The sequence below is a fragment of the Brienomyrus brachyistius genome, chromosome 19 (assembly GCF_023856365.1).
Source record: "Brienomyrus brachyistius isolate T26 chromosome 19, BBRACH_0.4, whole genome shotgun sequence".
In the NCBI taxonomy this organism is placed as follows: domain Eukaryota; kingdom Metazoa; phylum Chordata; class Actinopteri; order Osteoglossiformes; family Mormyridae; genus Brienomyrus; species Brienomyrus brachyistius.
The window spans coordinates 17,980,811-18,052,899 of record NC_064551.1 but is presented as its reverse complement, the minus strand read 5'-3'; the positions used below and the strand labels follow the sequence as shown (position 1 = coordinate 18,052,899).

The window sequence follows — 72,089 nt, the reverse complement described above, 5'->3', positions numbered from 1 at the left end:
CTCCGGGTCTCCTACACCCGTCTTCAGGCTGCAAGGCCATGGTATTTACATCTTACTTTCCTCTGGCTCATTTGACCGCTGGTGCCAGGGGAGAGAGGATATCGTTTTTAGCCTAAAACCGACATGCATCTTGCATCCACGCTGAAACTCAATTCTGCAGAAGCACCATTCATCTCTGCTCTGAGGAGCTCCTGTCCTCCATCAGTAGGAACATCGGGCAGGACCGGCCACGGACCCGAGCCATGCTCGGCGAAGCGTTCACAGAGACCCCCTTTCTGGCTCAGCCTCTCTCGCCACTCCTGCCGGAAACTACGACCGACTCCCACTTCATGTGGCTTTCAGTGATATTTTAAATATTCATGACGGAGATGTATTTTGATGAGGTCACGAGTTTTGAGGGCCAATTTCCCAACAATCACTGCTGCGTCTGTCTTTAGGAGGTCTTCACCAGACAGGAACGGCTAATTAGACGCACTGCACACTGTCCCGAAGATCCAAGGAGCGCTGGACAGCTGGACGGATGTCATTCATTACCTCTTCACATGATCTGGTTTAACAGCCATCTCTGGATACCTCTGAAACAACACAAAACTACTTGTGATTCATAATTTCATTTTCCCCGTAGTCCACTTTTTGCTTTTACTAATCAAGCCTCATGCCAGGAGGGAGAGTAACATCCAATCATTATCTCTATCTCCCTCCTTACTTCCATCCTTCTGTCCTTTTTCCTTTCTTTCTACTCCCTCTCCAATTCCCCCGGTCCTGTTACTTCCACATTAGGAGTCAATTACAACCACAGACATTGATTTAGTTGCAGAAATCAGATTTATATTAAGAATAAATGCCAGTAAAATGGAAATGTTTTCAAATGAGCTACCTTCTCACAACAGGAAGAAAGGACTTTGAAAATGATTAGGAATACAAAACACAAAGATTGAGCAAAAGCACAGCTTTGGTAAAGGGTTAATCTCCCAACAAAAGTATTTTCTAGAATTACGGAAAGTAATTAGATGAAGCCCCGGACTGTGTTGTGCTTTCAGCAAAATTGTACACCTGAATATATTTTTTCTAAAAGATTTGCCTTCCTGTTATAACGCACTGAGCCAAGGGTAGCTCTAAACGTGTCATTTGTGAATCTGCATGACAGAATCTGAACCAGACCAGCAGAGCAGAAACTCACCGGATACCGTGGTGTCACAGAACAGGTCTAAAATGATCCCTGTCTTTTGACACAGTGCGCGGCGTTTTTACCGGGGTTTTTACTGCGCGATTTACCGCGAAGGATGTAGCACCAGCAGGTGGAAATGAGTCACGAGCCATGGCTTCACTGTTCCCGTTAGACGGATATTCCTGGATACGCAGTGTTGCTGGGACACTAATTGGCGCTGCCGCGGAGACTCCTGTTACAAGCTCAATTAAAAGCGGGAACGTGGCCTGCTGAAGGGCTTGGGTCTGCCGCTAATCCCCCCGGGAGTGTGAAAGTGTGGCGGGTGAGCGAGAGCCAGGGAGAGCGAGCGCGGTAATGGCCGAGGCAGGTCCCTCAGCTGGGACCGTCCCCCATAACCAGCTTCATCATTCCCATAATTAAAAGGCTATTAAGAGCAATTAGCAAGCGGGCCATTCGCAGACGACTAATCCGCTCCACAGGCTGCTGCGACCGGGCCAGTCCACCGGCTGAGTTCTGCCTTTTTGTCCTGCCTGACGGACCGTTGCATTCATTTTTAATTAAGTATTAATGTTTTTCACAAAGCAGCAAACAGAAATACTACAAATGACTGTAAAATGACAACCAGTGATTTTCAAATATTTAGCATTCTTTGTGATCTTCTATTTGTTTATACAGGCAGTTAATCTGTTCCACAAACTCCAACATACAGTGTTAGTCAAAAGTTTGGACACGCCAAACCGCCTACAAAAGAGAGTGATGGTGTCGCATCACATGACCTGGTCACCTGACCGAAACACAGCAGAAATAGTTTTGAAGGAGTTTGACCAGAGAGTGAAGGGAAAGCAGCCAATGAGAGCTCAGCATATACGTGGGACGTCCTTCAGGACGGCCGGAAAAGCATCTCAGGAGGCCACCTTAGTAGACTGGCATAGAGGAGACAGTAGGGTCAGCCAGTCCCTGGAGTGATTGGGGTTAAGGCCCTTGGTCAGGGGGCCAATGGTGGGATTATGCTGCCAACCCAGAGATTTGAACCAACAACCTTCTGAGTCCCGGCCCACAGAGCTGCCCCCCTCAACAAATGATTTTTTTTTGTTAAATACATTTTTGGTCAGTGCATTATTCCATTTCTGTTATTTTATAGTTTTGATGTCTTTATAATTATTGTACAACGCAGAGAATACTACAAATAAACAGTTCTATGGATAGGTGTGTCCAAACTTTTGACTGATACTGTGCCGTAGATCTTATGAAAGTTTGATTTACACCACTCAAGACACCTTATATTAATAAACGAAATATACCAGCAATATGTACTGAAGAACACGTGTTAAATAAATGAATCAGGACACCACATTTGTGACCCATCACCACAAAATGAGTCTTATGGGCGTATTTCTACCAGTGTGACTTAAGACTCATTTCGTGGTGATGGGTCACATTTTTTCATACCCCGCTTATCTGGGGAAAGCTGATGACTGCGTACTTACTTACAGGGACCTGTGACTGTTTTCTTTTAGTCCTTCCATGAACTTGAAATTCTGTATTTACTAAAGTCCTTTTAAGGAGATGTATCTAAGAGGGCCAATGTGGGGATCAAACCAAGCTCATGATAGGCTGGTGTGACTGACCCACCCCCACCCACTGCGTATGCCTGAAACACCCCACCAGGACACGATAAATCTACCATACAAATTGTATGTAAAGTTTTATTCATGTCACGGGTCATGGGTAAAAACTCTGATTGGCTGGGGTGTCATGTGAAGCTTCCTCAACAATTTAGCAGATGGGGGGGGGGTGGGGGATAGAATTAGGGGTCTTCACCTGTCAGGCCTGGCAGGAGCACCAGAGTCGCATGTATTTCTACAGAGTGAGAGGCTTTTGGGGGTGTTGCTGGAATCCCCCCTCACCGAGCTGTCAAGGCTGCCACGGTAGCCCCCCCCCCCCCACACCGACTCCTGTGCTGACCGCCTGCGGCGAGCCCCCGCTCCTCATCTTGTCACCGGTTTCCCTCCATCTGCCGCTCCGGTAAATGAGGTGCGCACGTGGAACCAAACATTTACCAAACGTTCAGCTTGTCTTCTGCGTGTCAGGCGACATCCCCCACCCCACCGACAGGAGGCTGCCGCCTGCCACGTTATTATGCAAGTGGTGTGACGTCACTGGGACGGTACCGGGGCAGCAGATTGGGGTGCGGATACTGCTGGGGCGTCTGGATTGGTGCTTGAATGCTGCCATAAAACCGTCCGTTTTCAAAGGCTGAAGATTACGGCAATTAAAACCCGTCGCAGGTTAATCGGCTGGAGGGGGGTTTAACCCTATATCCATGCCCTGAATTGTGCTCGCAGCGGCGGACATGTCCTCGTCTTGTGTGAGTTTTCTTTGCCGGCAAGAGTTAAGCCCCATTTAATCCGTCTCGCCCGCGCGGTTAAGGCATCGCCGGGTCGGCAAAGTCAGGCGCAATCACACGGTTATTGATTGCGCTTAATGCCTAATGCCAGCCTAAGGCTGCAGGCATGCGGCAGGTTTCCCGCCTTGTGGAGAGGACGAGTCTGCCAGGTAAGAAGACCGCAGCTGCGGTGGGAATCGCGGCACAGCCACCTGCACCCGCGTACCAAACCCAACCTTTACAAGAATGCTACTTTTATTTAGCTTGGTCGCTGTAATCATCTAATTACCTGAAAACATCGAACCGAAGGCCTTCGAAGGCAAATTAAAAGTGGCGTATTCTCCTGTTAGTCTTTCTGGTGTATAAATGACTGTTTTTTCATGAATGAACTGATTAAAAATAATGAAAAGGTAGTGGGAGAAATAACATAACTAACAATGTACAGTGTGCTGCAAACACATATTATAACCAGAGTTCTAGAACTGGAGCTTTATCTGAGAAAATGGAAAGAAGGAAAATTTATAAACAATAAAAAGAGAATCGGAGGACAACATTTATGGAATTGACCTGAAAGAATGATTATTTACTGCAAAACAGTGGTAATATAAAACACAACAAGTGTAAGGATTGTCCAATAGGAATGTCACTTACTTGGCTTGGGTGATCCAGATAACTGAGAAATCCTGCTTTGTGGAACACCCCCCCCCCCCCCCCCCAACCACTCGCTGCCTGATTCACAAGTGTAAGGTACACAGAGGTGTGTGTGAAGGGCATTATTTCATTATTTAACCCTGTTCTCAAGGCTCTGGGTCAGGGGTTTTCCACCTTTTATAAACCAGGGACCCCAAATGAAAACAGAGCACAGCTAACCCTAACCCTAACCCTAAGCCTAACCCTAAGCCTAACCCTAAGCCTAACCCTAACCCTAAGCCTAACCCTAACCCTAACCCTAAGCCTAACCCTAAGCCTAACCCTAAGCCTAACCCTTGCCCACTACTGTTCTTATACAGAAATTATACAACAACAACAGCAAGAACACAACTCCTCCTCCTTCTACTACTACAACTACTAACAATACTACTACTAACAATGCTACCGCTAATAAAAATATAAATAATTATTTCTTCACTGGGGCTGTAGTGGTTGGCTGGGTGGAGGCTGGAACTGGCTCCTGCTCTAGGTCTCACTGGCTCAAAGGCACAGCATTGGTGCTTCAGAAATGCAGTGAGTTTGGAGACAGTAGGGCAAAGGACACAATAAGGTGACAGATGTTACACTGCCAGCTCCCTGCTTGGAGAGATACTGGGTTTTCCGTCTAATTATTTTTGTTTACAGATAAAATACAGATGCTAGGGCATTGATTTAACTTAATTTCAGTTTCGCATCTTTTTTTGACTTTACATAATTCACACTGGAAATTTGTTTTGACTGCTGCATGTTCTTCAAACCCCTTGAAAATTAAAAAATAGAAAAACAGCAACATAAACCTTGGAAGAACCCTCCCGTCCAAGGTGCCTCTCTGAGTCGATACAGGCGATCAGATGCTCCATTTAAACTCATTCTTCCTGGCCAATTCTGTGCTCAGTCTTTGTCCTCCACCATTTCAGATACTTTTGTCGCACTTTTTTTTGTTAAAAAATAATTGCATTTATTAAACTTTCTGACCAAAAGAAAAAGTGGATGTTTAAAAGCCTTAAAATGAAGAAGTAGTGCAAAAAGAAAGATGGAGGTCGATTTATCTCATATTGACAGACACAGCTTCAAACGATGACCTTGAATCATAATCATCCTAATGAGGGAAACATTTTTCACTTTAAAAAGTGAAACTATAATCAAATCAGTTCCTGAAAGATCTGCTAATGAGCTTTTCCTTTGATGAAACATGGGCAGCTATCTTCTATCTTTTCCACGGGAGCTGTGCATCAGTAAGGGCCCTGCCAACTCATTAGCTGACCTGAGGAATGCCTGATTAGAATGCTTTTGATGAAAATTTCAAGGATTTTTTTTTACATTCAGTTTTTTTTTGTGAAGCTTGATAAATATTGCACCATTTTTTTTGGAGGAAAGTGGGAGGTAATTGATTAAGAAGACTTCAAAGCCCTCTTCAATAAAGTTATGTATGCCATTGACTTGCTGTTATTATTCATTCTGAAATGTACAAATATGTTTAAAATGAGGAGTGGAAGGTATCACTTTTTTACTACTTTTTAAATATAGAAACAGTTTATTATGTGATTTGTTCACCTTCTGTTTCATAACATGCAGTGTGGATGAGGCAGTTTAAGCTGCAAAGTGGGTGGGACAGTGTAACGTGCAGTGTGGGTGGAGTAGTGTAACATGCAGTGTGGGTGGAGTAGTGTAACATGCAGTGTGGGTGGAATAGTGTAACATGCAGTGTGGGCGGGACAATGTAATATGTAGAATGGATGAGGCAGTATAACCTGCAGTATGGATGGAGCAGTTTAACATGCAGTATGGGTGGGATAGTGTAATATGTAGAGAGAAACCTGCAGTGTGAATGGAACAGTGTAACATGCAGTATGGGTGGAGCAGTGTAACATGCATTTTGGGTGGGACAGTGTAATATGTAGAGTGTGTGGGACACTGTAGTATGCAGAGTGGGTGGGGCAGTACAACCTGCAGTGTGAGTGAGACAGTGTAACATGCAGTATGGATGGGACAGTGTAACCTGCAGTATGGGTGGGGCAGTGTGACATGCAGAGTGGTGGTATGGCTGTATTGTGCAGTGATCTAAATCACCAAATGCTAATTTAATCCATACAGTCTTATTCCTGTTGCTGCTATAGTCTTAGGTCAACTTTTCTCCTCAGCCTGTTGAGTATTACCTTTGTAGTAATCTGTAATCTAACACTATAATCTAACACTGTAATCTAACACGGGCTATTAAATACCACACATTCAATGCCTGATCTCTACATTTTAAAGGGAAAAGAAACATAGCTTCACATCTGAACATGATTAACATCACAGAGGTTCTCTTAAGAAGAAGAATCAGACTTTTTGTCAGTGACATTACATGTCTGAGGAATTTTCTGTGGTTAATTGGTTAAAGAAAATACAATATACAAATATTTAGGCAACACACAAAGCATTAACTTTAGAAAATATACAACACACAAGACCAAATCCTGGGTTATTCGCTGCCTTGTGCCTGTAGCTTCCGAGATCTGGACGCCCACAACTGTGTAAAGGACAAGCAGTTATAAAAAATAGATGGATGGATGGATAGAAAATAGACTAGGAGCTAGACTACACAATATATCGTTTACTACATTATACAGTACACAATATGGTATACTCTGTACACTATATAATATAATAGACTATATCATTTGGTATTTTTATTATGCAAAATATTATGCTGAACAGTAAGGTACTGTATGACTAAGGAAGAATTATTGCACTTATTGATTTTAAGGTGCTAATTTGCCTTATTGTGTCAGGTTTTCCTGCCCGTAAAATCAGGTTCTCCTCCCTGTTGGATCAGGTTGTATTCTGAGAGTAACCGGCTCTTCAAATTGTCCAGGTAATTTGGGGTCGGTTTCAAAGGCCTTCAGTTGATCGAACGCCCAAACTGGAGAGAACACTTCACTTTAAAGGACAGGCTGTTCTCGGCAGGTTAACTGGCTGTTCAGTCAATGGTGTGAAGCTATTGGCAGTAGGGTGGGAGTGTTTCCATAAAAAGTGCTGTAGCACGAAGCACCAGGAAATCATATCCCCAGAACCCTCCGTACTCCTTCCACATTCGGTCTGGGAACAGAGTGTCAAACAGACTGGAGTGAACTTCATCTCTTTAAACAAACCTAGCAGGATGATCTACATATGAGACAGTGGGGAATCTCTGTAGTAATACAGTTAGAAATTAGATGTATGTTAAAAGGCTACAATTACTGTTGGGATGAATCATGATCTCAGTATTAATCATGGTTATTTGGTGGACGAGGGGGGTGTGGATACAGTATAAAAGTCTGAAGCGAACCCTACCCGCTAATTGTTCAGCTCTAATTAATAGGCTGTAACCTTTGGAGAAAGGAGAAGTTGGGAACTGTAATTATTCATATTGTGTTTGCATACATAAATATGCAGATGATAATTAAACCCCCTGAGGAAGCACATAGCAACATCGCGATGTCTATATTTGAGTTTTTTTATTATTTGCAGAGTGAGCACTGGATGTGATTAGTATTTGTGCCTCCTGTGTGGCCCCCACCTATGGCCGGTGGGGGATGTCCTCCAGCACCCGCCCGTGATGCTAATCAGGCCTGTCGGACACGGAAAAGGATCCCCCCCCCAATCTCCCGCAGCTGCGGGCTGCCTGGGTCACCTGATGGTGCGGGGGAACCTAAACCTCACACAGCGCTTTAAAAACAGCCACCCCCCCCTTTAAGGAGAATTGGTGACAGGAGCTGAACATGTGACCAACACATGCCACATTACAACTGACATAATATCATTTCGGATTCGTTTTACAGTCAGAAATGAGATTCTGATTCAGCGGATGATATCATCTGGACCGTTTTAAGCTAGAACAATAAAGGGAGATTAAAGGAATTAATGAAACAAAAACAATACGATATTACACGGATTACATTTTGGCAAACATATATAAAAAGCAGTTATTAAAATTAATAGCGCTAACTACCAAATATGAATGCATTAATGTGGAATAGCTCCATAAATTGTTAATAAATAAATCTTCCTTTTTCCAGACTGGGGATTAGGACATGCGATGAATATGTAAGAGGTCCGCATCATTGAGACCGGAAACCTTGTGCGCCCGGCGGGCGCTTGACTTGCATCGGCCTTCCAGAACGTTCCAGATGAGCGGCGCTCACAGCCTGCTCCCCCCCTTTTATTTTTACGACGCGGGCAGATTAGAAACGGCTTCCATCTAGGCCTCGTAAAATTGGAAAATAAAAGGAAGCTATATCAGAGGCACAGGCGTCCATAAAGGTGCTTGAGTCTGCGCTCGCAATCAGCTTTATGGGCCTGGTCTCAGTGGCATTTGTCAGACAGGAGGCGAGATAAACAGTTAGAGACGGCGTCTCGGCCCGGGAATCGCAGGCGGAGTTTGGCTGCCGCTTAATAGAGACACTGATCTCAGAGTGGGACGGGCCGTTTAGTCGGGAGCTCACGGCAGCCCTCATCACGTCTCAGGCCACTAGGCCATTTCGGCGAGCAGTTTCACACCTCGCCGCCGCGCTGATCTCGGCCTGACGACGTCTCTTATTGCGGGCTCATCTCCAATGGGCGTCAGGCAGGAACGTCACGACATAAACCATAACCGAAGCATTAGGACGGAAAATCACCTTATGAAACCGGGAAACGACACGTTACAGGTTAACATCCTCCTCATTTTTAGGGGTAATTGAGTAGGATCGGACTATGTTATCATGCAGCAGGCTTGTCCGTGTGGATCTGTCTCCAGGCAGCAAATCCCCCTGTGCTATAGTGGGCCCCCTACCTTGCTCCGGGTTGTTGTTGGGTGGGACACCCCAGGGTCCATGTCCCATTACCCATAAGCTACCACAGGCTGGGAGACATTGGGGATTGGCGGGGGGGGGTGGGGACTCATGCTTCCCATGAAGGCATTTGGTGTGGGATTAACACAAGTGTACATCAATGGAGCGGGATGCTGCACGCCCTGCGATGTACCCTCACAAGCTGCCACACGGTGAGGAAATTAAAGATACTCAGATAGCCATCTGGTACAGGATAGTGGTGGAATAACAGCACATACATTCTGTCTTCCTGTAGCTTGTTAGGTGTTCGCTGAAGTGAAGGCTAAAGTGAAGAGTATGGACAGGCAGGAATATTTACCTCAGAGAAACAGAAAGGGGTGAGGTACCAATGCAGACATCACCAGTCTTTTCAGTGAATTTCCCGTTTAAGAGAGAGTGTTACCTTATTTGGGGTGGGGGGGGGGGGGCTTTTGATCTCACTCTTTTGTGGATCCTGCCCTGGGAACGTCAAATGGAACACTAATTTCGGCTGTAAATTACCATCCGTTCTATAAATTTGCATTTTTCATTTCTTTAGGTGAGAAATTATATTTGAATATTAATCCGAATGCATTTTTTAAAAGCAGAACTTAGGAGCATTGCCGAAATTCGCTTTTATCTTTGAGAATGGGTGGGTTAGCCCCAAAGCCAGAGTTAATATTAAGCAAAGGAGCAGAGCGTGGCGGGTCACGTGACTGCAGCACTCTCGGGGGGGTTAATCCTCTGGGTTATTAGGCCCGGGATTTACATGGGAAAAGTGTTAAAAATAACCCGGCGCCAATGGGAAAAATAGGATTTTCTATAACAAGTCCTGACTCCTCCTCATAAGCCCTGTCTGAAAGCATCTGATTTGCATATTGTGTGGTCATGAAGGTGCTGAGGAAATTATTCATGTTAACCGCCTAAGGACTACATTTTAATGAAGAAACAATGCTGTTTACTTATAAGACACTTATACTGTGTGCGAGTGAGTGTGTGTGTGTGTGTGACCTGAGTTGAGTGTTAAGGAACCTGCAAATGCATCTTTATATCACAAATGCAGCAGATTCATAGCATCTGATCCAGTCGTTATAATCTGTGTGGTTAGTGTGTGATTCTGCTTAAAAGGCGGCTGGGAAATTGGCTCCAACGCCACTCCGTGCCGTTTACTCACACAGCTGGTGGCAAGCGAGTGACGTGGGATGTCTTATCTGCGCTGTGTCCAATCAGAAGCCAGTTCTGTTTGCACGTGATTCTCACTTACAGTGAATTTGGGGTCCAGGCACTACCCAGAATTCCTGCAGGGTCAGCCATAGTGGGAGTTGTGGGGATTGTAGTTTTACATAAAGAGGATCAGTCACACAAAGGGTTAAATTAGACTCGATGGAACTTAAGGTTTCTCATATATTGATATCTGGTATCGGCATTGGTACTTTAAAAATTGAACACCACAGGGTGCAATTGTTCATTCATAAAGTTATAAAGCTGCTTGCCGTGCTGAGACTTGACGATTTGTCTCTTGTGTGGTGCGTGTTAATGTGATGACGGACGTTGATCACTTTGACCATTATGATGCAAGACCCAACCACAGAGAGCCAAGGATGACGTGTGTAATGAGGACGGCGGAACTATGTATAATTCAGAAAAGCTTTAGACTCAATTAAAAAACTGAAATGCATATGAATAATTAATTGTTGTTTTGTTTTAATATCTTCGATGCAGGTTCTGAATTTATGAAAAACACTCTGAGGCATTTTTCTTGAATAAAATTAACTGTGTCAAAATGTGAATTAATATGCTTCAGCCAAAACAGGAAAAGTTTTTTTGGTTGGTTAGGTGCAGGAAAAATGGTCTATATAAAATATACTATGGGGCACACACGCACACACACACTCACACACACACACACGCACACACACGCACACACTCACACACACACGCACACACACACTCACACGCACACACACACGCTCACGCGCACACACACACGCTCACCACGCACACACACACACGCACACACACACACTCATGCGCACACACACACACACACGCACACACACACTCACACGCACACACACACACGCACACACACACACGCACACACACTCACACGCACACACACACTCACACGCACACACACACACACACGCTCACGCGCACACACACACACTCACGCGCACACACACACACGCACACTCACACGCACACACACACTCACACGCTCACGCGCACACACACACACTCACACGCACACACACACTCACACGCACACACACACACGCTCACGCGCACACACACACACTCACACGCACGCACACACAGACCCAGCTACACACGCACACGCATACACACAGGCATACATACACAGTTGCACACACACACACACATGCACACACACACAAACACAGCTACACAGACACCCACACAGGTACACAAACACACGCAGTCTCTGTGCTGCGCAGGGTAATGTCCCCTGGCGGGGGCAGTGTGTCTGTTATTTCTCTCCCCTCAGAAGAAGCCCATTAATTATAGATAGAGCCCCCCATGCCCAGCTCAGTGTCGTGCGGTCTGGCCTGGTTGGTGTTGGTACTCCCGTCGGGTCCCGCAGCTCTCGCCGCGTCAGATGCCTCCCCCACCCATCCCCACCCCCCTGCCACAGGCTCACATTAGCTGCATCCTTGAGGTGCCCGTCCCAGGTGGTGCTAATTAACTTTTCATGGATGTCTTTAGGGCAAAACACTTAGGGGTTAACCAGTATCCTCTGCTCAAATTAAAACACCTGAAGGATGCCTTTTTCTCCTTTATCACATCTCAAACGCGGCTTGACAGGCTCTCGTTTCGCATGAAAAATATATATACCTCACCATAACCTTAAAATCAGATGACTCAGGTCCGCATGGCTATCCCCAGGCCCGCTGTGGTTCCCACGGTAACCCACTTACAGGATTCTAATACCAATCCCATTATTCTCTCACATTTAAACAATATCATTAGAAAATGGCTTAAATCGCATCTATTTTTAGACGCGCCAGGATTCTGACAGGAACGATTCATTCTGATGTCATTAGGCAGAGGAGTGCGGTCGTGCTTTGATCTCGGCGGGCACGGCACAACGAGCGGCGTCTCCCGCTTTCTCCCGGCGCCGTCCCCCGGCACCCCCGCTCTCTGCCTCCGTGGAAAGGCGGAGGCGGGAGAGCAGTAATCCTCAGGTGGCCCCATGAAAGATGGCGGAGCCGCCTTTGCTGTTAGCGAGCCTCGTTTTGGCACGTGCGCGTGTGTGTTTTTTTGACGAGACCTGTCAGCGCACAGCTGCCGGAGCCGACGGGATGAGAGACGACAGACAGACCGGCTGCTATTTGCATACAAACACGAAGGGGGGGGGGGGGGGCGGAGGCCACGCCTGTGCTACATCCTGGCGTGAAATAACACCAAACAGTGTCACGTGACGTCCCAGTGCCTGCCAGCTACGACTCCCCACACAAGGGTGCGCTTTTACACACGACTCATAGCGAGCAGTAACAAGCAGGGGGCGTCGGACGTGGGGGCGGGGCGGCGATCACGTGACCATAACCGCGTTTCTACATGGCGGGGTGCGGCCCACGTCCGCCGACTTGCTGGACGCGATGCGCCATGGCAGCTCCAGGCCGCTGACACAGACGCGTATTGACACCGGCGCTTTCTGCCGGAGCGTCGCCCTGGCTAAAGCCCCCCCCGGGCTCTTCTGCCGGCTCGAATAAAAGCCAGACGTCACCCCTCCTTCCCCCCCATCCCACACAGTTGAGGGAATCTGTCAGGATGAGCTGGATGCTAAATGGCCGATTCCGTCTGCCGTGTTTGTGTCCAATGGCTGGCAGAGCCCAGAAAGCATGTGTTTAGTGTTTGGAGTGCTGGGGGGGGGGGGGGGGCTGCCTGGGAACGCCCTCAGGCTACGCTCCCTTATGGCTGCTTGAGGGGAGTCAATAATCATTAGTTTTTCAAGTGATAGGCACGCTACACAAACTATATTTATTTATCAAGAACTCTTTACAGCCTGGGAGCCGCAGGGGTAGCGGGTTCAAACACTCCCCCGGTCCCGCTATTGTCTTTTTACGCTCCTTCATATTTAATATGTCATTACACTGCTACTGAGTGCTAGCAAGCATGGCCGCCAGTGGGTGTCGCGTCTGGGGGTCCTTCGTTCCAAGTCCTGGGCCCGGACGGGAATCGTCTTCCAAGCTCCGGCAGAGACTACTGCGCTCGATTGGCTAACTGTCCTCCCAGGGGCCCCGGTTGTGGTCAGGGATTAAGGTAAGGATGAAATGGTTAACAGTTTCATGGTAAACCATGATAAAAGTCCCGGCAGTTATCATTGCTATTTCAAATTTTAATTATTATTAAGGTCATACCGTGGTTTGCAAAACTCATATGAGATATTTTGCGGCACCGAGCAAAGTGAGCTGCGGTCTGCAGGTGCAGAGAACGACTTTGCTTGTGTCAGCGGAAACGCGGTGGAAGACAGTGACAGCATTCCGCAGATTTATAATGTCAATGTGCAATTTGATGCCTTTCATATGTTTACATAAGCGGTTGCCTGTTATTTTAATGTTTATGCAAACAAAAGATGCGTAATGCTGCTAATTGTATTTGTGGTTTTCAATATAAAACTTGGTGACAAGACGGCAGCATTTGATTACCCATTCCACAATTTCAGCACGTTTTACCCATATGGCGATAGTACAAATAACAATGATAATTTTGGCCACTATAATCTTGAAATAAAATTTTCATACCGTTTCATCTCTAGATTAGGGTTCTCCTTGTGCGACCCGTGCATGGATCTCCAAGGCTACGGTGGGGTAGAAGGTCATCGTGGCACTTCACGTCGCGGTGGCAAGCGGCGGCGTAAGCCTCGGCGCCTTGGTGACGGACACGTCTTGTGCCGGGCCACACTGCTAAGCCCGGCTCAGCTGGAAAAGGCCGTCGGCGACGTTTCTGCCGCATTCCGCTCCACTTTAAAGCACAAGCCTGCGCAAGGAGCCCCGAAAAGCTTCCCGAAGACGCGGTAAACGAAAGGCCCAGGGGACAGGCAGTAAGAACGGAGCTCTATTCCCCCGATCCTCAGAAATCCTTCACTGTGATTAGCCGCGAACAAAAAGGGAGAAAACGAATTCTCAGGGAATCACCGTCTCCACAAAGGGGCTTTTTACGAGTGCCACAGTCAAGCCCTAAATCTGCCGCTTCAACTCGGCTGCCTAAGTGCCCACTCCCGCCAAAGGTCGACCTGGAGGATTTCGTGCCGACCGCGGGAGTGTTTCCGCATCCCAGCCATAAAGGCTGCCTTCCTAATTCCAGCCAGTGCGCCGATCATCCAGTGACGCCTGTCGGTCCCACAGGCGTGAGGCCTCCTGCCCAGGAAAGCACGAGAAACCGTGAACTAAACCTCCGTGGAAAATTTACAGAGCAGAGCTTCTGTTGAAGGCAGTTCTGTCACAGCTATATCCACATAATCATCAAAGGAGTCACACATACCTTTCGTTTTATTGTATTTTTTTCATTTATATTCACCACGGAAATCAGAATAAATAAAATGCCTAGACGTACAGAAGAAAGGAAACTATGCATTTTAATATATATATAACGGGAATGTCATGAGTTGCACAAACATTTACATCCGATCGCATTGGCTCATAATGCTCTTCAACTAAGTAAAACAGACAGCAGAAGAACAAACTGGAAGTAATGGGGGAAAACTGAGGACTATCAGCTGTGAGTAGCCGGTCGTGTGCTAAATTTGTCACACACAGCACTGCTGTGGTGTTACGCTGCCTAAAGTGCGCAGGAGAGTGACATTTACACACTGGTGTTTAAAGGCTGTGGAGTAATTGGTGGACAGGGAGATTTGTTTTGCTAAAGGCTATTTAAACAGGCAGTTTACCGTATTACTGGCGCGAATAGGCAGTAATGTGATCAACAAACATAAAGTTGGAATGGCTCAGGGCAGGGCCTCATTAGAGATGAGAAGGTAATTGCCCTGACACTGTGCCCTGAGGAACCCCGAATACCGTCTCAGATACCTCTGAGGTGAAAACGACTTGTTTGTCATGGGATGGAAAGGCCACTGCAGTTTCCATTTTAAATATGTCAAGTCTGACTGTAATACGTAAGATTTCACTGCTCTGTATAAATGTGCCACTGTATGATTTTGTATTATTATAAACCACCAGGCATTAGGAATAAAATAATATCCACCCATTTTCCAGAGCCATTCCTATAAAGGTTCATGGTAAAAGTAATACTACCATAATTATTTAATTCATTTCATATTTAATTATATTTACTGTTGTGAAAATTAGCTATGGCCTTATGCATCTCAGAAGGATGGTTGTCAGAGTGACAGAAGAGGAACAGAATATGATTCACCTGCACGCCTGTGTGCGTGGATGCAAGGTGGGGGAGCCGATTTGATTTTTCTATTCGAAGTTTTAGTGCCTTTTCCAGTTAGAATTGTTTAAATTTAATGATTGTGAACCTTGTTCTCGCCTCCAGTCATTTTACATCATCATAATGCAATAAGTAGATCCATTATATGTTGATGCCATTAATTAATATCAGTCTGACTTCAGATTGTACCAGCGTGTGTTGAACTTCCTCCTCACACACACATACACATACTTAAACTCACACACATACACACATATCATATATCCTTGGGCCGTATTCAGGAAAAGCAAAACCACCTCTGTTGTTGTACTTCGTGTGAAAGGCCGACGTGTCCGACTCAGCTTTTGAAACCATTTTTGGAAGAAGACTGTTTGTCCAGAAATTAATCTCCCTGTCAGAAAGTAACCTACATCATGCATCAGTATTAGCTCTGCATGTGATATTACTGTGGAATGTTTCCATGAGGTCGTATAGGGTTATGAAAGTAGCGCTGATCACTCATAGTCCTCTTCTGCTTTTCACGCTGCCTGCGATTCACGAATTATGTCCGATATACTCCACACACCATGGTGAGCTGCTGCCATTCTTTCTGCTTTGCGTACATGATTTTGCATGTATTTATTGTCTTTCTATTCAATGCTTTGTGGAAACATCACTGTAAAGGAGCAATATAAGAAACCGACTAGAGCAGAATCCCCAGCCTGGTGCCGGAGGTTAATGATATTTCCCACCTGCACAAGCCTGATCCTGGAAAGGGAGGGAGATACATTTGATGAGGGGTGTGGCAGCATTCTCATGCCAAGATCACCAAGGTCCCCAGCACTCTGTCCCCATCGAGTGTGCATGGGGGTGGGGGGGGACGGTCTGCACCTCCTCAGGATGCAGGTCCACCTGACATTCACAGACTGAATGGAGGAACTGAAAAAAATGTGTGAAGAGAAATGTGCCCAGTGTGTATGCCATATATTGCTATTATAATTTAGTTCTTAATATACATTTGGTTTAGATGAAAAAATCAGTAGCACCACCAGGATTTCTGCAATTTCCTATCTATCTATCTATCTATCTATCTATCTATCTATCTATCTATCTATCTATCTATCTATCTATCTATCTATCGGGTAACACATGGTACTGAATTGATCCCATATGACATAAGATAATGTATTGTGTTATATTTGCGATATGCTAGTCGGTACTAGTACACACACACACACACACACACACACACACACACACACACACACAGGTACCAGTTCAGTCAGCACTGACTCTCCATGCCTGCTCCCCAGGTCCTGTCTCTGCCCCGATGTCTGTGATGTGTTTACCCACTGTGAGGTACCCATGGGGGGAGCAGTGATGTCTGGGTTACACAGCTCCTGCAGAGAGGAGAGCCCGGGCAGGAGAGCAGACAAGTGAAATATAAATGAATAAGTTTTTCGGGCTGGCATGACGACGCCGTCGTCGCCCATCACGGTTCCTGTGCGGCCACCATGTTTGTGGGCGTCAGAAGCATGAGTGAAGCGTGCTAATGTCGCTAAGCGTCGAACAGAAACCTCTCTTTCGGCGCGCCGGCGCGGTGCTCCAGGCGTAATTCCTGAAAAGCGGCGGGTAGGCGGCGGGCGTGGGGCCTGAGACAGATCCGCTGTGACAGGCCAGGGGGCCGCCCCGCTCCGTGCGCCGGCCCGCCGGCTCCGTTTGCCTGTGGCTGTGACATTACCGCGTTTTGCTCGGCTTCAGACGGGGGCGAGTTTAACTGACGCCCGGCGTGATCTGAAGCCGCAGTCGGAGGGCGGCTGATGCGGCGTGACACACTGTCAGCGCGTCGAAAGGGCTGCGCGCCCATTGATTTTGCTACTGAGCGCCAACATCACCCTGGGCTGTGTTTTAGATAAAGAGGCTGCGAAGACCGTGGATTCAGTCACCAGCTTTTCATCATCATCATCATCATCATCATCATCATCATCATCATCATTATTATAATTATATTTATTAGTTGTAGTAGTAGCAGAGGTATTCAATGATGATGTTAATGTGGAAGTAAATACCAAAATGAGTGACGCACCACCACAATGAAGAAATCTACAAATAAACTTAACACATGTCAAATTTTCACAAAGCACTTTATGGAGAGTTGTACGTGATTTTTGCGTGCCTTTTCCCTAGGAAGAATTGCAAAAACAGTAGACCTCTGTTTAAGCCCCACCCCCCACCTCAAATTCTGCAGAAATTTTAAACCAGTTTCATTTTGCTTTTATTATTTTGTGTTAACAGGGTGATGATTCATCTATGGACAGCAGGGATGTGCGTTTCTGCGGCGATGCGATACACATCTCGATTCATTGCCAACGATACAATACATTAAAGATACATGAGTAGCAACCACTATTGCGACGTGATACTATCCAACCCTATTGCGATGCAGTGCGATTTCACACGATTCACGTGCAATGCATTGCTGGACGCTCCTCTAACTCCCCCGTGATTTGGCCGAGAGACTTGCATAAGATTGGCCACTAACAGCAATAGAGGATGGGAGATTTGAGAGTTCGCTCGAGCAACAGTTTAGAGAGGGGGAATCAATCCAAATGTAAAATTATTGGACATTAATTATTTGTCACATTCCTACACAATAAAGGTATAGGGCAGTCTGATGAAGGTGTTTTCTGACCCGGCGGGGGGCGCAATAGGAGGTGTGTGATAGCGAGTACAGTCTGGAGGCGAATATGACCTAAAGAACAAGCAAACTTTATACTGTAATACAGATTCTTCCTCACTTTGGACCCACTTTCTGGATTCTACCTCAGTCGGCTTTTTTGCGAACAGTTTGCAATAGTCACAAATTAAACTTTTCAATGCTGGCTCCATAAAACACGGGTACATACAACAAATTGATAAGTAATATTTAACTAGTTATTGGCTTAGTTGCACTTATTAGCCCCAAATAACTTGCTTCTAATTAATTATACAATAGCATCACCGCGACTTGTTGAAATATATATAATTTTGAAAACCGCTAAACATATCAATGAAACAAATACATTTCCTCCCGGCTCATTACCAAAACATGCTTTTACAAGAAAACATACAGATCGCTCGATTTTATTCCCCTAAAAGTCGGATGAGCCAGAAGCTATATTTTAGCTTCTCAAATACAGACGCAATAGAAGGCTTGTGTGTAACGTTTCTTTTACATTGTAAATATTCTGCAGGTTTTGCAAACTACCCCAACGCATTTCTGCAGCTATTTTATGTTTATAATGGAATAACATAAATATGAGAGTTTGAAAGTCACAGCTTACAAACACAGGCAGGTTGGCGATAAAAGACGTGAACTCCTGTGGTCTGGAAGCATAATGACCCCCGAAAACATTAATAACACCAGCAGTGAGCTAAATGTATTATACGAAATTAATAAAGCAAAAAATGATTTAACTGTACATTAATAAATCGGACTTTAACGATGAAAGGATGTTAGAAACGACGCACACTTATATAATCGGGGAAGTCGTATCGTGTAGTTTTATGCCGCTGCGAATCGGTGAATCTTACCATCCCCAACGGACAAAGGAAGACCAAATATGGGGAAGATTTCTGAAGCTCTAAAAGCCGGAACATTTTCAACTAAACTGCTAGATGTTGGCTGAGCAAACCCTCAGTGTCTCATGTAATTGTAGGTCAGCGGTTCACGATATCACTGCTTTGGCATTCATCCTATCCTTTGACTGGAAAACAGGGAGTCAGGGAAGGTCTTTCTGCCAAAGGGAAAGAATAATTGTGCTGTGAAAATACTTTGTTTAATGAGGACTGCATTCTTTGATGAACTTAAATGCCATGACCAGAGTTCCTGCTATGTTTCAGTGTCTCAAAAGGTTTGCATATTTTTCGCTGTTACTATGCCCCCATCCCAGACTGAGAGGGATTGCCAAGTAGACGGTGCAAATCAAAATAAGGGAAAATGCTTCAATGATTAATAGTTTTTTTATTGTTAGAAATCGCACAGAATTTAGTTTCCAGTTGTTCCGATATTTTTGTTCTAGAAACTATAAATGCAGAAAGATTTATTACTACTAAAAAAAGACAATATGTGCAATAATGTAGCACATCAGAAAGAGTTCTTATTACAGTAATGACAGTGTGTACAACATTGTAACATCAGAATAATCGCTATTAAAGAAATTATAGGGTGCACAATAGTACAGCACATCAGTTATTAACAGTTAAGGAATGATACAATTTGCATTATAAAATGTCATAGAATAATGCCATATTCTATCATATTCTGCTGTGTCCTGTCACTGAGTTACATTGCTGATGGACCGTATTATTGAGTCACAGAATAACACAGTACAGTGAGTACACTCTCACTAATTCACACTGCACATGTAACAATGCCACATTATGTAATAACTTGACTGAACGTAACAAATTGAATGATGATAATAACAATGATAACAACAACAACAACAATAACAATAATAATAATAATAATAGGGTATTGTTGCAGTATATAATTATAATGTATTTTATAAATCTGTAACTTTTTTTGTTGAGCTATCACACAATGTGGTGTTATTACATAATGCGTTATTACATGGTGTGTGACACCATATTATGCAATAATATTGCATTATGTGATGAAAATTTGTTACATTTTGCTGAGTTATTACATAATGTGGTGTTATTACATAATGTATTGTAATAGGCTGGCCTTAAGACAAGTGGGGGTTAAGGGCCTTGCTCAGGGGTCCGATGGTGAAATCACTCTGTTGACCGTGGAACTTAAGAGAGTGACCTTCCAATGGCAGACACAGCTGACCCGCTGAGTTTCACACCACCCATGATACCATGTTCTCTTACGAAATTTCACGCTGTACTTGCACTGACTCACAGAGTAATGCTGTGTCCTATCCTCGAGTCCCAGATTAATGTTGTTTCCTGTCCTTGAATCACATATTAACACTGTCCACATCATTGACTTACAAATTAATTCTGTGTTCCATCACTGACTCATAGATTTATACCTTGTGCTTCTACTGAGTCACAGATTAATGCTATGCCCCATCACTGAATTAGAGAATAACGCTTTGTCCGTTACTTTGTAAATCACAGATTAATGTTGTGTTCCATCGAGTCACAGATTAAAGCTGTGTCCCATCATTGAACCACAAATTAATGTTGCGTCCCATCACTGAGTCACAGATTAACATCGTGTTCTGTCACTGAGTCACAGATTAATGCTGTGTTCGGTCATTGAGACACAGATTAATACTATGTCCCATCATTGATTACAGATTAATGTTGTGCCCCATCACTGAGTCGTAGATTAACACTGTGTGACATCATTGAGTTACAGATTAACACTGTGTTACATCACTGAGTCAAGGATTCATGTTGTCCTCATCACTGGATCACAGATTAACGCTGTGTCCCAACACTTAGCTGCAGTCTTGGAGGGTCTATCTTCTGCCATGTGTCCCAACCTGATTTTGACAGTTAACAATATCTAACGCGGTAAATGCATCTCTTTGGCAGTGTAACTCTAACGCAAACAAGTTGCTGTAGCTGCATGAAATGCATGATTTACAAATCTGGCTGCCTGAGTTAGGCAGTTAAATAATCAGAAGTCACCCTATCACAGAGCCCCAAATGTTTCCTTCAGCTCGGTTGCAGGCGATTTGAAAAAGCCTGTCACAGCATCACTGGGAGTGAATTTCCAAACATTTAGGAGCTAAAACGAAAGATAATGTGCTGATTCTGAAAATGTATAATGGGAAAAGGCCGGCGCATTTGCACTTCTGAGCTACAGTCATAAATTTGTCAGGGGAAAAGAGAGGAATCGACTGCTGAAGCGTGTGTATGTCTGCCGCGAGACTGTGACATGCCACATCTCCATGTCTACAACAAGGAGATAGCAGCAGATTTAACGTAATTATTAAGCTAGCAGAGGTAGCAGGTAGAGTTGTGGAGTCCTGTTTGAACGCTGGATTGTCAGCAGGATGCATCGGCCCGGCTGGGGCTGTCATAACCTCGGAGGTACCTCACTGTGTCACGATTTCCTGTCATGGACTGCGTGTCTGGAGGTTGTATGTTCTTCCAGCGCCCGTGTGGCTTTCTGCTGACTGCTCCATCTTCTTTGGTGGTCCATAGAAAAGCACTACGATGGTCTTTCCATCCTACCCAGTTATAAAGCTGTTATAAAAGAGATATTCCAATCAATTATTCCTAAAGTACAAATAATAAATAAAAAGTATAAGATGAATAAGATTACTAAATATTTGAGTATTGGAAAATGGGATAAAGTGCAATTCATTTGCCTGTATTTTTTCCCAGTAATTTGTAAATTATGATACAGGTCTGATAACATGCAGTTACAGCTGTAGGAGACTGGTGGTGCCTTTAACTGGGCAACACAACTGCCTCGTACATCCGGGCTTTTACTGGGTAATGCAGCTGCCTCATAGATCCGGGCTGATGGTTCAGATCTAGCCCTGGCGGACTGTAGTGTGTTTCTTCTCCTCATGTGGGATCCATCCTGGTGCTCCAGCTTCCTGCCAGGTCATGTGAACATGCCAATGACGTCGCCAAGATCTTTGCATCTACCAAATATTGACTCCTAATTACTTTAGATTCAGCTTAATCAAGTATATAATTATACACAAAATAAAGTTGAATATAATTCCATATATCAAACATATTTAACATTTTATAATAATGAAATAATAAGCATACATATCACAAAACGACCTCATGTGTAAAAAAGGGGTTTTTCATTGCCTGCATTTCTGCTCATGATTTGAGGGGAATATTTTCCTGTCATAAAAGAGTGTAATTTCATATAGGCACAAATTGCTGCATTGTTGCTCTAGCCCGAGGTGCAGCGTGAACCCATAACTGTTCAATGACTTTTGCTCCAGGCAAGGTCCAGAACCACCTGCTCGCACAAAGAACCCCAGGCTCAGATGGTGAATCGCACAAAGTTACATTGATCCCTTTCTTACCAAACGTAATGAAAAAAGGTTAGAGCTGTAACAACAGTTTATCAAACAGCGGAGAAATGCCGTTTCAGAGCCTGCCCGCTTCGCTACGGGTGGGCTTTCCCTCAGCCGACCCGCGACACTACCCCCCGAAATAACTCATCCCAACGCCGTCTTCACAACACTTATCCGTACGCTGGCTGTGGCCCAGTTCACGGGGAGCGCGTTGGCGATTTCCCTGCGCTCGCGAAATTTCCCCGCCTCGGCATCTCTGCGTGAGCGGGCAGAGCGGTCGCAGGAAGTGTGTTTGCTGGCGCTGATGTGCCAAACCCTCTAGGCTGCATTTCCAGTCTCTTATGTGTCTCTATGCATCTAAAGAGCCACCATACAATGCAACGATCCGCTGTAAATCAGCCTCTGCTGCCCACATCCATTTTACGGCCTTACTGCTCGGCTCCCTGACACTGACGCCTGCTACATTCCTCTCTCCCAGGGACTTTCTCTCCACTCATTATAATAATGCTGTAACACTTGTCATCCTGCTCCATCTGTGGCGAAGTTAGCATCTCCTCGATTGTTATTGATTCATTCATTATTGATTTCATACTGGACATGCAGGTAGCACCGTACGACAGCTTCCTCTGGGCTGATGTCAAGCATGTGTCCAGGCCGGAAGCTCGTCCAGACCCCCCCCCACCCCCCCCACCCCCCCGTACACTTCTCCAGTCCAAACGAGCCTCCCTGCCGCGCAAATTTCTCAAGATGTGGTCGGTGGCGAATGAGTCGTATGTCGCAGTTGCCTTTCTAACGGGTCGCGTCGACGTGCGTGTAAGGTGAGGATGCTCAACAATTTGATGAAAAACATGGGATTTGCCCTTTAAGTACTTGTTCTCAACAATATCTCCTCAATTTCTTGGGATTCAGTTGCATTCTTGGTCTGACTTCCTGTAACTTTGAATACTTTACCTAGACTGTCATTTGCAACTCCCACATGGTGCAGACAGGTGAAAACAAGTGACAGGAGCAATTTGGGCTGAGCCCACTGGTCCTCCGTCTTCCCTGTCACAGCCCTGGCCCCTGACAGATCTCCCCGCTCCTCAGATTACACTAGGGACCCATCTTGCATGTGCTACTACATTCCCTCTGCTATTGTGTCATGCCTCCAACCGGAACATATCTTGACAGAATCTTTGAAAGTTCCATTCCGCCCTTGTTATAGAAAGTTTAGATGTCCAGAATATTAAGTCGATATGTTAAATAACCTTTCCGGCTGCACACTTATTAATTTTCCCCACAGTTCAACCTGATGTGTGTGTCTAAAGATGTGTTTTTTTTAGCCCATTTAAAAGCCTTCTCACAAATCCCAGTTCTACAGTCGCTCATTAAAAAACGTGGCACTAACAGGGAATTTCCACTATCATTAGGTTTTCGAGTATCATGGAAACTTGTCGTTTCCTAATAAATTAAATGAAGTCTGTGATGGAGAGAGAGCGGGATGGAAGGAGAGAGGGAGAGAGAGAGGAAGAGGGAGAGAGAGAGAGAGAGAGAGAGAGAGAGAGAGAGAGAGAGAGACTGTAGTCTGGTGCTACATTGACATTCTGGGCTGGCGGTTGATAGATCGCTGCCTCTAGTCTTGCTCTCGCTGTTGGGTTAGCAGTATAATTGACAAACCGTAGGGACCAAATCTCTGGATTAGGTTGACCAGGCTGTCAAAACAACCATGACAAACTCTCAAATCAACCTCTGCAGCAAATCAGATGGGTGAAGAAAATATCCACCCACACAGCCGAGGTGAGCCAGGACTTTGCGTTTGTTCAGGGATCGAGGGCTAATTATGTCACTCTTACATGCGGACGCTCTCATTGGCTGTTAGCCTAACAAAACCTCCTCACTTTTCAAATGCAGGAATTTGCATCGTAAACCATACATTTGTATTTGGCATTATCGTTAGTGTATATTTTGGCATTCACTGAAAACATTAGTGATTGAAATGTATCACATTTGGGCTGAAGACCCAATGAGTAAATAAATCAAAATTAAAATGGTCAGGATTTTGTTCCAGCTTAATTACCCACAATTCACAGCAGCTCTCCATTCTTGTTAGTCCATTTCTGTCCTTCTTCCGCATGCGTCTCTTGGAGTCAGACTTGTCAAATCAGGGTATTTTGTTATAGTCACCTGTACAATCGCATCAGTGCTGGAGAGGCCAGTCATTTTATAACCTGCACTCACTTACTATCTCTCAGAGATACTGAAATGAAGTGTTTCTGACCTGGCGAGAGATAGCACCTCCCCCCCCCCCCCCCCCCAATCCATCGGGTATCCGGGTTACAAAATGTGGCGGACAAAGACAATACCGTCACACCTTCGATCCCCGCGGAAAAGAAAAAGAAAAAATCAGACAAAGATTGCACACTAAATTATATTCAAATCTGCAAAAATCATATGTGAGTCTGAGAGAATGGAGCATGACGCATTGCTCAAGCACGAAACATGGCTTAGTGAGAAAATGGATGAGGATTAAACCAAAATGGGGCCACGTTCACTGTATCGGGGGGGATCTGCCGCCATTTTGGCCGCAGAGTCATTAACAGGAGATGAGTCCCAGTGAAGGAGCCTCTGATTTACATGCCGTCGCAGACCTGCCTCCCCAGGACGTGGACACAGAGCATTGCCACGAGGCCGAGCCGAGTGTCGGAAAGCAATCACCTGCGATTGCGTTTTGATTTTAATTAGTTTGGATATTAGCAGGACAGGCCGCAGCAGCTTCTAAATGTCACCAGGTTTCCCCGAAGAGCTGGCGGATCCTCCTTACTTTTGCAAAAATGCCTGGGGGAAACCAAGGAGAAGCCAAGAAACATCAAGTGCAGCAGTTCGCGCATGGCGGCGTGCCGAACGCTTTGTCGGCGCCTCTCCGGCTGACATTAAGTGCTCCTGTCAGTGGGGGTGGGGGGGGGGGGGGTCCGGCTGATATGCTGGGACCAGCTGCCATTTAGCACTTTGTCAATTATCTGGAAAATCCTGCATTTCATTGCACTCACGGGCTGGGTGCCGCACAACGAGGGGAAAAAGGGGGGAAACGTGAATGTAAAAATAAGGACAGCAGCTTCTTAAAGGGACACGGGGCACCTGAATTGTATTTGTGTTACAGTGTCACAGCAAAATGCGAAATGACTCAGGGAACCTCAGGGACGCTGCATCTAGTTGTCTCTATTTATTTATTTTCATTTATTATTTGCACATTTTTCTATTTCACTTTCTGTTTTATTTTTAATCTATTTATTCCTTTTTTTTTACGTGGACACTTCCGTCTTGATTGTATGTCCAGTTGAATACTTTATGCCACCTGCCCGCACTGAAACAAATTCTTTGTACTTTTTATTACTTGGTGAGTAAATGGATTCCAGTTACGCTTCCTTTTGAGACTTATTGCAGCATGTCGATCCCGGCTCCGTAGCGATTCATCCAGACGAGTCACACATTATTTCTTATGTATATTTATGACAAAAAAAATAAAAAATTAAAAAGCAAAATATAGGGTATGAGGTAAATTTATGTGTCTGTCTTATTCAGCATTTAGCATATTCAGACATTGTCCTGCCAAAAAGGTACAAAGGGAATTTTTATATGTGCATGTGAACATAGAACATATCAGCTGAGGTTCCAGTCCTGCATTCAGCTGAATGCCACCTACATAAAGCATCATGTTTAATGCACATCATACATTATAACACGTGGCATAGTCACCCAGGAATTTCCATAAACATTTCCTTTGCAGCATGCCTAAGGGACATTATAAGTGCATTAGGAACATCTTTGTACGATTCGTGTTGCTGCTACATGTGTGACAGCGAGGTGAAGCACACAGCGGGTGGCATCTGCAGGCTTGTCTTGCGCGTAGCCGCCTTGCTAAACCCCAGCTGTTTCAGGTCCATGTGTCAGCAGATCAAGACTCGGTTCAAGTCGTGGAGATCTGACCGGTCCTGGGCTGCGACGAGTCGCAGCCAATGTTGTGTGGATGAACACGGCTGAAATGTAAGCGCTAGTGAGTGTGGGTAATGTTCACTAAGAGTACTTTGGGGTGGAAGCCAACATTAAGCATTACTGACGAATAATGAAATACTGGCAAAAAGGAAAGGAAACCAGCTCAGATTAGAAAAGCGAAAGTCGACCAGGGTGTGTTTTTCTACTGGATATTGCACTGAGTGTGTACTGAGTGCGGTAGGGAGGGCTTCAACCTTGGGGTCACCTCTTCCAGATGGGAAATGACTTCAAGGGGAGATGTGGCAGCAAGGAATTGTGGGTCTCAAAGAAAACTAGAAGACAGAGTTCACCAGCAAAAGGGAATACATTGTCACGTAGGGACCCTGGGATGAAACGAGTGTAGCTCCAGAATTTCTAGAAATTTTGGCCTGTCTCTTGCTTCTTTCTTAAAGGCACAGCGGTACCTGTGCAGAATTGGGGTGTGACTATGACATAAAATCACCGCTCTAATTGAAATCTAAGGAAGCTTTATTGTCATCATGCTTCCATATGGTGAAGTTTTGTTGACATCTCTTCCTTTTGCAGCCCTTTCACAAAAAAAAATGTAAACGTTGGTTATAAAAATGGAGATATGATAACAAATATATTGGAAGCAGTAATCAATTTATAGATAGATAGATAGATAGATAGATAGATAAATATGGAAAAGTGCCACGACAGTATATGTACAGGATAAACATGGTTAAATATAAACAGATAAATAACTGAGCAGGTGGTGTACATGTGATGTATGCAGTCTTGTGTTATTATGTGTTTTAAATGCATTCCTGCCGTGTGTCATAGCTGGGGGGGGGGGGGGGGGGGGGGCAAGGTTGACATGTTGTGAGGAGGTGCCGACTTTGGGTTTAACAGCTCAGAATCTCACAGTACAGAATATGTATTCAGCAAAAGGTTTCCATGGATTCGGTCCTTGGTAACTCAAAACCTGTGACAGAAACAGTCAGGTGCAAGGTTTTGGAAGGAGGCTTGGCAAAGGAACGTTGTTATATTCCTCACATGAAAAAAAAATATTAGGTTTAAGATCCAAAGTCAAATCAAAGTCTGTTTATTGTAATCTCAGCTCTGAGATGCATGGGTCATACACTCAGATGAACTATTGTTCCTCATTAGTCATAGTACCAAAAGGTAATAAATGAAATATAAATATGTAAGACATATAAACATGACATATTAACACATGACAATAAAACTCTACTTACTTGCTTATTTACATGAAACACCAAAATCTAGAAATGGTCACAAGGCACAAGTTTACTGAGGTTGCAGAAAAGACTAAGATGGTCTTATTGCTAAGAGCTCAAACAGATGATTGCTAAATTCAAAACTTCTGCAGTAATGAATGGTGTTGCATATAATGTTTTATGGTGGAATTGTTTGTAATTTGCCACAGTCATATTCAGGAGCATTTGATTCCACTACACGTCATTTAAATGTCCATATTTGCACATGAATTACAGCTAGTGTTTCTGAAATTTACGCGACTGTTGCCAAATTCTACCGAGCATTAATAAATCGCATACAGTCTTTCTGTTGCATGAAGTTTTTAGTCTCCCTTTAGAGAAAGTTTCAAGAAGTTTCTATAAATTAATAAAAATCTGAGGCTCTATGAAGCCAATCTAGCTTTGAACAGGTCTTTATTGATCTTGCAGGTGAAGCAAGTCTGAATGTTATGAGCTGAACCCAGATCAGCAACTTCAAACAGAATTGGATGTACCTATGGAGAGTTAGAATGGCAGGCAGACTTTCTCTAAGCTAGCAGAGCGGAGGTGAGGATGAAAACAATAGCTAAATTAACATTTCACATGTACAGCAAAACTCCTCATATAACTTAGTTAAAACTCTTCTTCATGTAATCTTTTTTCATAAAATACATGCCGCTGACTCAATTCCTGTCTTCCTCCTCCACATCTTCATCATCAGAGATCCCCGTTTTCCGGTGGAGCAGTGAGTATGCGGCGATTGATCGTGACGGGCTTGGGATCCAGCACCGGGCCATGCGGATGACTCAAATTAAAAGGCTAATGACTTAAAGTTCAGCATCCATGTCCTGGGTTTGAGGAACAAATCCTGGAGCTAATCCTGGTATTTGAGCACTAGTAGGTGGGATTCTGGAGGCAGGGCGGCTCGTCCCTCCATTTGTCCTGCTTCATCTTCTTCAAACAAGGCTGGCTCTGTTCAAAGGATCTGTCCTTCCATCCAATTCAGTGGAATTCATTTATATATAGCGCCTTTCCCAATGTCACTGCATCATGGGTGGACGTGCCAGCAATCAGTTTTATGGGAGAGTGAAGGAAGGGGCCTATATCACAAGGCAAGATTACTTGCTTAGCCAGATAACTTGTTGGATTTAAGGTAGTCTGGAATAAATGTAAGTGAAGGTAAAGTCCATTTCAACTTGGGTACCTTAAATCTGACAAGTTACATGGCTAAGCAAGAAGTGCAGCTTCGTGGTGCAGGTCCCTGCCCCCATGTGCCATGGCTGCATGTGTGTAGCCCTAGTAGTGTCCTGACAATTTTATTTCTATTTGGGAGACCTACTAAGAAAATAGCCAAGATAAGAATTGAGATTTTCTTTAGTTGCAGGGTTTCTCACCCAAAACACTTGTGTAGTATAAAATAAATCTAAATAAGATCCTTTATTGTGTGTCTTGCTTGGTTTCAGGAGGATATTATTCTGTTTCGCTATTTAAACCAAGGTTGTTGTATAAATCACATATTTCAAGGCTAAGTAATCTACCCGGACTGTCCCTGAAGGTAAACGCTGTATGGCAGCAAGCGCTCTCGCACTTAATAAATAAGATTCCTTTCAGACACCTTGCCTTGGGGGGATGGGGGTGGGGGGGGGGGAGTGGTGCTTGCGGTGTGCCTGTCTCCACATCCATCTCTGGTTCTTTTGCTGTCCAGGATTTTGACATCCTGTTGGCCCTAGAATACAGTGGTTGTGGGGTCTAACTTTCCCTGAAACACGTGTTAGAATTTATTTACTTATCTCAACACTATACACTATATGAGAGTAGTACAGCTGCCTCCCACACCATTCAAAACATGGCAAAAAAACACAAGCCGAAAATGTACGGATAATGTGATTTATTTCAGGCTTTTTTATATAAATGGAGAGCTTCCTGTATAGCTCTTTATTTGACAATGCCTCACTGCTGGATTTATGCTGGAGTCGCAAGCACAACTGACTTAGGATGGTATGTGACTAGACAGATATGTGCGTTACATATGTGTGGCTGTGATCAGAAGGTTGATGGGTTGAATCCTGTTCTTGACAGAATCGCAGTATGTGTCTTAATGGCCATGAGCAAGGCCATTAATCGCTTGAAATGTTCCAGGGATGCTGGATGAATGACTGACCTTGTGCTTTGACCACAAGCTTCACTCTCCACTGTATGTGTGTGTCTCAAAGGAGAGAAAGATATGCAAAAACTAATGAATTCTATGATGCCTTTTGCGAATTCCACAGTACCTGTACTAAAGTATTAATTCTGTTCATTAGAATCTGCAAGTCAGTCACATTTAAATTGCTGTAATGTAAATACAAAATTCCTAATTCCAAAGTGTTCCGAGTAACCTTCCTTCCCCTGTTAATAATGTCATTGCTTAAACGTGTCCCTCACCAGCCACCGTGGAGGTGAATGTGAGTGTCTCTCAATTTGCATTTACGTCCTGGTTTGCTGAGCTCACTCTCAAATGGCTCTGCTTCATGTGGCTTATCGATTTTAGTCCTGTGATATTTGTTTCAAGCCTTGAGAAACTGATATGCTTTTCCCCATCTGTTAATTTTCCTCCTTTCTGCTGTCTATTCCTCCTTCCTTCTCTACCTCTTACAATAACTTTTTTTTTTCTCCACAACACACTTTTCATATTATTTGAAAGCAACGAAGACCATAAAATGACATTAGTTAAAGGCGAGAGTGTTTTCAGCCAAACTCCGCTTGCAGGAAAATAGCGATCAACGTCATAAAAATAGGAAGAGAACATTTCTTCATGGCAAGTTAGCGTGATTTTTGTGTTTGAAATCCACACGAATTATTGCATTCCTGATCACTGCGAGTAGAGATTCTCTCAGTATCAGTCGCGTCTCTGCCTGAATCAGAGATCTCTGTTTGTTGCTATCTTTACCCTGGCAGAAAGCATTAGACATGCGTCTTAAAGCCAGATACTGACTCTGACTGGAGCTGCCAGTGATCAAAGGCAAACGGGGCTTGTTCCTAAAGTACATACCTGTCAAGAGTGACAAAATCTCCCGCTCATTGCCACGCGCTGCAGCTGCATGAATGTTAAACTGCTACACAGGAGTGTTTACCCTCTTCCGGGGTGTAAACTTTCAAACCCGCCCACTCCACAGAGCTAGACAGCTCCTATTTTTATCCTGACTCTTGCGCTCGTCACTTTCTGTGTCAAAAGAGGGCAATTTAAAAAATTCAAGAGCATAACATTTCTGCTACCGTAGCCGGGCTCACCTTTTGGCAGGCGGGTGAGGGGGTGTCATTGATGGTCAGAAGGGGTGAAGCACCTTGGCTGTAGGTCAGAGGGCAGGCCTCGCTAATGGGGGGCCTTTACGGGGAGGGGGATTAGGGCACAAAGGGGCAGTGTCACCAGAAACAGACTCCCTGTTCCATCCATCTTGTGTCTGTCCACCGTACGGAACAAGAATCTGCAGAAGCCGTGTTCCTCACTGTTTAGGGATGTGATTAACTGGGACGAAATGGGTGTGCATTTCCGTTAGACGCCGCCGCTCACTACTGACGACATGCCGCTCACGGGGAACCGACGTGTGACTGAAGGTGAGAGGGATTCATCATAAACGTACCCTGGAGCTTTCGCTCTCAAGGAAATGGTCGTCTTCCTTTGTCGGAGAGGGTGGGGGCGTGGGGGGGGGGGGGGGGGGGTTCTCACGTGCGCCCGCTTTGATTGGACAAGACACCTGTCAGTCCGTACCTGTGAATGGGTGTTACCTTTCAGAAAGTGCCTGGTTGTGCTGGGATAACATACAGTGAGCTTGGCAGGATCTGCTGCTCTACAGAAGCCTGTAGCAGTGCCGGTCCAGACCAAACAAACAGAAGATGTATCCTGTCAGGCATATCATATTCCATTCCTTTTCATGCTTCTGTGGGCGTCTGTACCTGTCAGCTATCAAAGGCTCGGGCTTTTGGTGGCTGACTTCTCTCGATCTTTATAAGTAGCCTTGATCTTGGACTTCTGAGGGAAGATGGTTGCCCTAACTCCATCTGGGAGGCCGGTCTCCATGCCGCATTCCACACCTTCTGTGAAGTAAGGCGAGGATGCGTAAAGAGAAAGTTTAAGTCTTGCTGGGAAGGAAAGCAGATCTGTCCTTGTGAAACTGAATGTCTTATCGGAATCCAATGAATGGAATGATCCAGACCGATCACCATAGATGGCCACGAATATGACACTTCGGCATCAGATTCCTAAGTTTTGGATATTATGGGATGCTCGTTGGGATGTTGTGTCGCTTGATTGACTTGAAAACACGTTAATGTCATCTCGCATGGTCCAGTTGTTCAGTCGTGGCTGATATTTTACCGTTAGCCTTCTCTTTGGGGGCCAGCATATGTGGATTGAACATGGTCACTGTGGCTGGGAGCGGGTTGGGGCAGATACCGTCCCGTGCATCGACCTGGCTACTGCCGCATGGAAAGAGGCCAGCAGTCCTCCGCCGTAGCCCTGAGCCAACTAAAATCGCACCAGCGAATTCTGGGTTGCGGGCAAGTTGCATCAAAAAAGAGAGAGGGATGGTGGGACGAGGTGGGCTGCGTCAGCCCCGAGCATAACAGGTCCACAGAACAAAAGGATTCTGGACCGCCTGAGCCGCACAGCTGGCCCAGCTCTGCGGCACCCCCCCCCCCCCACACACACTGGGCCTGTCAGAAGGAGGGTAATATCTCCGGGTGAGCCAGTGCTCATATCTGCCAGTCACCGCCGACGGGGCTGGGCCGGGCGCGGAGCCTCGCGGCGCTGGGTGTCAGTCGCCTGTTTGATGTAGCGGCACCCCCCCCCCCGACACTGCAGCTTGTTGGAAAACCGACGAGTTCATAGGGAACACGAGGTTACATATGTATTCTGGAGGTAACTGTTATGCGATTAATGTGACGCGATCAGATTATGCGATTCCTTTCGCGACTGTTATTCGATTAACCTGACGCAATTAATCTGAGGAATTTTCCTCTGCTTTTTCTGGCCAGAATGTTCAGGTTTAGCGTGCGTATCCGGTGTGACGTGTACTGGCCCGTTATCGAACGGGTGCCGGTAACACAGATCGTGGCAATTAAATGCTCAGTTGTGACCCTGAACACGCGGTGGCAGCGGTTATGAGTGGCGGGTGTCTGTGTGTGGATACAGTCAGTGAGCAGGTTCTGGGAGGCGGGGGGCACTGTATTAATATAGGTTATTTTTCTGCGAGACTTTGCCTTGACGTGTAAAAACATTTAATTCAAAATCAGAGAAATCGGTTAGCGGGATGACCAGCATCAAAATGAGAGATATGTACATAATAGTTATTATAAAATTATAATATAAGATATTGCATAGTATTTAATTATATGATATATAAACCGTGCATTATAATATCATTTTTTAATAATTTAAAGAAGAGGGGTTAGCACCGTTGCCTCACACCTCTAGGACCCGGGTTCGAGTTGAGGCTCCATATGTTTTCCCCACATCATCATAGGGTTTGCTCAAACTACTATGGTTTCTCCTTACAGTCCGAGAACATTCTGAGGCTGACTGGAGTGGCAAATTGCTCATAGGTGTGAATGGTGTATGAGTGTATCCTGCGATGGGTTGGCGCCCCATCCTGGGTTGTTCCCTGCCTCGTGCCCATAGGCTCCAGGCCCTGCCACATCCCTGAATAGGATAAGTGGTTACAGAGAATCTATGGACAGTTTGACGAAGATACTTTTGGGTGAAAAATGAAGCTGTCACAGTCAGAATCTATGGCAAATTGTCCCATCTTCATAAAAAGCAGATGCTCCAAAATGAGAGGACGTTCTCCAATGTATGGTATGGAGGTCCTTCTCATCTCCTCTTCATCAATAAATCCATATGCTTTGTTTCTAGGTATCTTTGACATAGCTATACTAAGATAATGCCAGTATAACAGCGCACCTTCCCATTATGCCCTGCCTCCCCCACAAGCTTCCTTACACTCACTCCCCAGCTGACTGCATTCCCCCCCCCCCCCACCACTGGCTTACTCTGCTGGGGCCCAAAGCTCAAAATAAAGGGATGTGGGGAAAAGGGTCCGCAAAGTACAGGTGAACAGGCACGCTGCTGGATTCTGGAGGCACACAGACTTTCTGTGTGTAATTCCCGGGGTCGGCTGGTCGGCGTCCCTGATGTGCAAAGTGCATGTGGCTGAAAGTGGATTTCAGCCAGAATTTGTCATTATAGCTCTCGTGGTGATGTTAATTCAAGACCAGCTGCGGAAGATCGTTGCAGAGAAGTGGCGAAAACAATCATTAAAATGATAAATGGGGACCCTAGGCGGTGTAAATGTGACCTTTGAGTCAGAAGATTTGAAAGCAAAATGCTCCAGCAGGATTAGTGTTTTAATGGTGGCCGCAGACAATGGGCTGCATGTGAGCGCTCTCGACGAGGCGTCAGCGCCGTGTCCGAGCTCCCCCCTCAGCGCCACGCCGGGGGGGGGAGCCTCTTCTGAGGGGTCAAGCCGAGTGGCAGTTGATGCCTGAGGCAGGGTGTTGAAGGTCAGACCCCCCCAGACGCCACGCGTCGCCGAGGAGACCACACTGCTCCAGCAGAACACAGGAGGAGCCAGGAAGGACTCAATTAGCGAGAGAGGATGGTGCAGCTCAGGAGCGCGAGACAGCAGCTGATTGCATAAGAATGACGACTCTGCCCATCCAGAGTCACTCAGACGGCACCTGATTCCGTTAGAATGACGACTCTCCCACCCAGACGGGATCTGACTGATTCCATAAAAATGATGGCAGCCCATCCAGAGTCGCTCGGACGGGATCTGATTCCCCAACAATGATAACTTTGTCTATCCAGAGTCACTCAGATGGACCGACACACAAGCAGTCATACTGATACACACACTCAAATCTCATAGGGACACGCACAAATTTTCCCAATGAAATTTATAATTCCATAAGTGTTTAGATTCAACACCAGCATTAGGAATAAGCATTATGTTATTTTCTTGTTATTGAAACTCAGCGCTTACTAATACCCTACACTACTTCGGTGTTGTAAAATGGTTTATATGACATTGTCACTATGCTGAAAGGTGACCAAATATGGTACAACAGGCAAAAGACGGAAAACTAGTGTCTGAAGAAAAAAGCTTTTTTATTTTTTCACCGAACCCCTGAAATCAAAACCATATTATAGTAGTTTTATCCCACAGCCACTCAACAATGAAATGTGTGTTTTAGACCGACCAGTGTGTAGGAAACTTGCAGAGGTGTGGAGATGAGCTTCTGCCGTAAGAGGAGCAGCGTGGCACAAATAAACCAGATAAAAGGTAAAAATGAAAGGAACAGTGTGGTTAAAGGAAGTGAGGGAGAGCTGGTCTCTCGCTTCCTGTTTCCCCTCGAAGACAGTGTGTCTCTGCTCCTGGAAGTTTGTTCTGAGCCCAGAGGCCCTGTTGTCTCTCGCTCCAAGGTGCTCCTCTTATATCGCCAAAATCGATGATGAGGCCATTGCTAATGGTTCCCGAGCCGGAGTACGTGGGATACGAGCAGCCAGACTCGTTAGGAAATCCTGCCAAACAGGCGTGCACACCTTCGTTATCGTCAGCCTGAAGAAGGGATGCTCTTCCCCACTGTTCTGGCCCGGCTGGGTCTCCGCTTTTGCTTCACTTTCGGTTCGATAGGAGTGTACAGGAAGAGACACGGCTCAGCGAGGGCACAGGGGCTGCCGAAATGTCCTCCTGCCGCCCCGGCCCGGCCCAGCACCGGCCTCATTATGCGGCTGTGTTGTTTGAAAGCTTGCATAATTTACATTAGCATGCCTAAGATCTCAGGTGACTGTGCCTTTGAGGCCGGCTCCGTGTCCCCAGCGCTGCGTCCCCAGCGGAGTGCCATTTGAAATTCCTCCCAATTCCTGGCCCTTTCTCCTGCCCGCCGCTAATTGCCAAGCGCCAGGCCCCGGCTGGCCCCGCTCGTGCACCTGTTTCCCGCTCGGAACAGCTGCTAATTAGATGTGTGACGCTGCGACGTCTGGCCTGCCCGCTCTCCCTGCAACACCACCCACCCTGTCACACGTACCGGGGACCTCGGCAACCGGCGACGCCAGCGAGATACGGCCAGTGGACCGCCGTGGAAGAAGAGGAGAGGCTCTGAGCCAGGTGCCATGAAAAAGGGGGTGATAGATGGGGAGGAGAAGCACTGCATGGACAGTGAGATGGAACAGCTGAAGGCAGAATGAGTGAGAAGTAGGAATATTTTCACAAATTAAACGATTCCTTGATTACTACAAGGAATCAGCGATTACATGAACACAGGTAGTTTAGTAATACAGTGATCAGAAACACCCCAAGCCTGCCTCCTGTTGGCGAGACTGGCTTTTCCTCCTGTCATTGGTAAACCGCTTCTTTGCTTTTCTGAGCAACATTACAGACAGTTGGAGAGTGATGGACAGGCTGCTGTTCTGGTTATAAGCAATCGGCATGGCGTCTAACTGTCCCTCTGTGACACTCTTATTAACCGAAGGGATTCCTGACCGGCTGATGCTGTGCGGCTGAGCGTTTTCGATGGCGATGCATCCACCGTTCCGTTTTGCATTTCCGGTTTTCCATCCACGTGGAGCCCAAGCGTCGACACCAGCTCTGTTTCACATCCATCTTACACCTAAAAAAAAAAATACTAAATAAAAATAAGAAATAACAGGTCTCACGAGCTCTCGATGGACACTGGGTTTTACAGTATGGAGGGAGTGCATCCACTGTGCACTGCGAGCCTCTTAAATTAAAGACTATTTAGGAAAAAGAGCACGAGGCAGCCTGCGCTTTAAAGCTCATTTGCCAAACTGATTCTGTCAGTTGAACTTAGTTTCGTGCTGCTGGCTGCTACAGCTTTTTCCAGAACTCCTCCACTGCTTGTTCTGCTAATTCATAAGGGAGACTACTAGGGTCTATCCATTCTCTAAATAGCTTTACAGATTAAATTTTTAACTCCGCTCTCTTCTTGCAGACTCGCGTTACTGACAAAGAGCCGCATTGACATGTCAGCTTCCATCTTTTCACAGGAGAGAAGGATGTCTCCACACTCCATCTACTCAAAGAGCCCGGAAGGTTCTCCCACCCCCTCACTGCACGAGTTTGCCAGATCGGGTTCCACTATCGGCTCGTTTTTGTAGCTCGTTCATTTAATTCGGTTCTCCACGGCACTCCTTTTGAGTGCTAAAACCCACGTCTCCCAGCCATCTTCCACGCAGGCTGGCGTCAGGGCTGCATGCCGAGCTTTCTGAAGCGAAGGCTTCTGGGAATCGATGGCTGCTGGTTCCCATCTCGCGTTGCCTGTCTGCCTAGCATGATTTGTTTATGTCAAAACACAGGTAGTTATGTTCTGAAGGCCCTCACTCATTAAAATCTGCATTAAGTGCAAGACATATGATGTCACCCATCTGCGGGCACGAGGACGTCAATCTATATCGAATAATCATAAAACTGCTCTGCTCATCACAGATTGGTTGTCACTGAAACTCAGGAATGGTTATTAGAATATATATGCCATTAGTGTGTTGCTAACTTTTGTAACTGAAGCAGTGCTTTCATTAGTAGCATGAATATATTTTATTACACTGTGACAGCACTCGGGCGGCTTATTTTGCATATGCTCCCTGCTGCAGATGGACACTCGCTGTCACTGTGAGACCCTGATCTGCACACCATTAATATTCAACCTTTAACGGCACCAGCTCAGCACAGATTGGAGGAGGAGGAGCCGCCTGTAAACCAAGCTTTCTCATTGGCCTTGCAGATTACAAGCAGAACCACTCAGCATTCAGTACAGGTAAGACCGCCCCTTTGGCTGGATGAGATATTCCATTGTCCACATGCAGCCAGAAAGGGTTCACTTGTTAGCACACAGATGACCGGTTGAAACGCTATTCTTGTCTATAATGAAATATACTGATTGTTAACACAAAAACAGGACAAGATTTTGTTAACTAAAACACATATTGAGCATATGAACATGAGTAACATTTAAAAGTGCATATGCAAATTATGATGAAATGAAACATTTATTATGTTGTTTCTATTTGGTAATATTAGTTTGAAATCTGCCACATTCATCAGGAAAAATTAATGTAATGCACACCAATGGAAACTATCTGAACATTAAACACAAAAAACAAACATCTGGTGTATTTGTAAAACTAACTGCATTTATGAACATCATTACTGCCAACATCATCTCAGCTGGTACAAAAAACATTCTGGTACTTAATAATGCATAGTAAATTTTTAATATTTTATTTAAAGAGAAAAAAGGGTGGTCGAATATTTGTTGAAATAAATTGACATATTAGCTGTACTTGTGTTATGCTGGATTTTCAATTATTTTTTGCAATGATTTCTTTGTATCACAGGTTGTGCAGAAGATCTCATACAAAGCAATTATGTAATATATTACAGCAGCATGTCTAGAAGTAACACAATAACACTTCCAGAGACATCACCGATTTTACACCTTAGAAGTAGCGGTGACAGGTTTGTTCCCACATTACCGTGTTAGAGCCTAATAAAATCGGCCAGGGTGTTAATAGGTTTCAAAAAAGCGCAGCAGCATTTAGCTGAGGGCCATTTTGAGCTATGATAGCATGCTGGGGAAATGGACATTTCCCAATAACCGTAAAAAATACGCGAAAAATTGCCCCAGCTCTTGCAATACATTTATTCAGGACGTGCTGCGGGTTTGACAAATCGCCCTATTTGTACCCTGCCCCTATTCAGGCCTCTTCTGCTGTCTGGCATGTTTGCAGTTTTACCATCCTGCTCGTATTAGACCGGCATCATTTGCCTGCACGCTACAGCCTCAATTTTCCACACACGCGCCTTGACAGGTAAGAGAAAACACCAGCTTTTCACAAGTCACCCACCCTCCTCATGCCAATTTTAAACATTATGTATGTCTCTTATTGGCAGAGATACTCTACTAAAGTGCTTCTGCAATGGGACGTCCTGGCAGAACGAAGACCTGGAACAGACAAAAAAAACCGACGAGGAGTGTGGGGCCCCTCATGGTCATAAACAGTCAGTACACTAAGTATTAAATAAACAGAGACGCTGAAACAACTTGAATGTTCTGCTAACGAGCCAGTCAGTTACGATCTTTGAGTCTAACTATTTATTTATTTTTGAAACATTCAAAGAGGCTGTTTGGGGGCTGAAGAGACTTTTTGAGTGGGGCCCCCAAACACAAGAAGCCTACCCATGAACGGCCAAAGTGGGTGGTATGAGCTGAGAGCTATCCGCAGCCTCCTTCAGTGGCTCTCTTCATCTGTTCATCTTCATGTTCATTTACGTACCCAGTCCTCCTGGTCCACTATCGTTCCACTCCCAGTCCAGGCTGGTTTCCATGGCAGCCAGCCAGGGTATGCAAATGGTTGCCATTTCAGATTTTAAACTTGCCCGCTGAGGTCAGATCCTGGCCTGCCATGCCCACTACCCCTAGCAGCCTTCGCCGCTTCCTTTACATGCATTAACTTTAAGTTCAAGCAATTTCAATCCGGGATGAGCGACCAGGGTGCCGCTCAGCCACTCAGCTGCGTTAATAAGCCTTTGGCGAAGACCTACTGTTTGTGTTTCCTGGATATATTAAGAAATGCAGACTTTCCTCCATCTGAAACGGCTGCATTTGCATTTAAAAGCTGCATTATCAGTTACTGTTTCGGGGCAAGTGCATGCAGGAATTACCCAGGAGAGACGGGAAGCAGTGTTTTCTCTGAACCTGGAGACGATCCTCTACGACTTCCAATAACACCAATTTGGGGGAAAAAAACAGTTTTCGCTTTGAATAGAGAAAAAGGGCAAGTTAAGGAACGAGAGGAGGCGGGCGATGGTGCAGCCCATCTGTCAGAGGAAACGGGCTGTTTATCATGTCTGCCAGAGCTCCGTTTTGCCCTCTTTGTGCCATTAAGATGAGGAAATACGTGAGGCTCTGTTTGGAAAAGGGGGACCGGAGGCTTTGGAGGAATCTCGCACCTCTGTGGCGTCATGTTTGTGGCTTTTGCTTGTTTCTTTGCACAAAGGCTCCAACAGTTCATAGTAATAATCAGATTTAAAGGCCTGATTTATGGTGTGAGGTGTGCAGTGAGCATGCGGACGAGCCTCGTTAGCATAAACACAAGTTAACCCTAACAAGAGCAGTGCCTCAGGAGGAGGGTGTGGCTTTAACGTTTTCCCACCAAAACCGACTGGCTAGTCACGTGACAGGCCGGCAGACGGGATGTGCCTCTCGAGCCACACTCTGCCATCAGTCCGGGAAACCCACCCTCTCCTTTCAGCCTTACGGCACCGAAAAAAAAAAAACTTTCCCTTCTGCAAAGTTGTCACATCCGATCTGCGGCTGCTTTCGGCGGGGAAGGGGAATCCGAGGGGGTCACCGGATCAGCTGGTGCCTCAGGGCTCCTCGCCTGCAGTACAAAAGACTCGACTCAACTCATGTTAGTCATCGCGCCGGCCTATCAGTGGTGACGGACCGCCAGCTCAGTCCACGGACTAGCGGTGATAGCGGCCTTGAAATGCTAAGTGCTTAATTAGAGACCTTTCATATCACTTATCGGGGCCTCGTCTAACATAGCCCTGGGCGTTCTACTTTACGCACATCTCCCAGGAGTCTCCACCAACTTTATTGTGGTGACAAGTCAAAAAGAAACAAGTGGTTTTTAATCTTGTGGTAGCCTCCCCGCTCCTGCTCGCTCCTACATCTATACTGTATTTACATCAACATGCGGTCCTAAACCGGAGGTAATTAAAGGTACGAGAACGTTAACCCTGAAATTCCGCGATGCATCCACCTTGTAAACATTTTCAAAGTGATCACTGTGAGCTTGGGGGGGACTATCGATTAAGACAGACCTGTGGAATCTGAGGCCATAATGAACTTAAAAGAACTCTTTAGAGAAACCCCTGGATTTGAGGTCTTGGGGTCTCCCTTTCCAATCCAAGACTGTCACTTCCAAGGCTGTCCATCAACCTCCTGGCAAGTCCACATTGCATTTGTGCGTGAGAATAACGTCTTTTACACCATAGGGAAATCCAATAATGAAAATGAGGCTGTTTTTGAACCTGCCCTTGTTGAAATGTTTTATTTATTCATGGTTTCATGAGGTCTTGTAGGGACATGACAGTGCAGAGAACTGTGTAAAATGAGTTTTCTAGCTATTGTAGGCTGATGTGCCGACTTACTCATGAAAGTGTGAACCCTGCCGCTGTTATTGTTTGTGACAGCAAGGCAAAATATTTATAAGGAGGGCTTTCTGCTGGCTTTGCGTACTGCCAAAAGGGTTAGACAGAGTTGCCAAACTGCCAGGTAGCCTTCAGAAGACCTGTCCTGTTGTGTGTCTCCACAGTGTTCCCATACCTGCCGTGCCATTTATGCGGCTCCAAAACGCAACCCGTCCATAAGATGCAGCGGGAGGGAAAATTATCCCATTAACTGTTAGGTTTTTGTGACTCTTTCTTTCTTTTATTCAGTTATGAACAAAGAAGTAATAGTCATAAGTATTTTAGACATAAGTATTTAGCCATGAGGAATTCTGATGATCATTGTGATCAAAATGCAATTTTGCATAACAAAAATGCATATATTTTTTTTGTACGACAGACATAGAGTACATTGATGGATAGGTTAACAATCCATACAGGAAATAAAAACTAAAATGATTCATTAAAAAAATTGTGACATTTTGACCTTACCCTTTGGGTAAAATGGTGTGGAGTATCCACATAGGAAATGAGGGGTCAGATTTTGCGGGCAGGGAACCAAAGATTGACTGCAGCACCAAAAACTACCTCCCTGTGACTCTAGTGTGCTTCCATGCGGAGAGTTAGGGGGGCGCCCTTGCTGTTACTGAATGCAGCCCAGAGCAGAGCGCATCTGTCACTGAGCACGAGCCGGGATCCTGAACTGTGATGTGCTGAGTGAGTATTACGAAGGTGTAGCGACTGCATAACAGTGAGGCTTGTTCATGACACAGTGGTGGAACGCAGTCCTGGTTATAAAACACCACTCAGTACCAGCAAACGCTACACTGAGGGCTGGGAAGAAAATAGGAAAACACAAGAAAAAAAAAAAAACATAACATGCACAGACCCGTGTGCAGCTTGTCGGCCCACAAAGCCTGAGAAATGTCAAACTGCTGTTACCATGCACTCCTGCAGGAGGGGACGACTCCAAACAGAGTCGCAGTCAGCTACCCAAGCAACAAGCTGCGGAAAGAGAATACATGTGACAGCGTTAAGTATTTAAATTACAAAACATGAGTAATTGTATTCATTACAGTTACCATACAAATTGACATTGCCAAAATAGTTCATTTTCAAAAACATGTACACTAATCAAGAGATTGCTTTCAATTTCACTATACATTTTTTTTTTAAGTTTCAGGAGGGTGGGGGTGCTCTGCAGTGCTTGACTGGCACCCATACTCCGGAGTTAAACGTAAAAAAACACGTACTAACAAAAGAGATCGCATAAAAAAGTGCACAAGGCAATAGTTTGAATTCATGGAAATTCCACGAATATTTCACATTTAAGCAAATAAAAAAAAAACATTTTAGTGCAATGCGAGCTCTGCTTGCAGGCAGTCCTTTTGGGGGCTGCAGAATAAACCACTATTCTAAAAACATTCTGTTCGTCTTTTCAGTTATTCTACTTATACGTGAATATAAAATGATTGATGCACTTTTAATTAATGTGCAGTTCAATGTTAACTGTTTTTCAGTTGTGATAAAGTAAATGCTTTTGAATGTAAAATCAATTTTATAGTAACTAAGAAACTGATTTAATTAATTTATTACTTACATGGCAATTTTATTTATGTTCCCGGAAGCTCCGGGAGTCTCCCGCAAATTGACAGCAGCTCCCTGACACCCGCAAATGATGCGAAATGTCCCGGAAACCTGTCGTGCTTGTGGTAAAATTAGCCGGCAATAAGCGCTACAACCTTGTCCCAAATCTCCCCCAGATAAGCACTGCACAGCACCCCACCGTCCTGAAATCAATATACCTAAGGTAGGATGTCTGTAATTTAAAGCATTTGGATTGAGGTTCTACCTTGGAGTAATCTAACGGTTTCAAATTACATGTATTCAGTAATCTGTAAGGGGATACATTTTAAAAGTAACCTTCCCAACACCGGCAACAAGTCAGGCTCTGACGCCCGGAAGACGAGCAGCTGCTACCGTGGGGGCCGAAGGTTGCCGACTTTGGTCAGTAGGCTAATATAAGATCTGCAAACTCACTTACATGTATGTAAGAGTTTTATTATTTTGTAAATAGTCTATAACGTTTGCAAACTGCCCTTATGCTTTTAATGTAGGTAATTCTAGGTTTATAATAGAATAATATAAATTTGCTGTACGATTTCGTGCGTGAGAGTCTGAAAACGTACATTTTACGCCAGATGCGTGAGAGTTAGCAACTCCGTTATCGGCGTTTAGTGTTTCCCTTGTTCATGTTCACGAGAAAACATTCGCCTCCTGCGAGCGTCACGGAAACTCGACGGTTTATCGTGAGCGGACGCTAACGGCGAAGTCTCGCGCCGGCATTGGCGGGTTAGCATTCGGCCGCGAGGCTGCCGCAGCGGCGCCGGCCGGCGCGAGGCCCGCGAGACAGCGGGTATTTAAAGAAGTTGGAGGCACACAAAGCCCGGGCTGTCAAATGCTGCCACTGTGGTGACGCCTCCTGCTCTGGGGACTGTCGAAGCGCTGAGACAGCACAAGCGAAAAGGGCGAGCTTTTCCTGGAAGAAACACAAGAAAGTGAACTTCCAGCTCGAGCTGGTCGTCTTCCATGTTTATTTACCCAAGAATAATAATGCGTGTGTTTAATTCACGAGGGAAACCTTAAGAAACCTCTCCCCCTAAAGGCGAAGCCCAATCTGTGACGGGTTTACTAGCCTTATGGTCACACTGGTGCTTTTGGAGATAAATCATATCATACGATTACCTCGGACAGCTGTCTTTTGAGTGGAGGTTTGTATTATAACGGCACCGATAAATGCCCGACTGACACCCGTAATGAGAGACAGACAGATAAATATCATATCGGCACATCTTTGCAGCAGTCATATTTCTATTAAATCAAAAATCACTTATCTTCAACAAAGAGAAAATACTCCACCATATTTCATAAATGAAAATAATTGTAGCGGGTTCCTACTGCCCGTGTATTGATCCGAGGGGTCTGTGGTGGCGCAAGAATTTTGGACCGTGGCATTCTGCATTACATGTGCCCCCTCTAGTGGCCGAGTTTGTTCACAGCCCAAGGCGTGAACAAGAAGCTACGCAGTAGAAATGTACCCATTTAAGAATAACGCATTTACCACATGGTGTGACTATTTATTTATTCGGTCAAAAGAGGGATGTATGTACATATCGACTATCAGCAATAATTTTTTTAGAGCCTTAATGCTATATAAGTAGGAAGAACACAATCTGTACATGATGTGTACAGGAAGGAATTAATCTGCAGATGCGGGCAGAGAGAGCGGCACTCTCTGAAGAGTTTCCGCTGTTTAGATGCTTCTTCAGCGGGGTGGCTGTCGAGCCCCTCTCTGCATTTAATGCACTTCCCCGGTGACGCCCCGAGGGCTCTTGCGCTTGACAATTAATGGGAGGCGTCTCCAGGGATCGCTGTGGCTCTCCCTCTCTGACAATAAGCCATCCCCTCTCCCTGAAATGTTAAATATCCTGTTCTGACATGGGGAGCCCGCGGTGCGCAGCGCGTGCCGGGGACCAGGGCGGGCCCTCCGTATACGTCTAAACGACGTTAAGTTCACAGCGCCGGGCTGCACATGCCAACCACTCCATTTTGGCTGGACGGGGAGTGGGGGGGGGGGCAGGTGACAGTCCAGAAAGCCTTTGGAGTGAGATCTTGGGCTGTTTCCGATGGACCCCATGCCCAGTGCCATTCAAAGGGATGGAATAGGATGATAAGCTTTTTTGGGGGTGGGGGTGGGGGTGATGTGGCTGTTTGAGAGAGTGAAAATTGGGAAGGAAACCAGAGGGAAAATGAGAGGGAAACAGGAGGAAACTAGGAAGATAATGGGAGCTACAGCAGTGTCGGGGGCTGGGGGGGTTTCCTGGTAACAATAAGCAGGCCATGACTCCATGTGGGAATCCGTCACCCGTCAGTAGTATGTCTCTCCCTGTTATTCTCATCGGCTGCCTCCCCCCCCCATGCTAGATTTCATGCTGGATATTCAGTGCCTTTCGTTTATTTCACTGCAGATGAGCGAAACTCCCCCCCCCCCCCCCCCCCCCCCCCCCAACATACGATGGCGATCATGATGAGCTCCTCTGTGCGATCAGCTCACCTGCAGAGTCCGCCTGCTGTTCCAGTTCATGTGGTGGAATCACACCTCGTGAGAGACGCCAGGGGTTTTACATCCACCCGTCTCCTCCGATACGGACTGGGAATGACCGGAGTGAGCCCCGCCTCTTGCTGAAGATGGCCTGGAAAGAGCAGAAATCAGTCATCGATTTGTGGGGGAGAGATCTGACATGGAGTTTTTTTTTTTTTTTTTACAATAATGACCATGGAGGCTCGAGGTGTGGGGCATGATGGGTAGTGGGGCCGGCGGTTCACCTGGGCCCGCTCCGCTCATTAGCGCGGGCATGCATATTAATAGGCAGCCTGGACAGGGGTGGGCCGCACACACAGCAGGCCCCCCGTCTGGCTGCGGGCTTTTCTGGAAAATTACTTGAATTACTAATTGTGATGGCTGGGGCTCTGCCAGCTATCACCCCCCCCCCCCCCAGCTCGGCACTGTTCCGGACCCCCTCGATGTGCCACTACTGAACACGTGCTTGATTGCAAGGCTGGACGGGGTCTGGCACTGGGTGCCACTCAAATGGACTGTGCTGGGCCCTGTGCCCCTGCTGAGGATGAGCATCAGCGCCCCCATCTGACACCAGACTGACGACGGTAAAGTGCCGCTAGGGCTGCGTGGGGGGTGTCAGTCATTTCAAGCTATGCACTATTAGTGCAGTTTTTGTGTCCAGACATCAGGCCAAATCTTATTAAGAGAGTGAAGATTGTTTTTTGTGACACAAAGAATATATGTCGATGATAATTAAAAGCACAATATTAAATGACGTCCTTATCTATCTATATAACTGTCTGTCTGTCTGTCTCTATCTATCTATCTGTATAACTGTCTGTCTGTCTATCTATCTGACTGTCTATGTTGTACATTTAATTTCCTCCCTGACAATCCTCCTCCAGCCAGCATTCAGGATCTGTATCGCCACATGAGAGGCACTTTCCCATGAATCAACAGCTCTTTGTTTTGGACGCACGGCAATCTCCATCACCAGCTGAAGACTGACTGAGGAGGGTGCAGTGATGGGCGGGCACAGGCCCGCGGGCCGGTGGCAGGACACCGTCACCACCCGCCTGACCGTTTGATGCGGGTGGAGCCGGTAATTTGTATTATTAAAGCGCTTACAGTCAGGCGGCGTGGGCCTTCTGCCCCTGCCCCGGCCGCCATGCCTGCGCTACCCTGAATATTAAAACCTTCCTAATGAAAGCCTCTCTCAGCGGCTCACATTCCCACACCACCAGACATTTGCCCATCTGTCTGCGCTGTGTCAGGAAGGCCCGCTAAGAAGCATCGCTACATTAACAATAAGGCAGGGGCCGCCTGGTTATAGCTCCCACCCCATCACAAAGGGGGCTCCAGGTTGGCCTATTCCGCAGACGTGTGGCGGGCAGCCGCCTCGTCGCTCGGCACCCGTCTCTGAAGGACGTGCTTTGCTGCTGTTTTTCCTTTGTAGCTCCATATTTATATTATTCACACAACTGTATCCCCGAAGTGCGGATAAAATCAATACCATCAAGGTCAATTGTGGGTTGTAACTTGAAAATAGTGAGCGCCTCAGTTCCTGTGCCAGACGCTGGGCCTCCATGAGCTCCCCGCTTTGAAGCCACGCCGGGTTCAGCGGGCTCCTAATTCAGAAGAACGCTGGCTCGTGGATGTCTTGCGCGTGAGCGGCGGTCTGCATACGCCATGGATGTGTGCTGTACTTGTATGTGTGCTGTAGATCATGCCCGCAGCATCCTACCCGAAATTGTACGGATCATATGTTTTGGAATCCGTGTGCCATTCACAAGCCATGTGACACATTTACATTCTGTTTTTTTTAGCAAATGCAGGGGTGATGCCAGGACATGATCCTTTGGGGGGCGCAGCTCCCTGAACAAAAACCTCCCCTACTTCCCTCGGATGAGGGGTTTGGAGGATTGTGGGAGAGGTCCTATTTTTCAGGGGGGGCGAAGCCCTTGTAATTTGGGTCTAGAACCTCCTATGATGAGACGCTTATCCAAAGCAAAGTGCATTTGAAAAAGCAGGGTTGGTAATGGCTTTGCTTAAAGACCTCTGCAGCAAAATCACTCTGGTGGGATTTAAACCAACAACCTTCCTATCACAGATATGGAATTTAAACCCACTGGGCCACTCAACACTTCGCATGTGATATCCTGATGGTCCATAAGCCAAACACCAGATATCAAGAACAGCCAAGTTTAATTAAACTATATGGATGTGAAAATGCTTGGTAAATGTATCACATATATACAAAACACAAAGAAATTCATCTCTTTGCTTTTAAAGTAAAGTTTATGCTTCATGGCTTTAGAACAGAGTAGGCAAAGAAGACGACTGAGGTCCTTTGATTTAACACACAACACAGCTGCCAAAAGATGTCACCCTGGCAGAGGGTGGATCTTAAAGTGACAGTCCACCCGATTTCCCGAGGTCTGACAGCCGAACTCTGAGGATTGAGTGAAAGCGGCGGACATCCGTCTGTCAGGGTGGCGCTAATGAGTGTTACACGTATGGAGGCCACGAGAAGATAAGGACCCAAGGAACTGAATTTATTTGTCCTGTCACGACATGGCGTGTAGATCAGGGTCTCCTGTCTGAGGCAGTGGCCTTTACAGCAGGAACAATGAAGGCGTGGTTGGCTTTTTATTAGCTGACCATGGTCGCAAACATTAAGCCGATATACAGCTAAAGGAGCAATGCAAGGCTAGCCGGCTAACGTTTTGCTGAATCGGCGCAACATAATCAGTTACATGGCAATCAAAGGTTCCCTCTCACCCCCAGTGTAAGGCCAATTATCCGGTATACCTTGTTGTTAAATCCTGACATTTTTACCGAGTCACGGGCGTGTGACCCACATGCTCTGTGTGTCTGCTTTGATTTATTCTGACACTGCAAACATCCATTTCTATAGATAAGGATGTGTTAATATTAGACCAGCTTTATTCTTCCAAAAAAAGGTTTCCTTCTGATGCCTGGGCTGTTTGCAGTGAGCAATGTTGATGTGGGTTCCTCGTAGCCGTGAGACCACTGCGTTGCCATGGAAACACCCCCCCCCCTCCTCCAGTGCCGCTCTGCTTCTTCCCGCGATGAATTTGTAAGCCCTCTTGTCACCACCGCGGTTGCAGCTTATGAAAACGCTCCCGATCCGCGGCCTTGATTCGAAGAGGGAGGCGCACATCGGCAAGCCACTCGTCGGATAGGAGGCGGGAAGCAACCTCGGCACCCCCCGGGTCTGCGCTGCACGCATTAAAGAAGAGGGGGGCACCATGCCGTGCTCCCCGTCTCTGGGACTGCAGCTTCCTGTCACGGCAGCAGGAGGTTGCCAGATATATGGCGGAGGGCACCACGGGGAGCTGGGGGGGGGGGGGGGGGGCGACCATGAATCTCAGTGTGGAAACACAACACTGACCTACCAAAACTCACCAGTAACCTGCATTACAGGCGCCACACATCACAGACGGGTAACATGCTTTCTCCCTGCAGGCCAGTAGAAGCCATGCTGATGTGGTGCGGTGTGAATCTAATATGTGATCCGATTTCTACACGTGGGGGCGAGGTATATGTGAGCTGGGGCACAGCAGCTATTGTGATGTATTAATGGCAACAGAGCGTCACATTGTCATCAAAAGGCTCTTTGTTAGATAAACTCATTTTGCTATCCGGCTACAAATTTTAATACAAACAGCATAATGTGTCAGTTGTTTGGGAAGCCGGATGTTAACAGGCTGGTGTGAGGAGACTCGGGGAGAAGCCGTCAAGCGGGCGACGGCAGAGCGATGACAGCAGTGCAACTCTACGATTTAAGGAATCTGAGGCGGGCAGCTTCTGGGCTCATATTTAAAATAAATTACTCTGCTGAGGCTGAGCCCAGGAATGTGAGCATGCTTCTTTTGTACTGTACTCAGCATTGAACAAAGCACTGCTTTTTGCTGGCACAGATACGACATAGTATTAGTTGTCATCTGCTGTGGGCGTGTTCACCCTCGGTGGCCACACCCACCTCTGCCTCTCACTTAGTATTGGTGGGCTAGCCTCTAGGGCTGGTGTTATTTCTCGGTTCTCTGGTACTAGTTGGTTCTACCTGGATTTGTTTGATTTGTACTGGCTTTGGCTTTCCGCCTGTACTCTGGTTCCCATTTGCTTTTCTCCGGTTCTTTGTTTGTTCTCCTACCCCATCTTTGACTAAACCCTTGCCAGCTCAGCCCTTGAGTCCTGTTTAGCCGTCCCTGCTACTTACCTCACAGTCAGTGGCTCCAGCTCTGTCAGTACTGGGCACTCGGAGGCTCACCTGCTAAAGATGAGATGCCTGAGAAGCAGCAGACCCAGCCACATGGGTGTGTGCACTTTGTGGTGCGACCTTCTGCCTGCATCAGTGTTCCCTGTTAATGAAGTTTCATCTTTGTTGAATCCTGTCACTGTAACACCTGGAGCCTTCTTCTTCAAGCAAAATTGGAGGTTATATGATGTGTTGGCAGTTAAGGAATTTGGAAGTGTGGTGAGATTTCCCAAACTTTCATGAAAATGCATTAGATGTGTCAGTAGGCGGTCACAGGATGGCATTCTCTGAATGATGCTTCATGGTGATTCTCGGGGACAGGAGAGCTTTCACTCTAAGTTTATTTGTGTCAGTTTACAGGTTGCAGACAACCCAGTGGGTGCAGTTTAACAGCACTGACTTGCCGTCTGTGTTTATGTGTCAGTCGGCCTGATCAATGGGCTCCATTTATGCTCTTGTCATGGGACAAGGGCAACGTCTAACCCACTCAAGCACAACACGTGATTTACAGGTGTGAACAATAATTAACCAAGGTTGTCCTGTTTCTGTGTGAGAAGGACATGAAAAGACAGAACTTGTTTCAATATGATTATGTGTTTCGAATGGCAATAATAATGAGGTACTTTTCCCTGGCCTATAACCCTTCCATTTTACTTATTGTGTTCATTTATTATTGTGTTATTGTGTTTATTTGTTCAGTACAGTATGTGCTGTTAGGCTTAACGCTGTAACTGGTTCTAAGGGTCCTGAGGCCTAGATTAAGTGAAGGGTGGATCCCAATCCTGAATGAAATATTCTATTACAGATAACTCAATCCTTGTCAGGTCCAAATAGGTTAGAGGCATCAATATTCTTGACTTTGAAATGATTAGCACATGGTCTTTTGATTTCTAAAATAGTTTATTTTTCTGTATTTACATGCTCACATAGTTTCATAATAGCGGATATGCACAGATCATCTCGAGCACAAGATTATTCATATGTATTATTATTTTGAAGAGAGGTTTGGTGGTTTGGTTTGCAGTTTATGGGGGTAGTGCAGCATGCTGACACAGTGCAGATAATGCCTTAATGTGAAAAGAATGGAGAGTTGGGCGTGACATTAGCTGTGAGTTTTCCGAGCAAACCTCTGAATGATAGAGACCACAGAGGCAGCGCTGTGTCAGTGATGACACAGGTGACAGGCGACCCACCGTGTAACGACATTTCCGAGGCAGTTGCCAGCGCTGGGGTCAGTCAGGGGTCAAGGCGCTAATTGGGGTCACGCAAAGGGCACATTGTGAAGGAAACATGATGGGGCAGACAGGCATGGGGGTGGGCAGCTGTGCCAAGGTGTGGCGTGGGTGCATCTGGGTAAAAGCATTCTTCGAGATATTGCTATGAAAGAAGGTGTGGTTCAGCGTAAAGGTTCAGCAGTAAAGTCTGCCAGTGCCGATCTCTATAAACAACTAATTAAAATGTCACTGGAAATATCCGTGCCACTGGAACGAAGATAAAGTCCATTTAAACTGAGCTATCTTAAATCTGACAAATTATCCGGCTCAAGAAATCCAGATCAAGAAATCTGGCTTTGTGATACATGCCCCACATGTTAATTATACACATAAGTCATGTTTCATGTAAAAATGCTAAATCCATTCAGAAATCCATGTCACTGATGAGCTGTAGTTGTTATGCGGGTTTTAATCAGACATAAACCCAACATGCAATATGGTGAATTAACCTTCAGCTAATCAGTTACTCAGCACTGAACACAAACTCTGAGTGAAACGGGAAACAAGAAACCCGGCAGATGCACAGACAGTAATTCCTTTACACAGGTGGCCGTCAGCCGAAACTATCTCCTGACACATCTTGCCAAATATGGTTTGATCACCACAGCTCTGGGAGGCGACTGATGCTCCGTTTCATTCCTCAGCACTTGTATGTATCATCAGCAGCATCTTTAAAAGTCATCCCCACAGGGATGAAGTCTGACACTACCTTCCAAAATGGCAATGGCAGATAGGAGGATATTTACAGCTGCATTGGCAAATAGGTCTTTCTTTACAACTGCAGTGCCAGCCAGAGGATTATTTGTTTACAGCTGCAGCAATAGCCTTCGGAATGTTTGTTTACAGTGGCCGTGATAGCCAGAGGACCTTTTTTTTTTTTTACAGCAGCAGTGATAGCCAGAGCACCATTTGTGTACAGCTCCAGTGATAGCCGGAGGATTGTTTGTTTACAGCTGCAGTGATAGCCAGAGCAGTGTTTGTTTACAGTTGCAGTGATAGCCATCATGACTAATGGTCTGGCTGTGTGTCTTGTACACCAACAATGCTCCATTGAGACACCAGCTCATTAAGATTCAATGACTTGTTGATCATTGCTGACCAAAATAAGAGCACGTGTGCTGTGTGCAGAATGAAGTATGTGCTATTATTTTACCTAAACTCTAATGCTCCAGCTTCAGTGTCCATATTTCCTAAGAAGTCATTTTAGGAACGGAATTAGATATTCGGATTAAAGTAGTATCCTGTAATGCTACTGGAACATGGGTGAATGGATTCAGTTAAATTCAATTTAATTTTATATGGTGCCTTTCACAACACAGTCACCCCAAAGCACTTGACAAGAGTATGTGGCAATACATCATTTATTTAAAATGGTGCACGGAAAAGGGAAGAGGGAATGAAAGAATGCCGGAAAAAAATGGAGGAGAGGAATCAGAAACCTCTAGGGGTCCAAGGTGGACTGGCTGCCCTACTCCCCCGGGGCACGCTGACATTATAAAAACCAGAGAAGATGAGTCTGCTTTAATAAACGTAAAGGTGTAAACTGTGGTCAGAGTCAAAGTCCATCGGGATTCCATCAAATAACCTTTAAAATTGATAAAGTTAAGCACATTTAAACAGAAACTGAAAAAAATACAATGACTTACTCAGGGCTAATTATCTATATATTTATGATGCATGTTATATATCAAGCCTCATAAAACATACATATATAACCATGCACTACCCAGAAAATGCTGAAGAGTTACAAAACAGAATATGATTGCTACATCTCATAATATTATATACAATGCACAAATGTCAATGCAGTGTTTGAGGAACAATTAACCATGAACCAGTATCTTTCAAAGTGGGCATAAGCTCCCAGTGGCTGTAAGGAGCTGGAATATGCAAAATGTTGCCATTTACTCGCATTTCCACTTTAGAATGAGAGAGTAAACACCGCGCAGCTTCTCTGCTCACTGATGCCTCTGTGTCTCTGAGTCCTGCTACATTTAAGAGTCACTGTCTTAGAGTCCCTCCAGACATTTAATTCCTATTGACTTTTCCGAAAGATAAAAAGTGAAAAACGTCGTGTCTAGGAAGTTTATTAACTGGACAGTTTGAGGCAAACGGTTCCTGGCTTTTTAACGTCACCACCTTGTTCTAAAATGCTCCGTCTCATGAATTTCTGCGCTTTGCCTTAGATTTTACAGATCAATATGTTCCTCTCCATTGCCTGAATGTTTAATGTTTTCGAGTCAATGTGCTTTTATCAGTCCAGAAGCTCCATCGAGTTATTGTGTGGAGAATCACAGATTCCAGAGGACGAGTGAAGGAATGGTCTTGCATTAATGGAGGCCGGGCACATATTAGGCTGTGCGATAACCTCCTAGTGTCGATCATTGATGTTAAAAGGGTAGTGCTAAAAAAAGAAGAAGGTCATTTAAAAACATGTGTAGATTTACAGAGGAAAAAGATGATTACTGTAGACAGCAGATGGCTGCAATGTCAAGCATCCTTGGAAGGATTCGTTTTCAACCACAAATCCAGTGAAGGAGGAGAGGATAAAGCATGAAACAAAGGAGGAAGTAATCCAAGCGCCGACTCGGAGCGAATGGCGATGCGCTCGTGGGGGACCTGGTGCTGACAGCCGCTGATGAAGCATGAGCGCATTCATGCGGTGCTGCAGCTCCTTGGCGTGTCGAAGATGAACCTTGAACTGCGACAGACAGCATGATTTTGGCTGTTACCTGCCTGAAAAACCCAGAATAAGCAATGGAATCCAAGTGATCAAAAATGAACAGGCATGTATGTATTTCGAGTTGGAAGAGGGAAAAAAATGATTCCTTTAAGGAACCGCATATCCTGAATGACATGTCACATTTTGGCTGGTGCACAGCTTGTCCTGGGTGCTGCAGTGAATTTCGCATGAAGAAGTGAGCTCAGGGGGAGATTCTCCAGCTTAAGTCTGCAATCGCATGTTGATCTGCTGGAAATTCACATGTGCATGTGCTGAGAGATAAAAAATGAATGCCTTGCACCATTTTTAGGAGTGTGGACATTTCTTCCTGGGACCAGGAGCTGTCAGACGGAACTCTGCCAGTCACATGGTATTGAACAATCTTTAAGAGACGTTCTGCTTCAGTGAGCCAAGGTCACTAATGCCACATACCTGACAGGCAAATATTTTCATTGTTAGAACCAGCTCTGGGCACAGGCCAACCCCGTAGGAAAGACCAAAGAATCAGCAGAATTACATGGAAAAAAAGAATATGGCCGAGATCAGAACAGTGAGATTCCCAGCTGATACCAGGGTTCCGTGCACCTGTTCTGTTCAGAACAATGAGATTCCCAGCTGATACCAGGGTTCTGTGCACCCATTCCATTCTGCAGTAAACTCATTTGAAAGGGTGTGAATCCTGTGAAGGGTCTATGTGACAGACATGTGTTGGGAAGACAGATGATCAGGATGCCAAAGCAAGGGGCAAAGCAGTTCCTTAACACCTAACAACACTGCTGTTACTGTCACAATGGATATCACTGTTCTGCAGGATTTTGGGGGAGCCACTTGTCCTATTAAAGGTTGCTGGGGTCTGGAGCCTATCCAGAAACCTACAGGCACAACCAATTACAGTGCACTTCGGTGACCAATTTTATATTATTCTTTATTTTAAAACCTTTCTTAAACACAGTAATTGTGTTTAACTTTTCCAGAGAGTCACTCTTACTTGAGAAGAGGCCATTCTGCACATATGCAATTAATATGGCTATCCATTTAATTAAATACGCTGTCTGTTTTTGGGGTGGCAATAAGAAATCAAACCAAAGTTTGGAAAAATGCCTTTCGTCGTGTAAACAACAGCAATGCATCAGCATTTTATTATATATATTTATGAAGATACAGAGACAGCACATTATTAAGTAGCATCTCCCAGTTCTAACAAACAGGCATCTCTGAAACAGGGAGACGCACATTCTAGACGATTTTTTTCCCAGATGGCTTTTCTCTCTGGTGTTCGTATGAGTTAAATGCCCATTTTACCTTGTACAAGAGAAACCATGGCCCCACAGTATTAGGCCCTATTTATGAACAAAACACTTTTATTTAAGAGATTATAGAAGGATTACGTGATCAAAGCTGTCAGATGTATAAAAGAACATGCAAGTGTAACCTTTCACTGAGTACATTTAATATTGGAATCCATTTTGTACTGATAGAATGCTGAAGGTAATCCCATCCCTCAGGTAGTTGCCTGAGGGTCCTTAAACACACACACTCCTCAAGGCGCACTCTGGTGGCTGAAAGCAGCACTGCAGGGAGAGGATAGAGGTCAGAGTGGCACGTAAAATGCGGACAACGGCAGATGAATTTCTTGTGTTCCGTTGACTAACAGCAGATTGACCACGTGTGTTCAGATGACAAACATTACCGGTTGTAAGTTTGTCAATAGCACGAATTGGTTGCGTTTAACTTGAATCAGGACAAGCCAAAGGTAGGCGATTCTATTAGGACTGGTGGATAAAAAATATTTTAGTAAAATGTATTATTATAAATGACCTGAGTGAGTTCCTCGTGCAGCGTCAGATTATAGTCAGTTGGAAACAACACGCAAAGGCAGTGGCAGTTCTTAAATAATACAAACGTGACTCGCCCCCGTCACAGCACAGACATTTTGCCGATAGGTGTCTCAGGTCGAGGACCGTATATACAGCAGGGCTCATATGGGCAATTTGAGGAGATCTTAAACAAAACTGACCGTGGATTCAGCGTGTACAAACCCCTTACAAAAATAGGAAAACCGTGCTGTTATAACAAATTCCATTCAATGAAACTCCCCGTATTTTCAAACTTCCGTTTGCAAAAAGACTTAATAAAACTTCCCGGTCTGCGCCTGTTCCTTGTTCTCTGTAAGCACCTATTCACTAGCTCCCCTCGGCTTCCGCCTCCAACTCCGCCGCTTCTAAACCTCATCCACTCTCCACTTCAACTCCTCAGAGGCTCAATAAACAGCCTGTCACTCTTAAACATGTAGAAAATGTACCATTGCCTTCCGAAAGACACCACTGTACAAACCACACAGATTTTGCATTTTACACACTGATGAACTTCTCAGTCTCGCTTGGCACTTGGCAGTATTCCTTTATTACATTTCATTATATCTCTTGTATTATTTGACGGAGATGTTCTATTCCTCCTCGGTTTTGTAACTCAGTTGTCCGTTTCTTGATTGATGTTAAGAATATATTTGCCTCGATCTTACCCCAGTAAAACCGCGACTAAATAAAAGCGACAGTCGCTCCATAAACTACTAGACTGAGAGATGTTTATTACAATAACAGTCAAAACCTGAGTTTTAATCCAAATAGAAGGGTGGAAGTGTAGCTGACAGTGAAATGGGCACTTACCACTGAATTTCTGGTGATGAATGAAGCAATGTACTTAGTATTACATGAATTGCTAATAGAAATGAGTTTTTTTGCGACTGATACACTGGTCTCACGCCATTAGAAGTGCAAAAATTATGAGTTGTCGTAGATCACTAATAAAGAAATTGCATGCACACGGTTCACATGAATACAATGATTCATATAAATCTTTTGGCACACTGTTATCTCCCAGGTTAACAGACGCCAAAGAATTCTCTTACATGCGTTCTTTCTACATACGTATTTACTTAATTAATCAAATTTAACCGCACCTAAAAACAAAGGGAATGTTTTGACCTTCAGTCTTATTTTAGATACGAATTTATTTTGGGTTCAATCTTTGTCTGTTTCATTTTCGGAACCAAAATGAGCCCGTTTAGCCATTTAAATGCATGAAAAGTGTCAATCTCTCCTCCTAGGTCTCTAACCAACTGTATCAAATTACAGGAAGAATCCATGGACTATAAAACCTCTCTGTGGTCTGGACCTCTCTCGTGGCCCGCTGGAGCGCTGTTTACACACAGTTACGCTGTCTGACATGGTCATCATTAGTAGCGAATCATGCTAAATTAACATCGTGTTTATGTATCTCTAGGAGGGAGCTGATCCCTTCTTCCACCTGCCCACTCTTGCTTACATGCTCGGTTTCTTTCTAAGCAGATCCAGTTTGGGCTTTCTCGCTCAGGTTAAGAGCATAAATAATTCCATCAGTTTATAAACTGTTCTTAACTTTAAACCACAGGAATAAAAATCACAGCAATGTATCAACAGGTGGGTCCCTGTTTGTGCGGAATGCTACCGTCTAAGCATTATATCTACAGCATTTCCCGGAAAATAGTGCACATTATTGATTTTATACGCTTTCGAGATCGGCGACTAGGAAACATGCAGTGTATCTTTTATGATATGTTATTTACATATCTATTTATTATGCCAGTCAGCTCGATCACAATTTATTATGTCAGAATGATTACAAAATAAGAACAAAGGCCTAACACGTAAATGGGAAAATTTCTAGGTAGTAGAAAACTTTCAGCGACTGACAAAGCCTTCGACCACATTATTAAGAAACACATAAATAAAACATATGTCATGTTACAGTTAATTATTCTAGTTTTGTGTGATGCACTATTACCACCACTCTGCCCTGCATTAATTAAAAATGTTAGCAATTTAAGTTTTAATTAATCAATGAATAGACAACGTGTTGTTAACCCGCCGACTTAGTTGTCTGTAATCTCTCATTACTGACCTCTATTATTGGACTAATTGCAAAACGCAATACTGTACTCTAAGTGTCCGTTAGGCTGTCTGTGAGGACAGATCGGCCTTTTAATTATTGTCCCCTTTCGGTTTCACTTGTCTGTCCCTCAATGAATGTCCCCATTGAGCTTCATTCAGTCGTGCGGCGATGCGGTGCGGGTGAAGCCGGCGTCGGAAGGTGAGGCGGGCGGCCAGATCCGTGCAGCCCCCGCTAGCCACCCCTGCCGCAAACCATACCTGTCTGGAGGCGCATCATGTTTGATCTGTTTATGCGCATATGCGCAGATACTGGGAATCGTTCTTACGTTGCAGAATGGGGATATTGTGGGTTTTATCGGGCAATAACACATCCCGACGAATGATACTTAAGGCGAACCTTGCTCAAATACACTTTTTATACTTACCTGTTACAGACATACAGGCAACAGGACGCCACCAAAACGCCCAGTTATGAGAAATATTACCTCTATAAGTTTAAATCCATCTGCACAAAATACTATATTACCAGAAACTCCGTTGTTTGACGCCCCACTGTTGGTGCGGAGCAGTAGGGGGTATATAATAAAGTTAAACACTCAGGCCGAGTTATGGTTTTGCCTTGTCGTGATCTTTATGTGATAAATGCATATATTACTTCCCCAAAACGTGAAATATAAATCCGTCCCAAGACAAATATGAGTGCAAACATATTGTATCAGTACATTATAATAGGCTTATTATACGTATTTTATTGGATTAACTTATCTAACTGAAAAACACTCTGTACTATTAGTGGCGTGGAAAAATAGTCTTTACGCATATATTTATCATTAAGCAAAACAATGCGCTCTGGATGAAACGGTCTATGGACGGGATAGTTACTACAGATTAAATCACGAACAAGCAATCATTTTCATCAGAGTTATTGCCGTTTTTAACGTCACTTGTATGCTTGGATTTCACCGGCCACCTGTTACCAATATTCTTACACCTCAAGTCATCTCAAAATAATTTCTTGCTAATCTTTCAGCAAAGCAAGCAGCGACTGACGCCGATGCCCCTCCTCCCCCGGACCGAAAAGGATCCCCACGATTAGCATAAAAAATGATGCCGTGTTCATTAATGATTTTATAAGTAGGTCACAGCACACAAGTCGGTTTGGCACTGTTTCTTAATGACATGCTGTTATAATGGCGCCCTAAATGCTGATTTCTGTAAGGTAACGGACAGTGTTGTGCAGAGCTTCGGTGAATCCGATAGGCGTGGAGGCGACTCTGCAAGCCTCTTGTGGAAAGTAACAGACAGGCGTCTAGGAAATGTGAACGGCAGCGGCGACTTTCTGGGGGTGGCGAAATGGGACTATTTTGGCGCCTTAGTCGTACATAAGCAGTTGCTTTAAATTGGAATTTAATCATATGATATATATATATATATATATATATATATATATATATATATATATATATATATATATATATATATATATATATATATATATATATTGAATACAATAGTTAATTCAATTTCATTCAAATATATTGAACAGGGGTACGTGTTTCATTAGACACAGCATAATATAACCAACGCAAAAAGCCTACGTTTGTAATGTAAATACAATGGGAAAACGAATTGTTTCGTAGATAAAATATACTTTCTCTAGAATTTTCTCTAACTACGATTATGTGTTGAAATGAAATGCTGAAATGTACAAAATGTATTTCAGGATTAGGCGTCCCGTTACGTAGAAAACACTGATTAAAAATATTAAAGTCTTGGGGTAAAAAAACCTTTATTTTAAATTTATTTTTCACTTTTTCTGGAAAAACCCTCGGAGACATGTGGCGTCCATTAATGTTATGGATAAAGGAAGAAAACACGATTGCTATGCCGGTTATTATTGATACTGGTAATGAGCAATGTTTATGAACGTTTGTAGATTTTTTCCCCCAAATATTAGTTGATGATTGAGTTTATTTTATGAGTACTGTTCCGGAACTGCATTCCCACTGTTGCATTGCGTCTTCCACTGGAGACCCAGTTATGGATTTTCACAGATGCCTTAAACTGCAATATTATCTTATAAGGAAGTAACAACATAACACAATATCCTAGTAAAAATAAATGTTTGCTAACGACTGGAAATGTGTCTTTGTTACGTTCAAGTCGTAATGAAATAATCCAGTTAGCGCATAATGAAGCTTAAGGCATATTGAATGCAGTGTCCCTTAAAGAAAATGCTAAATTTCTGGAAAATATAATTGAAAGGGGATGGATGTTGTAACCTGGATAACAGACCCCTCGAGTGTCGCGCTTCCAGCACGAACGTCCAAAGCAGCAGACATGCTGAACAGATGGAAGGAATCCTGAGCAGCACGGTGCATATGGCACTGCGGCCCTCGAAGCAGAAGCTATGCCTACCCTGTCCTGAGCTCTATTGACAATGTCCACCCTGCAACTGGTACAGCGCTTCTGTACGGTACGCATTGCCTTCGCAGACTACAAGAGACGCTAATCCCTCACGTGTGACAACTGGGCATCACCCGCATTCTGTATTTTTCACGGAGCCGGGGGCAAAACAATTGGATTATTTCACCCAATACCAAACAAAGTCGAGCTCACCAAAATTTAACCTAATGATCATTTTTATAAATATCAAAATGAGTGTCTTTGTAGCATCATCAGGACATTTCGGGTTCAAACTTTTAAAATTTTATTCAACAGTATTTACTAATAATTGACATTGAAAAAAATTAAATTGCAAAAAAAAAAGATTTGATTGGATATTATCCCAAAAAGAAATGTTATAAGATAATTATTAATAATTTAACGATAACAATATATTAGCTATTATGTTAATGTTAAGGCTAAAACGCGAGGAAGTCCAAAATCAAGTTCAGGTTCAACATATAAAATAAAACTACTACAAAAACGCCAAATATGGAATTGAAAACAGCGGCTGACGTGCTGTGTTTTGATCTTTATGTTTTCGGCCTGTCCCATCGTGCGCTTCTGGATGGATCCAGCCTGACTCATTTAAAAGTGGAGCACGTCGACGGGAGCTTGAGCACACTTAAAAAACGGAGCACACCCAGTCTAACTGGAGACTAACCTCAGCAGAAACCCGTCAATGGACGGCGGCGAGCGCGCGGCCTCCTGTCGGAATTTTATTTCCTGCTCCTTTATGTGGAATTAAGTGTATAACATCTTAATTCGGATTATATGAAGGATGTATTATGTTTATGGTTTCCTAATTAGTACGTATATATGTTTATATTTTGGGCTACACAGCAGAACGGGAAAGTAATGTTGTTCTTGTCTTTCTTACTAATTTTAGGGTTATTGGAAAACATTTTTGCAGGTGGTGGGGCAGACATATTTAACGGCAAGATAGACCATCCCACCATAAAGTGTAATTCGGAAGTACTGTGCATTTCATAGTAATTATGGGCTTTTAGAAGCCAATTAATATATACGTTCCGCATGAGATTTTACTCACACAGAGACGTAGCCCTGTAGCAATTGCAATTTAAAACATATTTTATGTCTCATAAATGCCTATAAAATAGAAATTAACAAGCGCTTGAGGGATTCGATTTAAACATGTTTAGAAAAGGAAAACGAAAGCAGGCAGGTGAAGTCCCTCGTCATCCCTCCCGAATGTGAGTATTTCTGAGCAGAGTGCCTCCCCCAGGCGCGTGCACCAGTTGCCCTCTTCGGCAGGATATATACTGGAATATTCTTTTGTCCTAAAACATCCAAAGGTACCTCCCAGTTATATTCTACCAGCCTAATAAAACGTGGTAGAAAGTGTAGCTATGACTCCCGCACACGACTGGATAATCACACTTGGACATGCACACAATGGAGTCAAACTAGAGTCGTGTGCCATTGTCGATGCACACAAAGGCGGACGGGACGAGTGACACGTCCTGTTAGACTGCTTGAACAGATATCGAAAAACCCGCCAAAGATTAGTACAGATTTTACAGAAAAGTTTCATGTTTAGTCGCCCGATGCAGATTACAAACCGATTGGACAGCTGAAACACACGCGCGCGCGCGCGCACACACACACACACACACACACACACACACGCACACACACACACTCACACACAAGCACAGACACACTCACGGGGCATAAATAACGTACATAAAAATGTGATAAAATACACTGTTCTTTAATATTCACGAATATAGGCAAATTATTCACTTTAAAATCATGTTTTTCGTTCATTAAAGTAGGCAAAATAAACAAATCGCATTAAAAATAAAACATTTTCGATATATTTGTTGCAAATAAACCCCCGTAATACACTCAAATCCCCACAAATTTACTTTTAGCAAAATAAATGATTACGCATATATCCGTATTAGACATGACTGTGTTAATAATATCTCTAACTTATTTAATATAATTTTAAAAACAGTATAAATCGTAGTTTATTTGCTTTCCTAGTTGCTGGTTAAAACGTCGCCTATAGCATCAGCGATCCTTTAGGATATCCCTTAAAAAAGTATTATAAATGATAAAACGGTGATTGTCTAATTTATATTAACGAAGGAAAAAATATTTGTTTCAAAACAATTAACTTAAGTGCAATATCCACAAAATGCAACTTACAGTTCTGTTGAAAATCCAAAAAATGTAATGTCAATGGTTGCCGTGAAGGTACATCGAAGAAACCAGAATCATCCTAGCAAAGAAAACACAAACGGTCAAAAAGAAATGTCCGCAAAAAATCACAAAAAATGTTGAAAGAGCACTTGGTTCCTTATTAGGCGAAGATACAATATTTATTCCTTGTCTCCTGGGATGAAGCTCCTCCATCTATTGTCCTCCCATTCCTCTGTGCTGATGCTTAATTTTCAAAACTTCTATATTACCAAGGGACCTACGACATCAGCCAAAGAAATACCCAGCAAGTACAAAATCTCAACCAGGCAGCCGCTTTTGTGCAGAGGGGAAATTCATTTCATCCAGGTTTTAACGGCTCCGAGAGAGGAAGTCTTATTTTTGACTATCTATTTTGGATTTTAAAATAACTGAATTTATAGCGCAACAAACCGGGTTATTGGATCGCGAAAATGTCAACAACCTTTCCGGGACTGGTCCACGATGCGGAGGTATTTTAATTCATTTTATTCTTAATTTGCACTCTGTTATATTTAATTAAAATCTATTGGTAATAAAGTACGGAAAGACAGAAAATACGTTATGACATCTGTCACCGAGAATCGTTCATCTTAGTTTACAGCAGTTGCCGTAACGAAATTTAATAATACGGTAGCAGAAAGAAAAAAACAGGTCTGTGAATGGGATTAAAACGTGTTATGTGTCACACCGCTATTACTGTATGAATCTGGTTGTATTATCACTGTGAAAGGAAAAAACTGGGCTTATGCGCGTGTAGCGGTATAATACAACAGAAATGAACGGCGATGGGATTTTTTTTTCATTATTGAAAAGATACGAGAGAATCGACATTTACCTGCTGCACTGTGAATGACAATGTTGGGACAATGATGTTTAAGTCTGTAAACAACGAGGGAAGAAAACATGCGTTTTCAGGGGAGAGAAAAAACGCCTCGTGTCAAATGATAGACATAAAATACTGGAGGGGCTGTGCGGATGCGCGTAAGAACGCTTTTCCCGAGTAGCGCGATATGACAAAACCATCAGGTACTTTAAAATCACACTTTGAATTGTGTTTGGAAGGCTGGATTTCTACCTTCGTTTTTAAGCATTAGTTTTTTTGTGCATAGAGCAAACAGACTACACATGGATAGCTGCAAGGTATTGTAAATGACATTCCTAATATTTTCTTCCTTTTTTTCTTTACAGATACGTCACGACGGATCAAACAGTTACCGTTTGATGCAACTCGGATGCCTGGAATCAGTGGCCAACTCATCTGTCGCTTATTCCTCCTCGTCTCCACTAACGTACCCCGCTACAGGAACCGAGTTTGCGTCCCCTTATTTTTCAACAAATCATCAGTATACACCACTTCACCACCAGTCCTTCCACTACGAGTTCCAACACAGTCACCCAGCGGTTACTCCCGATGCCTACTCCTTGAACTCTCTACACCATTCCCAGCAGTACTACCAGCAGATACACCACGGAGAACCTGCCGATTTTATAAATCTTCACAACGCCCGAGCATTAAAATCTTCGTGCCTCGACGAACAGAGGAGAGAGTTAGGGTGTCTTGATGCCTACCGCCGGCATGATCTTTCGCTAATGAGTCACGGTTCTCAGTATGGCATGCACCCAGACCAGAGACTCCTACCCGGATCCGGTTTAGGTCTGCAGCCTGCAGGAGCTGACGATTTACAGGTAAATGAGTTGTAGCATTTTTCCCCCAGTTGTTCAAGCACGATGAACTACACGCAGTTTTTTTTTTTTTTTTTTTATAAAAGTGACAAGGCTGCGACTAATCTAGAGCCGCATTCATATACAATTACCTTTTGTAACCTATAGACTTATGGCCGCAATATATCAAATCATCTCCAAGGTTTTGGGGAACGGGGAGCACAATCGTCTACGATTTGATTAATCGGGTTAATAACGCACAAATAAGATGTAGGAGAATCACAATCGGAAATATAGAATATAGAATGTACAAATGCCTGTTTAATACAGTTATTATTTTTAATTTATAATCGAATCGAGAGATTTATTGTTTTTCTTTTTCGAACTATATTATTTACATTTTCCTTTCGATGTGAAAAGTTAAAATTAATTCACCACCTTGTGCGCGTCTGCTGTTTTTTCGATCCGCACGCTCACCCTCTCTCTTCAATGAAAAGCGCGCCGTTTTCCCTTTTTTCCTCTAAAAGACGGGATTAGGCGATTGTAAAAAGTCTGGACAAAAGACAAATCCGTCGCAAAAGAGCACCGTAGTTTATCCAATTTACGACTTAATGTCACTCAACTGGTTATTTATGCAATGACATCTGATCAGGTTTGGCGATAAGTTACAAAGGGTGGAAATTAGTTAAAATGTCGATAGCATGATGTGTTGTAATTATTTTCTATTTATAATAACCTTCATATTAAATTAAATACCACAGTTTAATACTAGGAGCTACAAAAAAATATATATTGCAAGACAAAAAAATATTATACAATATTTTATATGAACATTTTAATAAGCAGATTAGATGTTTTTATTTTTCTATGTACATAATATATATTCTACGGAGATCACAATTATACCTACAAACACATAGGCCTGTGCATATGTTTGCCTACAAAACATATAATAGAGAGTAGGAACGAAGCGAATAATTTTTTTATCCATTCTAGAAGAATAACAAGGGAAACTTAAATGTGCGTCCTCGTGGCTTCTATAAAGAATGATGAACAGATGTAAGCATTCTCGGCCAGGCAGAGTCGCATCTTTGAGCTCTCTAAAAAGATTTGCTATGCTTAACAAAGGAAAGTGCCATACCTTTTGCTCGTCAGCAGTTTAATTTATGCTTGATCTCTGGGTTTTGTATATTGATTTTATAATCACTTTAGCGGCAGAATACGGGAAAATGGGCCCGGAGTTTGTTTTTAAGGCTTACAACAACTCCTCGCTGAGGATTTAAAATAAAGGAAACCCTGTATTCCCCCCTATTCATTTATTGTTAAACAGTTTTCCACTGTAACTCCGCAAAGAGCGAGATTTACTACAAACTGTCCATTGAAAAGATTAGTTCCCGAATTCCCTACAATATAAGCTAAAGAAGGGCTATTGATAGTGATTATTACTTGAGGCAAACTAGAGAACCGTAATGATGCCACGCAGAAAGCCGGCTAGTCCTCAGTGAAAGAAAACGTGTTTATGGTATGGCAGGAGTCGGCTGTGTTCAGTATATGCCGTGTTGCTTTGTTAATTTATGGATGCGTGTGTTTTTGTCAGGGGTCAGTAGAAGCCCAGTGTGGACTTGTATTAAACGGCCAAGGTGGAGTCATTCGGCGAGGTAAGATGTTCTTCTACTTTTTTGTCATTTTCATTCACGCGATGTGAAGGTTATCTCTAAAATATAATCAAATCAAAAAATGGAATATAAACATTATTCTTAAATAGAACGTTGATTGTTTTTCCTCCCCACATGATTTTTATTCCTGCGTTGGTGTTTAAATGCGGACTGCGTGTGAATTCTGACCGCGCGCGTTAACCAGCAACTACGTCTCCGGGTGACAGAGGCCTATTTTCTTTGGGTATTAATTAGGGAGATGCAGCTAAAATTAAAAGCAGTGTATTTCGGGTGTGATAATTATGGACGACTGATTATTTCTTGTGATAATAATACCTTGCGTTGAAAAATGCAAAATGACACAATTCCCATTTTCGCCGTTTATTTGAAGCGGAGAATCCCCCCCGCAGGTGACGCAATGCGCGAGGGTTCGGTCTCTGCTACTCCACTCCACACTGTTAATAGGGGACGAATTTGTAAGGTTTGTACCATATAAACGACATAGTAAACTTTAGTGAAATTGCGCCTATATTTTATTTCAATCGAATTGTAGCGCTTATTATTATTATTATTATTTATTGTTGCCGTTGTCATATTATGTCATAATAGTACTAATAGTAACAAGTCTGTTTTATTATAATCTTACGTCACAATCTTACCATATTTATCTAATTGAACTATTATTTGATAGACCGACTTGAACCATGATACTCTAATAACTATACCTGTTGACTTCCATTCTTCCTATTGTGTAGGTGTGTGAACATAAAAAGTGTGCTTATATGACAGCTATAAAAAAAAATAATAATAACCCAGACATCGATTGACATACCGGCCGGGGAACATGAATAAAAAACAAACTGTATGTTAATGACAGAATGAAGGAGGTACCTAGTGAATAATCAGGAAAAACAAATAACATAAACCATGCAGCATAAAAATTAAGTGGGTACATGGAAATAAACCTTTAGGAAAACACGCGCGCGCTCGCACACACACACACAGACACACCCACGCACACACCAGCAGTGCACTCCCAATAATTACGGCGTTAATTATTTGCATTTTAGGTATTGTTCGCCTTCAAAAGGGGTAACTAAAGAAACACCCAAAGATTCATATTCTACCTATTTTATTGTTCCGCCCATGAAAGTGAATCATAACAGTTTTACACACTTTAGCTTTACATAAGGCGGCGCGTGCCCGGGGTTCTCCATTTTTAATAAACTCTGTCTAGGTATTGGGCTTTCTTTGGGATTGACGCTGGGATCCCATCGCTATCACTTTCAGTTAATGGTGTGCAGGATTTAGCCCGAAGCTTCACTGTTCTTACCATCAGAACCAATAATCTTTGCTTTACCTAGTGCTCCTGTATCGATAGCTTCTCTAGCCTCGGGCACTTGCTTTGATATGTTAATGCTTCTCAGTCCCAAATTCAGTAGAGATCATATTAATGTTGTTCATACAGACTGAAGCTTTGCCTTCGTTGAATATTCAGATAACCTTTTTCAAAAGAAATCACTCAAGAAACGAGGATCCTACTTAGAAAAGTCGTATATGTTTTTTAGTAATTAAATATCCTTTAGTTTTTCTTTTTTATTTCGGAATTCGACCGGTGTCCTTTACTCGATAATCTCTCGGTATCAGTACTTTGTGACAGTGCCGTTTTATTTAGAATTTGTGTGACATTAGTTTAATTGTTTACAGGCTGTGTTGATTGTATTCCTGGTGCAACAGTGTCGCACTGCTTTGGTGCGATTAGTATGGCTGAGATAAAGAAAACCAAATGACATTTGCCCTATGTCTTTTTTTTCCTGTAAAGTTTCGTGGCAAACTCGCAGAAAAAGCACTTGATTCGCTTTGTGATCATTCAGCCGCGCCGCCCCAGGCAAATTTCAGCAGCTTAAACACAACTATAGCCTCTGGGCCCTAAAAAGAGGACCAGACTACCGGCAATAGCTCTTTTTCGATTGCCCTTGGCAACATAAAATACAAACTACTTTGAATCAAAACATTTTTGGGGAATTAATATGATCTGAACTTCCGTGCTTTAAGAGATCTTGGTTTTGTCAAATCGCTTAGAGGTGCCTGACACGCCAAGGCTGAGGTATTAATGCGAAGCCAGTAACATGCTTAAATGCAATTTGACGTAAGGGCTTATTCTGCTGAACTTTGCTAGTCAAATTAGGCAAAGACATCAGATGTACTTTATTCTTTCCTACATCATCTCCAGCGGATCCTTAGCGGTAGCAGTCTGCCACATCAGACACACTGGTAGCTGTGAGCGTCCTGCACCAGCCATGACCAAGTCCATGAATGGGCCTGTTCCCGTCTTAGAGGGACTTAGACAGGCGTTTCCATTTAAAAGTAAGCTAGGGTGATTTTATATTATTCCTTGTGCCACAATTATATTCAATTGCAATATGTCGCGCTTAAGAATTTACACTTGGTTATAGGCCTACAACCAGGCAGACTGATAAGCAAGCAGCTGCTTCTACCAGCATCGTTCACTGGTGTTTGACGGTCGGCCCTTTGTCCTCGTGCTTCGGGCTTTTCCGTTCACGGCGCTCCGTTTGTCTTGGTTTCAGGTGGCACTTGCGTGGTAAATCCCACGGATCTGTTCTGCTCGGTACCCGGGCGGCTCTCCCTTCTGAGTTCAACCTCGAAATACAAGGTGACGATCGCTGAAGTGAAGAGACGGCTGTCGCCACCGGAGTGCCTGAACGCCTCCCTGCTTGGGGGGATTTTACGGAGGTAAAGCTGCACCTGTTCCGGAGGCCCGCTCCACCGGACCGCTTAGTAGCGGAGAATAACGGAGTAGTTATTGGCGAATATTTCACCTATTCAGTGGGTCATGAGACTCACTTTCAATGTTAGGCCTAAAGTATACAGTAGCTCTAGTGTGGTGATAGCAGTGTCCTTTTAGTTTCGGTTAGTTTATTTGTATTTTAATAGCTTAGGCCTATTTTAGATGTTTTTACGGCGGTCATTGAAATGTTTGTTATTTACATGTGTCGACGACATTAACAATAATTTCTGCAATACTTTTTAAAAGGGTGTGTTTAACGAACACGAACGCGGAATGTTGAAATCCCCCCAAAACAGACCAAGGAAACCACAATACAGGCGATAAAACACAATAAATGTATTGTAAAAATAAAAGCTCACCTATTTACCTAGATTTAAAAATAATAACAATAAATGGACGTTGTAGCATAATTTAAAGATTAAAAGATAACCGCTATTGTGTAACTTTATTGTTAATCACTGAGATTTAAGAGGGAAACGACGGATATACCGATGATACCTGCTAGCGAATGACAGCTGATGATACAGAGTGAATGAAGGTTTCATATTTTATATATATATATTACATTTTAGCGACTATCTGTGCGTCCGGGCTTATTCGCTCATACCTGCCAACAGAGCAAAGTCCAAAAACGGGGGTCGCTGCCTGCGGGAGAAGCTTGACAGACTGGGCTTGAATTTACCGGCAGGAAGACGGAAAGCAGCAAATGTGACTCTCCTGACCTCGCTGGTGGAAGGTGAGCTCCCTTCGCCGTTACTCGCATTCGGGTGGTTCGTTGCCGGTTCCGGCCGTTAATGAGCTGCTCCGTTCAGGCGAAGCCCTCCACCTGGCCCGAGACTTCGGCTACACCTGCGAGACCGAGTTTCCTACGAAAGCGGTGGGGGAGCATCTGGCCAGGCAGCACACGGAACTGAAAGAGCAGACAGCGAGGAAAAAGATGGTTTTAGCGACAAAGTAAGGCTGCGTCACTTATTACTGTTTAACGGGTTAATTTAATAGCCGTGTTTGTAACCGAGCGGAGAAATGCCCTTTCCCACTTTTCAAAACTGCTTTGCTACATTGAACTGAACTTTAATCACTTATCTCGTCCCCAATTTCAGGCAAATTTGCAAAGAATTTCAAGATTTGTTAAGTCAAGACAGATCTCCTCTTGGATCTTCAAGACCAACGCCAATACTCGACCTGGATATACAGAGACATCTGACTCACTTCAGGTAGGCTACGATATTAGGTGCTTATCTTCATATATGATCTTCTTGGTCCGTGAGTAAAAATTAATTTGCCTGAACATTAAGAGGATTCTGTAACATTATGCGGAATCTCTTCCCTTTGCCTGCTCTTCTGTCTCCTAGAGGTCAGTCCAGGGAAATGCTCTTAGGCTGTGTGTGACGCTGAAGCGTCTGGGTTCTGTCTGATCACAGCTAATGTAACCTGAAGGAGCAGGAATGGTGCCCTTGTATTGCAAATACCTTGGCCTGCTACTCAGTTTCATGCACCTTAACACTTTCTTGAGACATGGTCATGAAACAGAGTCTTAGTCTTAGTCATCTCCGGCCATTAGTCATTTCCTTGGGAAAGACGTATCTTTGCTAAATGCTGCGCTCACTGGCGTTTTACTCTTTCTGTTTAAGGGGCCATTTTCCCCTTCACTTTGTGAAGTGTAGTACAGGCAGTTCCTGACTGACATAAGCACTCCGCTCCATGAAACACATCATAGCACCTTCAGCCAAAAATACACCGGTGATGCGTCGCAGGGAGCGCAAATGAAACACATGAGAAGATAAAGTGTAAATTTTGCGCAAAGGTGTAAGTCGCCTTTTTGCATGAGTGCTTCCGTGAATTCTGTGTGTCCCGGATATATTTTAGATAAGTGTGGATTTATTTAAGTCAGTTTCACGTCACCGCAATGAGTTGCTGCCCCATGCGGGCTTATTCCATGCCTAGTGCCCGCTGCTTCTGAGCTAAGCTCTGGAGACCTGTGTCTCTGCGTAGGACATGTGGGTATGGAAAATGGATGGAATTGCGTGTGTGAGGCCGCCGTAGAAATTCCATGTCGGTTAGATTTGCATGGTCTCCTTGCCGATGGCTTTATATCAGTATTTAAATGCGGTCAGGAACCAAATCTTGGACAGATGCTTGTATTACCTGCTAATGTAGCTCCCTGCTTTCTTCCTTCAATAATACAGCTGGTTGCATGTATAATTTTACACCATATAATTTCAAAAGAATGCTCTGTACTACGGAAATAAATGTCAGCTTTGGACACAGACATGCTCAAACTTTCTGTGCATTTGAAGGATCAGCTAATTTATGGCTGTTATTAAATAATCCAGCTCGATACACTCTCAAAAGGTGGGTAAAAATTTGCACCTTTGCTTTTCACTGGGGCTGTACTCTTGTAATTGTACCTTTTAAGGTATAGAAATGGACTCTGAGGAACAGCACAAATGTACAAACAGCATTAATATACCATTAATGGTACAGAAATGTTCCCCAGAGTCCATTTCTGTACCTTAAAAAGTACAATTATCTACAGCTAAGGGTACAATTGGCAGACCCTTGAGGGTACAGACCCAGTGATGAGCAAAGGTACACATTCTTACCCTTTTTCTGTGAGTGTATAGGCAGTCCCCAGGTTACAAACAAGATCCGTTAACTATATCTGTCTTCAAGTCAAACTGTAGGCAAGTCGGAAAAATAATAAGAACTGTACATAATACATAATAATAGTTATACAGCAATAATAAAAGTAATTAAATTTGATATTATACTGTACATCAAGCCGATGGGCACAAACATGTATGCATTCGCTACTGCAAACCAGTGTTTTTAACCCATGACTTAATGGCGACTTAAGGACTTTGCTAACTCGAGCACTGCCTGTAATTTGCTCCTCTTTACGCGTGTGCGTGTGACTGCTATGCATGTTCCTGTAGTGTAAGTGAAACTGCACAGAAAGCCTGACTGAGCATGTTCTCCTTTACAGCCTGATAACCCACGGATTCGGCACACCCGCCATCTGCGCGGCACTCAGCACCTTTCAAACTGTTTTAAGCGAGATGCTGAACTACCTAGAGAAGCACTCAGCGAGCAAAAACAGCGGTACGCCCGACTCGAGCCAGTTAAACGCCAGCTCGGAGAAGGTGCCGCTGAGGAAGACGTCGGAGCCGCAGTCAAAAGACGGCAAGATGGAAAAGACGGAGTGACAGCGCTTGGACAGACATTTTTTACTGCCGATGACATGTTGATAGTTAAGGGAACATGGTCCAGACCTAAAGGGGTGGTGTCACATTTTTTATTTAATTTCTTTTGGGGGGGATTACAGCGACAAGAAGACAAACACACAGGGTCCACCTCCTTTCATAACAGCATGGAGCCAACAGTCGCACAGCACCAAGCGATCCCAAATCAGGACAGAAATGTCAAGATGCCAGAGGTCACGTGATCCCCGATATCTGCCATGTGATTGGACGTACCTTCCCACTTCCTCATTCCATCCCCATCTGTGTCTTGACATATATCATGCACATGTATGTTAAGCGTGTATATCTATTCCATGGGCAGCAGTTGTATGACAATTTGACTGCGAGTGTCTTCTCTTCTTCCGGTTTATGGACGTGTGTGTGCGGATGACAGGACGCCTTTAGGACTCGGCCATGTGCTGATGGGCTACGTGTTTATTTTCTGTCTGATGCACTGGATTGTACGGCTAGACAATAGGAATGTGGCCCCTGCAGCTTAGGCAGAGCTTTCCGGAAACCCTGCGGATGGCATGCGGGCATTTTGCAGATGCAGAGCAATTTGGATCTGGGGTTTCCCTATTCATTCAGGTCAGGTGCAATGTGCTTAACAGGTCATAAATACCATCTGATCAGAGTAGCTTAATCAAGGCATGGTGTCCATTACAGTGTTTGGCGATTAGCCCTCTTCAGTGAAGCTCACACATCTGCAGGTCGTTGTCCCCATGGTCATAAGTGTATAAATGTTTTCATCCTTCCTGAAAGATGCTCCACCCTGAGGTTGCATGGCAGCTGATGCCTTGCAAAATCGATACCT

At 44.3% G+C, this 72,089-nt stretch overlaps 1 protein-coding gene and 1 long non-coding RNA gene across 5 annotated transcripts in view; one reads left to right on the top strand and one right to left on the bottom strand.

Moving 5' to 3' along the window:
* Positions 1-34,820: 34,820 nt before the first annotated feature.
* On the bottom strand, positions 34,821-43,925 carry LOC125715269 (uncharacterized). 4 transcript variants are annotated; one of them, XR_007383988.1, is made up of 4 exons: positions 42,525-43,107; positions 41,867-41,929; positions 39,990-40,131; positions 34,821-36,341 (listed from the first exon to the last, which is right to left on the bottom strand). It is a non-coding gene; the product is annotated as an uncharacterized LOC125715269 (long non-coding RNA). The 4 variants fall into 4 exon arrangements; XR_007383987.1 differs by lacking the exon at positions 34,821-36,341 and adding an exon at positions 43,114-43,925 and having other exon boundaries at positions 37,947-40,131; positions 42,525-42,630; XR_007383989.1 differs by lacking the exons at positions 34,821-36,341; positions 42,525-43,107 and adding an exon at positions 43,114-43,925 and having other exon boundaries at positions 37,947-40,131.
* An 18,413-nt stretch (positions 43,926-62,338) lies between these two features.
* Positions 62,339-72,089, top strand: part of tfap2d (transcription factor AP-2 delta (activating enhancer binding protein 2 delta)) — a 10,559-nt gene continuing 808 nt past the window's right edge. Inside the window, exons 1-8 of the mRNA XM_048986342.1 lie at positions 62,339-62,377; positions 63,096-63,593; positions 65,167-65,227; positions 67,813-67,978; positions 68,651-68,769; positions 68,846-68,987; positions 69,134-69,247; positions 71,020-72,089. The exon at positions 71,020-72,089 is cut by the window's right edge and continues 808 nt beyond it. Coding sequence (XP_048842299.1) covers positions 62,339-62,377; positions 63,096-63,593; positions 65,167-65,227; positions 67,813-67,978; positions 68,651-68,769; positions 68,846-68,987; positions 69,134-69,247; positions 71,020-71,239 — 1,359 coding nt within the window. The 3' untranslated portion in view covers positions 71,240-72,089. The remainder of the gene's footprint in view (positions 62,378-63,095; positions 63,594-65,166; positions 65,228-67,812; positions 67,979-68,650; positions 68,770-68,845; positions 68,988-69,133; positions 69,248-71,019) is intronic.